General features: G+C 40.7%; 1 protein-coding gene and 1 long non-coding RNA gene across 2 annotated transcripts; one reads left to right on the top strand and one right to left on the bottom strand.

The window, feature by feature from the left end:
- The first annotated feature begins 33,567 nt into the window (after positions 1–33,567).
- On the top strand, positions 33,568–62,014 carry LOC117594690 (GTPase IMAP family member 4-like). The gene is made up of 3 exons (XM_034293011.1): positions 33,568–33,759; positions 54,282–55,055; positions 61,775–62,014. Exons 1-3 carry the CDS (start codon positions 33,568–33,570, stop codon positions 62,012–62,014), a joined length of 1,206 nt encoding a protein of 401 aa, XP_034148902.1.
- LOC114840336 lies at positions 48,515–49,807 on the bottom strand. The gene is made up of 3 exons (XR_004575997.1): positions 49,728–49,807; positions 48,863–48,943; positions 48,515–48,566 (listed from the first exon to the last, which is right to left on the bottom strand). It is a non-coding gene; the product is annotated as an uncharacterized LOC114840336 (long non-coding RNA).
- Positions 62,015–72,089: the final 10,075 nt, after the last annotated feature.

Genomic DNA, 72,089 nt, shown 5'->3' with positions numbered 1-72,089 from the left:
CTCAAGTTCATTACAATTAATTTTGTATTCAAGTTATAGACTAGTGTCAAAAATATAAATATTTCAATATCTATCGATGTTAACATTTGAAATAATTTCACTAAGTTTAGAAATGTAGTCTTTGAATCATACAAAAAGGAGGAGACTCTCAACTGAGGAGGAAAGGGGTAGCAGGGAACTAGAGTGCATCCTATATGATGATGATGTTGTTGTTATTTGTATCTTTTGTGTTTGCATTTGTGTTGTTAGGGTCTGGAAACATAAGCTGCAGTTACCAGAATGCACTTACAATAAAGACAATTTATTGAAAGGATGCATTTTGTTTCTTTCATTGAGTTGTTTTAAAGGCAATGATCAGCCTAAGGTATCCAATACTTCACTTAATGCAGTCAATTTTAATGCATTATACAAAATTTCATCAAGAAATATTCAATAAACTTGAGAATTTGGTAAATTTAGATTAAAATTTGTTCAAAGGGACCAATATAGGCTCAATTTTAAATGATTTGATAGTTCAAGCAAATTTTATTTAAAGGGGAAGTGAGTAAGCATTCAATAAAATGTACTCAATTGAACTTTGTGATCGGAAAATGTTTGAATTTACCTTGTAGTCCTTGATGAGGGAATTCCATCAGGGCGCGAATAATGGCCTCCCGTCTCGCTTCAACATGTCGCTGTTTTAACAGACAGAAGATACTTGTGTAGGAAGTACTATATGAATTTACTAATCTAAACAGTTTGTCAATAGAAGCAACATCAAAATTCATACAAAACGTATGTCTGATATCCTGGATCTGCATTGGTTGGTCCTCTGAGTGCATTACTCTGAACTGCTGTAGGTTAATCCACTTCAAAAGTAACTGTATGCATTTGAAACTTTAATTCAGCCTTTCCCAAACTATGGGTTTCCAAGACAATTTTTTATCACACACACACACACACACGACAAACAAAGATCAGGTTTGGGTTCCAGCAACACATCGACTATCTGTAATCGGTCTTGAGCCAAAAAAGTTTGGGAACCCTTGCTTTACCTGGCAGAGTGAACCCAGAAGTTCAAAAAAAATGGGGACACTTGAGTTTTTTGATACCGTATCGCTTGACACATTTACAAAATTTGTAATGAGTTCTAAACCCACAAACTCTCAGCTAGACCCGATTCCTACAAAATTACTTAAGGAGTTATTTCCTGTGCTAGGTCAGCCAATGCTGAACATAATAAATTGCTCCCTTTCCTCCGGATGCATACCAAATTCACTAAAAATTGCGGAAATTAAGCCTCTTCTAAAAAAATCAAATCTAGATCCCGACATATTAAACAATTATAGGCCAATATCGAACCTCCCGTTCCTCTCAAAAATCTTAGAAAAATGTGTTTCCCAACAACTGAATGCCTTCCTAAAGACAAAAAACATTTATGAAATATTCCAGTCTGGTTTTAGATCTCATCATAGTACTGAGACTGCACTCGTGAAGGTAACAAATGACCTTCTAATGGCCTCAGACAAAGGTTCCGCATCCGTCCTGTTGCTTCTTGATCTTAGTGCTGCTTTTGACACTATTGATCACTCCCTTCTCTTAGAGAGACTGGAAACCAATATTGGGCTACGTGGACATGTTCTAGCCTGGTTTAAATCTTATTTATCTGAAAGATATCAGTTCGTTAGTGTGGATGGCATATCCTCTGACAAGTCAAAGGTATGCTTTGGAGTTCCTCAAGGCTCGGTTCTGGGCCCATTACTTTTCTCACTATACATGCTCCCTCTGGGCGATGTAATCCGAAATCACAATATTAACTTTCACTGTTATGCTGATAACACACAGTTATATATTTCAATGAAGCATGGAGAAGCCCCTAAATTAGCTATTTTGGAAGCATGCGTTTCAGATATTAGGAAGTGGATGACAGAGAATTTCTTGCTCTTAAACTCAAATAAAACAGAAATGCTCCTTTTAGGACCCAAAAAACAAATAGCGTTGTTAGCAGATCTCACTGTGAACCTCGACGGCTGCATGGTCGTATCCCAAAAAACTGTAAAAAACCTTGGCGTTACCCTTGACCCTGACCTCTCCTTTGAAGAACATATAAAATATGTCTCAAGAGTTGCTTATTTTCATCTTCGAAACATCGCAAAAATTAGAAACTTCCTATCAAAAACTGATGCAGAAAAATTACTCCATGCTTTCGTTACTTCTAGATTAGATTACTGCAATGCTCTTCTCTGGTTATCCAGACAAATTAATAAATAAACTTCAATTAGTGCTGCACACAGCTGCTAGAATCCTAACTAGAACAAAAAAATTTGAACACATTACTCCTGTCCTGGCATCCTTACATTGGCTGCCTGTTAGGGTTAGGGCTGATTTTAAGGTTTTACTCTTAACCTATAAATCAATACATGGACTTGCTCCTACTTACCTTGCTGAAATGATCCAGCCATATATACCTACACGTAACCTTAGATCGCAAGACGCAGGCCTTTTAATTGTACCTAGAATTTCTAAACAAACAATTGGCGGCAGGGCCTTTTCTCATAGAGCTCCACTCCTGTGGAATGATCTGCCAATTAAGGTTAGAAATGCAAACTCAGTGCAAACTTTCAAGTGTCTACTAAAAACTCATCTCTACAGCACGGTTTATAATTAGGTGTAGCCTGGCCCGGGGGCGTGAAGGTGACCAGTAGGCTTGATACTGTCCACCCTTGCTGTCTTGCCAGGTGGGCTCTCGTCGCCACTGGGATGCCCTCCCTCCAATGCCCTTCGGGGGAAGAGTCACTGGCTTGTTGTTGACTCTCTATTGCGCACTTGTGCAGTTGGGCTGTACGCTGCTCGCAATACTCGGCCCTCATTCAGGGGGGTTGCGGTTGGTGGGTGTCCCTTTGGTTGATGCCTGGCAATGTGGTTGGATTGATTTCCTGCCTGTTGGGCCCTGTCCGGGGCCTCCCCCGGGTAGGGCCACAGTGTCACCGGACCCCCCCGTCTCAGTTTCCAAGGTGTTACGCTGCTATATTATTGTGCTGGGGGACATGAGGGATGTACTACTAACTTTTCTCAGTTTCCTCCAATTTTAAATTTTAGAAGGAGATGAGGTCCTGGTCCACACCTGCGGATTACCTGGTTTGGGGGGACCGTTGCTGTTCCTGTCCTTGTCCACTTGGTCATACTTCTGACCTAGTCTAAAATCAAATATACTCTGGATTTAGCCAAGAGAAATTTATTTATTATTCCAATTGGACTCTTAATATCTCACCCGGCACAGCCAGAAGAGGACTGGTCACCCCTCTGAGCCTGGGTCCTCTCTAGGTTTCTTCCTAAAATTCGACCTTCTTAGGGAGTTTTTCCTAGCCACTGAAATTCAACACTACTGTTGTTTGCTCCTTGGGGTTTAAGGCCGGGTGTCTCTGTAAAGCACTTTGTGACAACTGCTGTTGTAAAAAGCGCTTTATAAATAAATTTTGATTGATTGATTGATTGAGAAGTGGTCGTATTTTGGTCCCAGCGCCTTTTATGCTGAATATCTCCTGCATTTTTGGAGAGTAAGTCCAGATTAGTGAGAAAAGTTATTTCCAAGGGAACTGTTGTGATTCTTTTGAATTCCTCCTTGATCTGAAAAAAGGAGGTACGATTATGCTATTTACTTTTTAACAAACATCTTAATGGATTTATAAATGTAACAGACACTTGTTTTACCTGAGCTTCAGAGAAAAGAGCAGGCCATCTCTCCCGGAAATCTTGGATTACAGTCACACATACTTCTCACTGCAAGTGCAAAATAAAAAGAGGTTAGCTGGTTGGCTAGCAACACGTGTTGCACTGGCTACATAATATAAATGAATAAAGAAAACCACCAACTTTACATTAAAAGAATGTGCTCGACCGTTCGGGCGCTATACGTTTCATAAACAAAATAAACCACTCGTTTTGTATACAATTAAGATAATTTACAAAAACGACTTTGGAGCTCATACCTTGTGCACTTACCAAGGGGAAAGCAAGGTCTGACTGCTGTACCCCGGGGTGCACGACCCAAGTCCACAAGTAAGTTGCGTTTAGTGACCATGGTAAAATTAAGCTACAGTGATACGTGATGTGTGATAATGGCAAGTGGGATCATATTATATTTTAACTCCGTTACATATGCAGGAAAAACCCTGAATGACTTACCTTTAAGACGATTTAGCTGCTCCTGCCTCCATTAAACATGACCGTCTTGATCATAGACATAATAAAGAATAGACGCTACATCGACCGCTACTGCCTACTGGCGCTGACGAGCCGTGGGACCGCCATCTTGGACCGGTCAGCTGCTCCACTCAATGTAATCTGTTTTGGCAGGTGAAACGACCTGTCAGCGCATTTAATTAATAATACCTCAGTGAATACCTTACTGATTTTCACGCGGGTTTTTTTGCTGCAAAGGTCATACATGTAGCTATGATACAGGACACATGGTTCGGCGTATTTTAATATTCATAGTTTTATATTCATCAAAACTGTGAACATAATCCCCAAAAAGGGAGAAAAACAGGAACATTTCCAGTTTAATCATTCTGATTGAAACACCTAATGTGTAAATAGTGGCAGTAAAGTCAGAAATATATATTTCTCTCTCTCTCATTTCACAGCCCCCATACCAACATACTCACATGGGTCCCAGTCTAAAATAGCAGGATGAAATGAAAAGTGACTGTTTTTATTTAAACTACACATTTACTTTGTTGAAACTCCCTTGAAAAGTCTGCAAACTTAATTAATGTAGCAATTTTCAAAACACAGTTACAAGTGCTTTTCAGAACCCAGAGGGAAAGGGATCAGGGCTAAGACAATAACAAGGACATAATGTAAAGATAAACTTCATTATACACAAGCTCACAAACTTAGTGTAAGGCAAAGGAGACCAACATTTGGATTCCTGGAGACACACACCATGAGGCTAGAGTTCATGAAACACAAACAAACAGAGGTATTTACAGACCCAACAACACTTACAGCAGTATTCACATAAAATGTGACAGACCACTGTTTTCAGGCAGTTTTAAGCCATTGCTTTCAGATTCAGTGTTAATCTTGTCAGAATGATGACAGATATGACATAAAGATACTATGTGTGATGAGTAAGGTTAAAGTACAGATATAAAGCTTAGAATTAGTTTTGGGATGCTGGAATTTAGGATTAAAGTCTTGAATTGTCGTGGAACCACACACATGCACACGCTCTAAAACCCCTGAAAGAGGACAGTTCTTCCTCGTGCTCCCTTTCTGCAGTTCAAGAGAGGTGAGTTTGGTAATGTGGTGCAGCCTTATTTTGAGAAACACAGACACAACCAATGACAACAAGTCAGAATGATGGTTGTCGATGCCAAACTGAGTCTCCTCAATGTGCTCCCCAAGCAGAAAAACATCCTCCGTTCCAATCTCCTCCCAGACGATGTCTGTGACTGTCGACACCTTAGGAGCTGGCATTGGTGAAGCTTGGCGGATCACCCTCTCTGCAGCACTCAGCACCTTATTAAAATAATAATTTAAAAAAATACATTATAATTTATATAGTGCTTTACACAGGTGAGACACCACACCGAACCATCAGGCGGCGGAAGATGGCCTGGAAGTGCCGATGGATTGTTATTCCAGCCTCCTTATATGGAAAACAGGCACACAATACATACATTACTCACAAGACATAAAGATATTCATTAGGTATATTTTCAAAATTGTAATTAAAAGAACACCAACCCTACCTGACGCTCTGATTGAATTAAATAGGAGCTCCAAGTGATCTTGGCTGAACCTGTAGGTGAGCACATACAGCTGAACTAAATAATAAGCTTGTTTGAAAACCATTCTACTATCAGATGTTCTGTTGCCTTTATTTTAAGTGTGGTGGGTATGAGACATGAGAGGTAACTTACTTTTGTTAGGGTGAATTACACGTGAATAATACACAGTGTTGGGCAAGTTACTTGGAAATTGCAGTGAGCTAAGCTATTAGTTACTCTGTCATGAATAAAGCTTCACTACACAAAAGCTACCACCCAGTCAAATGTAGCAAGCTAAGTAACACAAAACACAAAAAATATATATGTATAAAAAAAAAAAGTTACACAAACACAGCAGTAGGCTAGTTCATTACATAGGAAGCTACTTTAAGTTGTGATAATTTCACATGACAAGAAAAGTAGCTTGTGTGGCCAAGCTACTTGGTAAATAAAGGAGTTACTACTACTGAAAAAAGTTACTTGATTCTGAAAATAGTGAAGCTACCACCAAAATACTAAGTTACTAGCTAAGCTAGTACTGCACAACAATGATAATACCGTCTTTTATTTATATAAATATATAATTAGCTGGCCAATGTTATACCAGTAATATTTGCTTTATTTCTACAATAGCATTCTTGAGTCAGTGTTATAGAATATGACTTATCAAGTCTCAGTTCGCTGGGTGAACACCGGCTGGTGCAGTAAACATAGCCTAGCTAGCTGGATACGATTTCAGTACAGTAATATCAAAGATCCTTGCTCCTTCTCAACTCTCTGGTAATATTCTAGTCACAAAATACAACCAATAATACGGTAATGTTAAATCTTACTTGTGAAAAGTAATCCCCCGAGCCCTGCTTTCGATGGTCCGCCGATATGAGCAGGAGTATGCTCCATAGTGCTCTGGCATCGTTGCTTCTGCTGCTACGCAAATAGGAGTATGACCGGTCAAACATGGCGGCCGTATTTCTCGCGCCCCAGCAGCCAATGCGGCGTCTACTCTTTATTATGTCTATGGTCTTGATCGTCTTCTTGTGTTTTGGCGCTCAATGAAGCGCATGCGTCCTGTATGCGCGTCAAAAGGCGCATGCGCGGATTCAAAACCCCCAACACTATTTAAACTTACTTGGTATTTCTAAGTTCATAATATGATACCTGTGATTATTATGTGAAAATACATAATAAAACTTACTCTTCCCACACACTTTATTTATTACATGAATTACATATATAGTTTTACTTGAATAATCCCAGTTCTCACTGATACTTACAATTAGAAAATAAAAATTGTGACAGTTAACCTAATAAATATTACTACACCACAAAATCATTTTTTTCAGTGCACAAGAAAGGATCTTTAGGCTGTTTCTGTGAATTAATGTAGAAATAGATATCATTTTCAGAGTAAGTTGGTGTTTATTCACAAATATTGGTACCTCTGATTATAGCAAAATATTGTTTAGAATATATTTTCTTTTATATATATTATTTTATATGTTTCAAAGAAATTCCTTCTAAAATCAAATATATTCCTATCACATTACTTGACTCTTGTCATCCTTCCTTCTGTTTAAACCCTTTTGGACCTGAATAGTTATGCTGAATAGTTATTTTTTTAATTCAAAATACCCTATAGGTACTACTTGCAACGTTTTTGCCATAGATCTGGTCCTATTGAAAGAGGATAGTGATGACAACAGCAGTGGTTTTTATACTTTCCCTCGTTAAATTAGATTTGGTTCAGGTAATTACCTAATCAGTACCTCATTAAGAAAAAAAAGGTGTGCCTGTGTCAGAATTTAACAGACACTGGCATGGAATGGCTGCCATACATACATGTAGAGATGCTGATTTAAGAAAGATTAGTAGTGATCTCTTAATTTTTTCCAGAGCTGTATGTACTATGTAATGTTGTAGTTAGTGAATTATCAGAAACGTGTAAAAAAAAATTATAAGAAAAGGTTTGCTGTAAGTGCAAAATAATTTTGCCATTTACCGTAGCTACTACTTCCACCCTGCTTCCACACATACAAGTTGAGGCATACATTGGATAAATCCAACACTTTCACAAGACCAAACATTCAGCAACTGCTTCTGCACTGCAATGCTGCAAGCCAATCGCAGCATTCCATTTGAAATTAAAGTAGCATCCGGTGTATCACAGTGCATTGACGCTGCAGTTCTGATGGAGATATGCTACCATATTTGGGCCCTGCTCTATAATGCACAATGAACTATGATTGGTCAAAACAGACGAGACATCGAATATTATTGGTCAAAAAGACGACACCGGTACTGTACCACAAAGAGGAGGAAGAATATGCGCCATAGATGCATTTTAATGTGAGAACAAGCAAAAATTGAAGTGGGAAGCGTGACAAGGTTGACAAGCAAACGTTTTAGTACGATACTATGAATTTAAATGGGGAAACTGCGCTGTGACTGTCTTTGTCTACTGGCCCAAAGTTAGGACTTAGTGGCCCCAAGCCAGCAGGCATTAATGTTAAACCCTGCCATCACTATTAATCCATAGAGTATTGAATCCTTTCAGTGAAATTGTAAAAGTGATGAGCAAAGCACTTTCTCAGCTGAAGCTGAGTAAATAATCAGTGATTATAAAGGGAAGTGCAGTGATGACTCAAACACTTCTGGACCGCCACATGACCCTCTACTGCAAGTTCTTCACTGTTAGGTTCTGTAAAAAACATTTCCATTAACAAAATTAATGCAACTGGAAGTCAGGGGAAAATTCAGCATGAGGCTATGATGTTAACCTTGCTATATTATTCCTTAAATGAAATGAAAATAAGATGCAATGGACACACTTTGCTCTGACACATAACGCTGTATGACACTGCAGTCATAGTGACCATGGTGATTGATCTTTACCATACACATCAAGTCCCATGCTACTATCAGTCTAACCTGTGTCCAACAGAAACAGACCTAACATGACATATTAATGAAATGCATAATTTATTCCAAATAAACCCTTTCAATAATCAAAGTCCCCCCTTGTCCATATCGTGAGTCATGCATCAACATCATACTAACGACTCAACATATTCTGAACGTAACACAACACTCAACTCCAATGAATGTACTAGTGACAGTTTCTACCTTTGGAAAGGAATATGGCACTATTAAACATATCAGGATAGTTGTTGTAATTATGACAATTAAGCAACTTCACAAAAAGACAAGTATTAATGACCAATGTTTGGGTATTGATCATATGCAATCCTCTACCTGTTTTGTGAGGAATGAACATACATACATAAGAGATCACAATGACAGTCAATTTAGGAAAACTATTGATTGTTAGGAATTAAGCTAGATTCCCTTCAAATGTCCTGTAGTTATTGTCTTCAGTCTTCTCTGTCTTGTATCAGTGATGTAAAGTTCCAATATCAGTTATTGCAGTCAGTGTGATGTGGACCCAGCAAATTGCCTAGTTGTCCTAACAAGTCAGTGTTGGTGTATAATGGAACAGTGAATATCCATAACTTTACTAATTCAAGATTAACACCACAACAGTGTCTTTCACTGTGTTGGGACCATGTGACCTTTCCAGTCAACAGGTCCATGGTACTCTGACCTGTAGTATGTGGAGTCCTTCAGGTGGATTCTCCTCTCATCTTGCTGTCGATGGTTCATCTAGAAATAGAGTGAGAAGCCTAGTGATCTGACCCTGGCTTATTTCTGCCATGTGAGTGGTCAGTAATATTTGTAACAGATTTGACCAGTGTGACATTTTTCTTGAACATGTTGCTGGTACTCACACACTCAGTTGTCTGTGTCCAGTCAGTAACGTGATGCATCATCAGAAAAGGGGTTGTGATGTCCCAATCTGTTGAAAGTATAACTGCAAAACAACAATTAGTGTGGCTCAACAGTCCATCAGACTTTCATCCACTGGGTATTGTTCCGTCAACTCCCAACAACGAAGACAATAGATCAGTCCTGAAACTCTCAGAAGTTCCATCATGAGAGTGAAGCGTTCACCCTTATAAGGCAAGTTTCCATAATAGTCTATGTCAAATTTCCTTTTCCATCCAGAACTGGCTTGGTTGATGTTTCATTCAATGTGCTATATTTATGCCCGATAGCACCTGGCAGTGGAATAAGATTGTCAGGCTTGACATTGCTTAGCCAAATCAGAAATGGTTTTCTGTTTGCATTGTTTTTTTCATGTAACTCTTTATAAGTACCAATTTCGATTTGCTTTGAGCCCTGAGCTCCTCTTTCCAATCATAATCAATTATCATATCATACATCCCCCCTGCCTTCACTTTATTAGATCAATGGAAAATGACACCATGAGTGAATGGAGAACAAATGACAAATACGGTCACAGGAGGCACCATCCTGAACCCGCACAGGCCATTGTTACAGGACGGACATGAAAAATAGAGAATTGGTGGTAGGGATGGATCTATAATCCATACGATAAGGAGTTGCATATTACATTTTTCATGGAAAACTAAAAACTAAAACTATCAAAATGAACATGTTGAAAACAAACACAACCAAATACATCAAATGTGTAACATGGTCACTTGTGTGAAGGATTTATAAACCATATAACCCATTGACAAATTTATTTTAAAGCTAAACAGCTCTCAATTTTGAACACACTTGGGAATTAGGTCAATTAAATTTGCTATCATGTATTTATAAATTCCTGTAGTTTGGTGGCACATACCCAACTAAATAAATGAATTGCCCTCAAGGGGAAAGTCTGTTAAACTATTATTGGGGGGGAAAAAAGCTCAAGTTGCAATGTGTAACCTACTGCAACCACCAGGGCAATTGTATTAGCATATCTACCTCATCCAAATTGTGCATTTTTTTAAAGGTTATGGCCCAACTACCTCATGAGAAACACAAACACTCAAACCCGGGTCACCCCCGTGAAAGGCTGTGTCATTAACAACTACACCACTGAGTTGTACATTTGCTAGGTGTCAGTATAGCCCCTTGTCTCTATCCTGAACAAATCCTCTTTTGCCACTGGCTGTTTTTATAGTTAACTGGCCATTTGTGAATGACATTAATACAGTTAATCTGACTAATGTTTCTTACTAAGTTTACCTCCACCACAAATAGCGGCTATAAATTGCGTTTGCCACTGGCCGTTTTAACAGCGTATTAGCCAGTAATAAGTTTTACCAGTATCTACTAACTTACTGGAATAGTCATAAGAGTTGAGCAATTGCTTGCAAGTCTGCCAAAGCTATTTCATTTCATGGCTTAAGAACATATTTTCTTTCATGGCAAAACAACATACTTTTTTCTTTCATTTGTGAATGACATTTATATAATAACTATCAATAAAGGTGACCATAACTAACTTTTTAAGTGAAAAGACGAGAGAATCGTGGAATCTACCAGAAATAATTAATAAATGTTGTTGCTCTAAATAGATTCGATCTTAGGTCTTCCACATGAGGCACTGTCTTTAACCACTACGCCATGGCATTACACGTTCCAGCAGTCGCTAGACTCCATTGAGGATTATGTTAAACTGACCAAAGTTTCTTATTAAGTTTACCTCCACCATAGGGTCTATGAACTGTATTGCTTTTTCGTTTTACAGCTTATTAGCCAGTAATAGGCTTACTAGTTTCGACTAACTTCCTAGGAATAATCATAAGAATTGAGCAATTGCTAGCGAGACTGAAGATGAACTATTCCTTTACAGAAACAGTCGCAATATAACCGTATACAGTTTCAGTTAAGGCTTACTATAACGTAGCTACGTTGTTAAGCCAGCAAATGTGTTAGTCTATCCTGACCCAAAATGCATGCACAGATGCGTACTTTGAAAATCCACCAGAAACAGTTACAATATAACAGTAAACTGTTTTATTTCAGGCTTACTATAATGTAGATTCGAATGGTTTTAGCCAGCCAAGTTTTCGTCTATAGGGAGTAATTCATAATGCGTACTTTGCTTCGCCTGCGAAGAGATACGAACTTGGGACTTATAGTGCACAAGTCCGCTCCTCTAACCAGTACGCTATTTTACAAGGGTCAGTCAGTCACTCGCTTACTCACTCAGTAAGAGACATTCGCTCTTCGTAGCCGGCTCCGCTTATGCGGTCCAGCAAAAATTGTAGACCTCCAAAAGTCTGGTTCATCTTTGAAAGCAATTTCCTAACAACTGAAGGTATCACGTTCACCTGTACAAACACTAGTATACAAGTATAAACACCATCATACCGCTCAGGAAGAAGACACTTCTGTCTCCTAGAGATGAATGTACTTTGGTGCAAGAAGTGCAAATCAATCCCAGAAAAACAGCAAATGACCTTGTGAAGATGCTGGAGGAAACCGGTACAAAAGTATCTAGATCCACAGTCAAATTTGTCCTATATCGACATAACCTGAAAGGCCGCTCAGCAAGGAAGAAGCCACTGCTCCAAAACCGCCATAAAAAAGCCAGAAAATGGTTTGCAACTGCACATGGAAATCATACTTTTGGGAGAAATGTCCTTTGATTTGATAAACTTTTTTTTTTTAACTGTTTGGCCATAATGACTATTGTAATGTTTGGAGGAAAAAAGGGGAGGCTTGCAAGCCAAATAACATCATCCCAAACGTGAAGCATGTGAAATGTACATACATTACTAATTGAGGGTATGTAAATGTCTGTCCCACTGGGAATGTGATGAAAGAAATAAAATCTGAAAGAAATAATTCTCTCTACTATTATTCTGATGTTTTACATTCTTAAAATAAAGAGGTGATCCTAGCAGACCTAAGACAGAGATTACATGTCAGGAATTGTGAAAAACTGAGTTTAAATATATTTGGCTAAGGTGTTTGTAAACTTCCTATTTCAACTGTATCTACAGTCATAGCCAATCGTTTTGAGAATGACACAAATATTAATTTCCACAAAGGCTGCTGCTTCAGATATTTTTTGTCAGATGTTACTATGGTATACTGAACTATAATTACAAGCATAAGTGTATTGATCATATGTAAGCATACGTGTCAAAGGCTTTTATTGACAATTACATTAAGTTTATGCAAAGAGTCAATATTTGTAGTGTTCACTCTTCTTTTTCAAGACTTCTGCAACCCCCACTGACATGTTGTCAATTAACTTCTGGCCCACATCTTGACTGATGGCAGCCCATTCTTGAATAATCAATGCTTGGAGTTTGTCAGTATTTGTGGGTTTTTGTTTGTCCAACCGCCTCTGGAGGATTGACCACAATTTCTCAATGGGATTAAGTTGTGAGGAGTTTCCTGGCCATGGACCAAAAATGTTGATGTTTTGTTCCCCGAGCCACTTACTTAGCACTTTTGCCATATGGCAAGGTGCTCCATCATGCTGGAAAAGGCATTGTTCGTCACCAAACTGTTCTTGGATGGTTGGGAGAAGTTGCTTTCTGAGGATGTTTTGGTACCATTCTTTATTCATGGCTGTGTTCTTAGGCAAAATTGGGAGTGAGCCCACTCCCTTGGCTGAGAAGCAACCCCACACATGAAAGGTCTCAGGATGTTGGCATGACACATGACTGATGGTACCGCTCACCTTGTCTTCTCCGGACAAGCTTTTTTCCGGATGCCCCAAACAATCGGAAAGGGATTCATCAGAGAAAATGACTTTACCCCAGTCCTCAGCAGTCCAATCCCTGTACCGTTTGCAAAATATCAGTCTGTCCCTGATATTTTTCCTGGAGAGAAGTGGCTTCTTTGCTGCCCTTCTTGACACCAGGCTGTGTGTGCAGATGCACTCATACCTGCTTGCTGCCATTCCTGAGAAAGCTCTGCACTGGTGGTGCCCCGATCCCGCAGCTGAATCAATTTTAGGTGTCGGTCCTGGGGCTTGCTAGACTTTCTTGGGCACCCTGAAGCCTTCTTCTTGGGCGTCCTGAAGCCTTCTTTTTTTGGGATTAAGTTCATTTTCATGGCAGAGAGGGCCTTTGCAATTAATTGGAATTCATCTGATCACTCTTCATAACATTCTGGAGTATATGCAAATTGTCATCATAAAAACTGACTCAGCAGACTTGGTGAAAATGTATATTTGTGTAATTCTCAAAACATTTAACCACGACTGTACACCAAAAAACAATTATCATTTAGTCTTGTATATAATAAAATCTAAGGAAAGATGTAAACTAGTTATAATACTAATAAAACAACTTATTTACACCTGCAAAGAGTAATTGCAATTACAGCCATACTACATTTCTAATACATTCATCTAAAGAATATTGTTATAAAAATGTTCATTGTTTAAACAAAAGGCATAGAAAAACAGGAATTGTATTTTCCATCTTCAAATTCTTGTGTACATTATTTCCACTAGGCCTTTAAACCTATTATGTAGGAACAATTTAAAAGGCCACTCTTTCTTTAACAGACTTCAAGTACGCTTCATCTCCAAGGTCTTCAGAATCAGAAATCAAAAATACAAAGGCATGAAAGATGTATGTGATAAGGAAATTGAAACATACAAGGGTGAGGAACAATTACACATTTTACAATTACACAGAAAGGATTCAATACTCTATGGATTAATAGTGATGGCAGGGTTTAACATTAACACCTGCTGGCTTGGGGCCAGTAAGACCTAACTTTGGGCCAGTAGACAAAGACAGTCACAGCTCAGTTTCCCCATTTAAATTCATAGTATCGTACTAAAACCTTTGCTTGTCAACTTTGTCACTCTACCAGCTTAAATGTTTGCTTGTTCTCACATTAAAATGCATCTATGGCGCATATTCTTCCTCCTCTTTGTGGTACATTACCGGTGTCGTCTTTTTGACCAATAATATTCGATGTCTCGTCTGTTTTGACCAATCATAGTTCATTGTGCATTATAGAGCAGGGCCCAAATATGGAATCATATCTCGATCAGACCTGCAGCGTCAATGCACTGTGATACACCGGATGTTACTTAATTTCAGATGGAACACTGTGATTGGCTTGCAGCATTGCAGTGTGGAAGCAGTTGCAGAACGTTTGGTCTTGTGAAAGTGTTGGATTTATCCAATGTATGCCTCAACTTGTATGTGTGGAAGCAGGGTGGGAGTAGTAGCGAACGGTAAATGGCAAAGTTATTTTTGCACTTATAGCAAACCTTTTCTTATAAAAATTTTAACACATATGTTTTTGATAATTCACTAACTACAACATTAAATAGTACATACAGCTCTGGAAAAAATTAAGGGATCACTACTAATCTTTCTTAAATCAGCATCTCTACATGTATGTACAGCAGCCATTCCATTCCAGTGTCTGTTAAATTCCAACACAGGCACACCTCATTTTACTTAATGAGGTACTGATTAGGTGATTACCTGAACCAAATCTAATTTAACAAGGAAAAGTATAAAAAACACTGCTATAGTCATCACTATCCTCTTTCAATAGGACCAGCTGTATAGCAAAAACAGTGCAAGTAGTACCTATAGGGTATTTTGAATAAAAAAATAACAATTCAGCATGTCAAAAGAGTTGAAACCGAAAGCTTTGAGTGAGGAAAAGAAGTGTTCAATTCTAGCTTTACTGGCAGAGGGATACAGTGAGCATTAGGCTGCTTCTATACTGAAAATTTCAAAGACGGCGGTTCATAAGAACAATGTCAACCAACAGACATTGGGGACAACAAAGCTACAGACTGTCAGAGGGTGAAAACGACTGTCCACTGACCAAGATGACCGTCAACTCATTCAAATATCATTCAACAACCATAGGATGACATCAAGTGACCTAAAAAAAGAATGACAAACAGCAGCCGGGGTAGAGTGCATGGCGAGGACTGTTCGAAACAGGCTCCTAGGGGCAGGGCTGAAGTCGTCCAAAGCTAGATAAAAGCCCTTCATCAATGAGAAGCAAAGAAGAGCCAGGCTGAAGTTTGCAAAAGACCATAAGGATTGGACCATAGAGAAATGGAGTAAGATCAACTCTGACAAGTCGAATTTTTTGCTTTGCCCAACACCTGGTCGTCTAATGGTTAGACGGGGCCTGGAGAGGCCTACAAGCCACAATGTCTCGCACCCACTGTGAAATCTGGTAATTTTGCAGTGGTCTCTTAATTTTTTCCAAAGCTGTATTTCAGAAAATGTATTGTGCAAGTATATCACATTTGACTGCCTATAATATAATCTCCCACTAAAATTAAAAGCTTGGAGGTTATTACAATAATAAACTGTCAAGATAGTATTGATATGCTCATTCAACAATGAGACCAACGGCTGAGATCGCGAAAAACAGGTTGGGGACTTCCACCGAGTGATTGAATTGCTTCGGCAATTTAGGAGAGGAATTTATTAGCTACTTTCGCCTGGACCAAGGCAAATACATTAACTGTTCCAGACTGTAGGACCATGAACCAAAATGGACACCAAGTAGCGCGATTTCATTTGTCAAATTGACCTGCTGGTAATTTGTCTCCGGTAAGAAAAATTTAATTGATTTGTAGTGTTTATTACGTAACTGGAATTATAGGATCTAAACTAAAGGGGATCCGTGTACGATTCGTTCATTGGTTATCCCACAGTAAACATGGTGATGGAGAATCAATACAGCGCTCGTTTACCTTTTTCTGTTATTTCAAGCTGGGAGAAATATACAGAAATCACACTATTCGCTCTCAGTTTCTCACTTAGGATATTGAAAATCAGCACTTGTCAAGATAGGCGGGGAAAGAGGAGGTGCTGCGGAACAGGGTCAGCTTATTTTGGTTTAATCAAGTGCATCAAGCTCGCTAGCTGACATGGAGGTTAATTACCTATACCTGACTAACTTCCTGTATCTCCTAATTGCTCTCGACTTGTGGACCAGAATTAGCTGGCTAGCTAGTTAGATGAGTTTCCCTTAAATTGTGCTTGTGGCAAAATAATTACTTATATTTATGGCTGAAAAAACTAGTTAGGTGAGTGTAAATGGCCATTAAACTGAATTTGAACCAAATAACCTTGTTTTTGTTTATTTTTTGGTTGACTAATCATTTTCACTGAATAATTAGTGTTTAGATTTCCTACTTCTCACATCTTTATTTTGAAATCTGTTAAAGTGCAGCGGCGTAGTGTGTACGCTGGCGCCTTTACGTGAAGTTTCCTGATTAACGTTACCTGAGAGGAGAAATTTACATGTGGTGCAAACGTAGAAAAGGTTTATTTCTAACTCTTAGCTCCTGGCTGATGAAGGGCACAAGGTACAGTTTTTAACTTTATTCGGTGTGATAAACTTTGAGAAACTTGTAAGTGTTTGTTTATCAGTTTACTCAAAAGCTGTTAGCTAAAGTTTTCTGTGTCGTTTGCTTAGGTTTTGAATATCAGCGATGACAATTGTTGTTATGCATAGTGTGTTTAATTAATTTAGTTCACATTGCACTCAAGGGAGATTGTTGTAATTAAAAACAATTAATATTATTCAGGCTTGCTACAATACTGTGAGAAAGCATGTCTTTTTCCTGATATACTTTTGTTAGAGGACACAACACAGAGTACTGCTTTGCAAATATGTGCCATTTTCTTTCCTTGCTTGGAAACTGCACAAAGGTCAATGGTTGGACATTTGGTGTTCATTACCCCACACGTCCCCCAATGGTTTGTCCATACATTCCTGTATGGGTCCAAGGAACATAGGGAGGGTGGAACATACATTGCACTTATATGATTGGAAGACAGCCAGTGTGCTATAGGTTTGTCTAGTATATATATGCTGTTAAAGACAAAGACATTTGGAGAAGCACAGAGACATCTGGAAAGACCACGAAGAGAGAGATCGGAAAAAGGCAGAACATCTAAGACAGACATGTACTATATTTTGTGAATAAACAACAAGGAACGCTTCTCCCCCTGACTTGGGTCCTTTATTGTTCTACAAAAGAGCCATAAGCCAACAGTTGGTGCCGTGACCCGGATAGTAGGGGTGTGCAAAAAAATCGATTCACATTCGAATCGCGATTCAAGCTTTGCCGATTCTAAATCGATTCATAGAAGTCCAAAAATCGATTCATAAATATATATATATATATATATTTTTTTTTTCGTGTTACTATTGTCCTGAAATGAGTTTAGCTCAGCATTCCCATAGATGGCGCTGCGACGAATTTATACTGACGCCTGCACACACTCATAACCAAAAGAAGAATTGCAGCAAAAGTCAGTCGGCGCAAACAATGGCAAACCTCACAGAAAGAGTTATTCAATCTGCTCCATCCTCACTGAAGGCGATAGTTTGGGCACATTTCGGCTTTTATAACCTCGAGGGAAAGACGGAACTTGATAAGACTCATGCTATATGCAGGCTTTGCAAAGCAAAAGTTAAGTATTTTGGAAACACCACAAATGTGAGAAATCACATGATACGCCATCACCCAGAGATTAACATTAAAGACGCGGACGAACAACAACCTAAAATAACTAATTTGCCCGTCAACCAACGCACTCTTTTTCAATGCTCTAAACTTCCACCGAACTCTGAGCGGGCAAAGAAAATAACGCAATCCATAGCCTATTGCATTGCAAAAGACTTGCGCCCCTACAGCATGGTAGACAATGATGGCTTTCGATATATGATGCACATAATTGAGCCTAGGTATACTATACCATCCCGCCGCCTTTTTACCGAAAAAACGATACCTCAACTATATTCAGAGACAAAGGAACAAATCGCGGGCAGCTTGCAGAAAGCAATACGAGTTGCAATAACCTGCGATGCCTGGACATCAAGAGCAGTTCAATCTTATGTCACATTTACCGCTCACTTTATCACCGATTGTTGGCAACTTGAGACTCGTGTTTTGCAAACTCGTGCAATGAAAGAGAGCCACACAGGAGCACATATGAATGAGCTGTTTCAGACTGTGGCTCAGGAATGGCATCTCACAACCTCCGACCTAGTCATTGTCACAGATAATGCTGCCAACATGCTAGCTGCTGCGCAGATGGGCAACTTCGAGCACGTTAAGTGTTTCGCACACACCATAAACCTCGCCGCTCAGAGAGCTTTGAAACTGCCGACTGTGTCACGTTTGCTGGGGAGGATTAGGAGAATCACCGGATTTTTTCACCGCAGCACCAGCGCGAGTCATATCCTTGAGCAGAAGCAGAAGCTACTCAAACTGCCACCTCACAAGTTAAAGACGGACGTGGTTACTAGATGGAATAGTGCCTTCGATATGATTGAAAGATTCCTCGAGCAACAAGCAGCCATTTGCGCTGCGCTTCTCTCTCCCGAGGTGAGAAAAAGTGGAACAGATATCTGTACCCTGAGCAAAACGGATGTCACCAATGCTGAAGAAATCGCTGTGACCCTGAAACCAATAAAGGATGCAACCAACATCATGTGTGAGGATAGCACACCGACTTTGTCCATGATTGCTCCAATGCATGCACAGTTACTCCACGACACAGAAACAGGCTTCAGCGGTGACACTCAAATGGTCAGAGAAATCAAGCAGGCCATTCACGAAGATCTGTTGAAGAGATACTCGACTGTGGCTGATAAAAATATGCTCTACACAGCTTCAATTTTGGACCCAAGATTTAAAGCCCTTCCATTTCTCTCCCAAGATGAGCAGTATGACGTACAATCCAAAGTTATAGCTGAAGCTGTAGCACTTGAGGTAGGCTAACTATTTCTATCTTTAACAATAAAATATGTAAAACAATGTTGTAAAACTGTATTATATCACAATTATGTGTTTAACATAATTAGCTAAGCTTATAATACAGATTTTATTAGCACAACCATACACATTGTGTGTGTGTGTGTGTGTGTGTGTGTGTGTGATGAATGTTACTTTAAAAATCTGGAATCTGAGGGTGCAAAAAAAAAAATAGAAATATTAAGAATATTTCCTTTTAAGTTTTCCATTTTTGTTGGGAATTGTGCTGCATTCACTCGCAAAAATATTTTTTTGGAATATTTAAGTTAGGAAATTTACTAAATATCTTAATGGATCATTATCTTTACTTTATATCCAAATGATTTTAATTTCACTTATACCGATAATTTTGACCCATACAATGTTTTGTTGGCTATTGCCACAAAAATACCCATGTGACTTGTTTTGTGGTCCAGGGTCACATATTTCAGATGTATTCCATTTTATCTTGTAGTGGGACCTTGTTGTTATTATATACAAGGGATAATATTAACACTGAACTTGGAATTTAAATATGAGACTTATTTATTGATTGTGATTTATTTTATTATCTTTGGCCTAAGGATTATGCTGAGGTGCCCAGTGGCCCAGATGAAGGCTCTCCTGGACCCAAAAGAAGATGTACTCCAACTCCACTAGAGAGCTTGTTAGGCAAGACATTCAGTGATGCCGGGGTGGTTCCTAAATCTTCCAACACCAGAGCTGAGGAGGAGATGAAAAAGTATCTGGAAACAACCTCCCCACTATCACTCTCAGAAGACCCCCTCATCTGGTGGAGGTGCCATGAGACTGTCTTTCCCCTCCTGGCTAAGTTAGCTAAGCGCTATTTATGCATCCCTGGTACTAGCGTTGCGTCAGAGAGAGTGTTCTCAACTGCCGGGGACATAATAACTGCACAGCGGAGCATGCTCACTCCAGAACATGTAGACCAGCTTCTGTTTCTGCAAAAGAATTTACATATTCCAGCAAGCGGTGGACTATGATTTGGTTACACACACATACACCTAAATGTTGATCCATTATGTGATTCTGATACATCACAAAAGTTCTGTTGAATAGACTGTATTGCCAGAGTTCTAAAAAGAAAGGGCCTAGTTTTATGAAGTTCAATGTGCCCGGTCAAGTTCACATTTCAACAGTTAACCTGGTAGCCTACAGCACTTTAAAACTAAATGTATTTCACCTCACCGACTGATGGCTTTAAACTTGAAATGTATTTTGAAAGCTGGCCAAAGCTTGGCACTTTGCACTTTTTAGTTGCAAAAGTTTTTATTTTTGCATGAAGACATAAAGTAATATCAAACTACATTTAATTTGTTGTTTCTTTTCTTTAAAATGTTATGTCTACTACAATCAATCGCTTAGGAAAAAGTAAACTGCATTTACATACTGTGAATTGTTTTTTTGAATCGAGAATCGTTTTTGAATCGAAAATCGATTTTGAATCGAATCGTGAGCCTAAAAATCGATATCGAATCGAATCGTGAAATTTTCTGAATCGTGCACCCCTACCGGATAGGTTGGGTTCTGAGATCAAATTCATCAAACATCCATCGTTGATCAAGAGGAGAAGATTGCTGACAGTGCACACCCATTTGGGAGTTGGTTTCCTCATCTTCTGACAGTGGTTGGTGAGTCAGAATCTACACCTTTTAAAGAACCAATGGTCAGGTTATATGTTGTGATAGTACATGCAATTGAGTGATATGTATCCAAGTACACTATCTGTAGTGTGAAATCTTCCCTGTTGTGATGGGAAGTGCTTACTAGACTGAGTAGTAAGTGACACATGTATAAAGTCCTAATATAGGCCACTGTTTAGTGCAAAGCTTCGTTATTCATCTAGGAGTCCTTGTTATTTGGATAGCAGGTTGACACGTGTGTAGTAATTGCAATAATAATCTTGTACAAGTAAGGTGAAGAAAAGAAATGACGTCTTTAATTGAAAAAACTACATTAGAAAAAAAGGGGACTGCAGCCCCGACTAATATTACAATTGAGGAAATCACTAAATCATTAGCTGATGATATAAAAAAAAGCCTGAAATTAGATGAGTGTCTCCAAGAGATATTGAAAAAATATGCCATTGTTCCAGGAAAAGATAATTTATGGAATCTTTCTGATATACAGAAAACATGGGAAAAAATTCAGAGAATGTCTGATGGATTACAAAAAACACGCTGGTCGTTGATTGTATTATCAGAGATTAGGAAAAGGAATGATACATTTCTTAAAGATAACCATGAAAAAGTTGTGAGAAAGGAGTAAGAAAATGTTAGGGCATTGGCTGAGCAGAAGCAGAAAAAGGAGGAGGAACTGAACAAGCTGAAGGGAGAGAGAGTGGACAAAGTGGCTCCTCCCTCAGTTAAAATAACCCCCTCCTAATTGTACCCACAAGCTGAAATGAAGAATACAACCAAGGCATCAGGTATCTGGGATCCGACATGGAGTGACCTCCCTGGCTGGGACTCTTTAGACTCAGATGACGATTCATATGATGACGAAATAAATGTCAGACCCCTGAAGTCCAAGGTAGTGAGACCAGACAAAGGGGGAAAGAAAGTTTTAATGACCTATCATAACCCTGCTGAACCAAAACAACTTGATGAATGGTCTAAACATTTAAAACATCCCCGTGAGGTGGGAATGAAGACATGGGATGCTATTAAACGCTACAAGACAATCTACAATTTGCATCCCATGGATGGAGTGCAACTCCTTGGGTTTGTTTTGACAAACCGTGAATCCATTCTGTTACAAGACAAGGTTGTTACTGCATTAGGTGAGGACGGCCAAGATAACAGAAGTGGATGGAAGGCAGTACAGGCATATGTCAAAGACTTGACCAATGTCACCACAAATTGGGGAGAGATAACCAGATGTGTTCAAAAGCCAAAGGAATCAATCTTAGATTTTGAAGAACGATTTAGGGCTGTTGTGATCAGACACAGTGGTTTACCTGGAGTGGAGGATGATGATGCGCTCACTGACATAAAAAATGGCGCTATTCTTCATCAATTGATGCAATCCATACATGAAGATCTGAGAAAAACACATGTTGCTACTACTAAAAACTGGGATAAAGCTACATATGGAGAAACAGCTGACGCTTTAGCAAGACTGGATAGAGACATGAATCAACACAATGTCACTAAGACACCTGTCATCAGATTGATGCAGGTAGAAAACGCATCTAAAGCAATTCAAAATCGACCAAGTAAGATACAAGGAGCGTGTTACTACTGTGGAATCCCTGGCCACAGGGAACAGGATTGTTATAAGAAGAACAAAAGGGCCAAGACCGGGTCAAACAGAAACCAAGGTACTTGGAAAAAGGACAACAATCCTAATGACACAAAGTTAATGCAAAAATGTAAAGAACTCTCTCATGAGCAACAGCAAAGGTTGGTGGAAGCGGTGGAGGGAAACTAACAGACCCCATCTTACGGCCCATCTCTGCTGAGGTACACATGAAGTCTGATGGGATATATGTGAATATGCTGGTTAACAACTACCCGATAGATTTTTTAGTGGACACAGGAGCTGAAGTTACTGTGATGCCCACATCCTATGTAAAACACATACATCCTGTGTACAACGGCAAGAAGATGAGAGCTACGGGTGTGGGAGGGGGGAAAACAGACATGCAACAAACAGAACCATTATCATTTTCTATTGGTCCAATGACGATTGATGCTGAGATATGGGTTGGTCCGTTTGATCAGCCTATCTTGGGCCTTGATGTTATCATGAAACTGGACTCCACATTGGACATCGATGAAGGAAAGGTGACATGGCGAATCAGAAAGGTTGAAACAACAAATTTGAAAGACCACCCTATATGGACCACCAAAAAGAATGAGTGTGGTAAATTGGATATGGACCCTCTACGCCTTATAGGTGAAGCACCGCCTTGCACAAAACAATATCCTATCAGTAAAGAAGCCATGGCTGCATCTAAGGTAGTTATTGGAGATTTACATAACATGGGTGTTGTGGAAAAGACACATTCTGCATCGAATAGCCCGGTCTGGCCGGTGAAAAAACCAACAGGTGCATGGCGTGTGACTGTAGACTACAGGAATGCAAATGAAACCATTTCCAAACTCACCCCACTGGTGGCAGACCTCACTGTCACCTGAACACTCTGTTTTTCCTGTGATTGACATGGCTAATGGCTTTTGGTCAGTACCATTACATCCTGATGTCAGACCGTGGCTTGCCTTTACTGTAGACGGTCAGCAGTATCAATGGACACGCCTACCGCAGGGTGTAAACAATAGCCCCTCCATATACCATCAGGCGTTGCGGAAGCATCTACAAGACTTGCCTCCAATGTCCTCAGTTGTCATACAATATGTGGACGACATCCTATTGGCATCTGAAGATGAAATGACACATGCACGGGACCTCCGAACACTGCTGGACCATCTACATGCAAAAGGTCACAAGGCCAGCCCTGACAAAGCACAAATCATACAGCCACAGGTCACCTATCTAGGGCAGCTAGTCTCACAGAGGAAGCGGGAAATGACTCAAAGTCGCACTGCGGACATCAAAGCTGCAAAGGAACCCACTACCATTAAAGATGTATGTTCTTTCATGGGCCTGTGTAACTACAACAGATGTTGGGGGGATTCGTTTGCTGAAATAGCACAACCCTTCAATGATCTCCTGAAGGGTGACCCTGACTCAAAGGATCCAGTTCAGTTCACAGAACATCAGAAAGATGCCTTTGTCAAACTCAAGATGGCACTGTCGTCAGTACCTGCTCTGGACATTCCTGACTCAGGACAGCCATTCACCCTTTTTGTGGCTGAAAAAGATGGCTACATGACATCAGTTCTGACACAAGACCATGGAGATCGCCAAAAGCCTGTGGGTTACTACTCTAAGAAATTGGATGATGTAGCCTTAGGCTGGGGTCCTTGTCTGAGAGCTATGCAGGCCACCTACATTGCTGTATCCCTGGTGTCACCTCTTGTTCTTGACCAACAGCTTATCATCAAATGCCCACATGCTGTGCACACTCTCTTGACTATGAACCGAGCTGCACAAGTTACAGCTGCACGCTGGAACAAATGGTCCACAGTCTTAGAGGCGCCTAATATCAGTATAAAGCGTGGTACACCTTCTAATCCTGCCACCTTGATGCTCCCGCCTGATTCCACATTGCTTGAACACGACTGTTGTGAGTTGGTTTTGGACCAGCTCTGTGATGAATTCACGAAAGTCCATCCTCTTGTGAATCCTGAACTTGTTTTCTATACTGACGGTTCCAGCATTGTGGAGGGGGGAGAGAGGAAGGCGGGTGTTTTACCAGTAGGAACATCAGCACAAGTTGCAGAGCTAGTGGCTCTGACAGAAGCGTGTAAACAGGCTGAAGGGAAAACAGCAAACATCTACACTGATTCAAGGTATGCATTTGGCGTCACACATGATTTTGGAAAAATCTGGAAGAATAGAGGATTCATGACATCACTGGGGGCTCCCGTGAAGAATGGACCAGAAGTAATGGCACTACTGGAAGCTCTCCAGTTACCAGTTCAAGTTGCAATCATGAAAACAAAAGCACATGGCAAGATTCTCACAGAAGACAACAAAGGCAATGATCTGGCGGATAGGGCTGCGAAGACAGCTGCCAAGCGGACACCACTATCACCCAGACTCATGAGAAGATATACATTGGACACTCTCCAACACATCAAAGAAATGCAGAACAATGCACCAAAAGATGAAGTATGGGAATGGATGTCTGCAGGATGCAAACTCAACAAAGAAGGTGTGTGGAAATACAACCTTAGGTGGGTACAGTGGCGGAGCCAGGAATTCTTCATAGGGGTGGCCAGGCAGGGGCCAGTAGTTACTTTGGGGGTGGCACAAAAATTTTTTTGCAAACAAACACAGCACTTATCCAACCTTAAAATACTTTTTAAAGTATTGTATGTGCCCAAATCACAATGATGTATAATGTACAATAGCTTGCCTACAATGGCATTTTTTCATTAAAGTTTACCAAAATCCTGACAACATAATCTTACTCACCCTCAAGTTATTTAATAAAATAAAACTTAGGAAATTCACTTTGAAAACAGAATACATGACTCCCAATGATAATGAAAAGTTTAAAAAGGACAAGAAATTATTTACTGAAGTGAATTTTATTTCAAGTGCAAACTATGAAAATTCAGCAAACTTACAAGCTGTTTCCAAATTACATATCACTAGTTAAACTAGTACAAACAACCTACATTAGTTGGATTCTACGGTTATTGTGCTTTAAAGCAAAGTTGTTTACAAATTCATCAAAGTTCAGAGACTTGGCTCTCCTGGACTCCACACTCAAGACACCTAGATTGCTCAGTCTCTCATCATTCATGGTTGAGCGCAGGTAACTCTTCACTAGTTTGAGAGTAGAGAAGCTGCGTTCACATGCAGCTGTACTCACAGGAATGGCAACAGCAATTTTGCACAATTTAAAGAGCTCGTGAAATACCTCTTTAAATGGCTCAATAAGTACAGTCAAATCTACAACACTAGTGGGCTTCTGTATGCCAGCTTGCACTTTTCTCTCCAGAATTCTTTTCATTTGGTGAAGTTCATGTCTTAGGTCATCTGTGTTGCTTGAATAGATGGGAGGCAAATGGAAAAAGTTCTTCCTCATGACAAAATGTTGCACTATTGGGGTTCAGAGCTTGGATTCCCATCATAATTTCACAGTTTGGTTTTGAGAATCGTCTGTTTAACTCACTGAGCATATTGTCAAGCACGGGGTAGAATATATTGGTCTGAAAAGTGTCTTTAGTACTTTCAGAACGGCCAGCTAATTGGGACATTGTGACATACCCATGGAGCTTTGAGCTCAGTTTAGTCTTTCTTTTTGGAGCTGGCTCGGTTTCAATGTTGCATTGTTCAGCAGTGTTTAAGACATCTTTCCAGAGTCCTTCAAAGTAGGATTCATCTCTGTAACACTGAAAACGATGCATAAGAGCTTCAATTAGGTCCAGGGCTGAACCCAAATCAAGAGAAGGTGATTGAAGAATATCAGAGAGACATCTTGTGTCACCAAATAGCTCAGTGAAGGTCACTAAAAGACCAATGAATTCCAGGTCCATTTGAGCAAGAAGTCCACGTGCATCAACGGTTCTATCTCCACTCTTTTCTTCAGATATTTCCTCTAGCAAACGAATTACAGCAGGTAATCGTTTAAGTACAGTATTGCAAGCCATATGTTGACAAGCCCACCTTGTGTCACTTAATTTTTGCAGCTCTCTGGGTGGACCATCATACATTTCTTTTTGTATGTCAAGCCATTTGATATGAACATAGGAGCCTGACATGAATGAATACAGTCTCTGCAAAATTGTAAAAAAAACATTCAGCTTGGGGGACTGCTTTCACAGTGTCAACTAACACTAAATTAAGGCAATGGGCATTGCAATGTACATAAAATGCCTGCTTTGCCACCTCCTTAATACGAGACTGAACGCCAGAGTGCTTACCGCTCATTACGGAGGCACCATCATAGGCTTGCCCAACCAGGTTACTCCTGTAATCCAAGCCATATTTCTCAAGGATATGGATTATTTTTTCTGTCAGTCCTGCAGCATCAAGGTGCTCAGCAGCTTCAAAATGTAAGAAGCTTTCCTTTACTGCTCCTTGGTAGTAATACCTTAACACCAAAGAGATCTTTTTTTTGGTATCTTTAGTTTCATCAGCCATAATGGTAAACACCTCACTTTCCTTGACTTCATTAATGATGGAGACACGAACCATTTCTGCCAATGTGTCCAAAATTTCATTCTGAATATGATGACTTGTGTATTTTGCGTTTTGAGGCCCAGCCAATTTCTTCTTAACAGTTGGGTCATGGTCACCGATGACATTTAAAATTTCTAAAAAGTTTCCCTTGTTGTCAGCATCAGCTGTCTCCCTGTGACCCCTCTGGGATATATTCTGGGTTGCAGTCAACATCAAGACTTCTGCTACAGTTTTTATGTATGTTCGATTTGCTTTTTGTGCTCTTTATTTAATATAGACATTAAAGATTAATCCGTCTTTTTTCTTCTTTCAAATTCCTTCCAAGCCATCATTGCATTTATGTGTGCCTCAGACTTTGCATGTCCAGCAAATCCACCATCTCAGGCCAAAGTTTCTACAAGCGAAACAGTACACTGAGTCCTGGCACTGGGAGTATTCTATCCATGGGTGTAAATTGTACCATGAGGCTTGAAAGTGTCTTCGTCTGTCACCCTGGAGAGTCCTGGGAAAGACTTTAAGGTGTGACTGGACTGGACCATCAGCTCTTGATGTGGAAATTTCTAGAACAAGAAATAAATGGTGACAGAACAATAATTAGCTATATATGAATTATTTTACACATTAGAGAAAAAAAATGACTATTTTTACTGTTTTCCCCATCATTTACACCTAACATTTGACTGAGGTTCTTTAATAAACCTGAAAATAAGACTAATTTCATTTCAAACACTTTATCCCCAAGGGGCAATTAACAAAGCCACGTAGAGTCACACAAACAATATAAGCTACTTAAAGACATCATACATTAATAAATAACACAATGTGCTCGGAATACATATTAATTATAATCCACTACAAGTGGATACCTGAAAAACAACTAGTCCATACCATATATAAGAATACGTTATTTATTCTTATATATGGTATGGACTAGTTGTTTTTCACTTCTCTTCATTCTCATACCTGGAGGTCCTATTGGGTCAGTGTGGTTAGTTGGCTCCTCTTCATTCTCAAAGTCTGTCTCCTGAACTGTCTGAGAAAGTGCTAGAAAACAAAAATCAGTCTCAGTTTATTTTCAGACGCTTTAAACAGTTTAATATTATAGATTTCTATATAATTTGTATTTAAACAGTAAAGTAGTCAAGTGTGTGAGTGGAGGTATACCTAACATTTCTCTTGGGCTTGTGCTCTCTGGAAATTCTTCTCCCTCACTCTCTGGGTCAGTCTGTTCTTTCTCTCTTTCATCCTGCCTATTTTTCTCCTGTGTCTTAGAGTCATTTGCCTGCTTCTTGCTACTCTTCCTGAAGAAGGATGCTATATCTGCTGCCTTTCTCTTCATTTTCCACACATTTCACTGACTGACTGACATAAATACAAATCAAAACATATCAACATTAACATGTTTGAAAAACAGCAAAAGAAAGTTGGGATTATTATTGAGCAAAGATTAGAGTTTTTGTTGTAGGTACCTAATTTTACCTTGACTTTATATCTAAAACTGCTTCATGCGCGTGACGACGCAAATATGATGCGAGTTATTCACATCCATCTAACGCTAGCGTGTTTACATAGAAAAGTAACGTTACTGTATATAAAATCGATTTAGAAGCTAGTAATTATATTGGTATGTTGAATCACATTAAATGTTTCATGATTAAAACATACATTTATATATTCAGAGATAAAATAAACATAGTTGAGCATCCGAGTCAGCTAATATTAACTGCTCCCTACGTTACCTGTTTGTTACACAGGACAATGATAAAACTTGAGACACAAATAGTTGAACGGAACTAAAAGAATAATTTTTCTGACTTTAATAACTCACCTGAAAAGATGTGTTTGTGTGCTCAAACACGAGTTGAACCAGGCACAAAAGCGAAGCTTCACTCCTCGTCTCTCTGAGTCCTCGACTTTTTACAAATGCTGGAAAGAAACGCGCGCTACGGAAACTCTCGCGATAGTGCATTTACCTGTTAGTGACAAGTGATTCAACTGTCGCGATAGTTTCGCAGTCCGAACGTAATCGTTTTGCCATGATCGATCGAGGTCATTTTTATCAAAATCTAAGAAATTATTATTATTATTATTTATAATAAATCGTAATTACGATTGGGGTCCGCCCCTGGGTGGGTAGCACCAAACGCACTCCTCCCATAATAACTCAGATTCACTCTTTGGGACATGTTGGCGTTGACAAAATAGTCTGCCGTTTCGTTGGAAAATGGTGGAACCCTGGTGTGCGGAAGGAAGCTGAAACTATCGTAGCAAACTGCAACATCTGTATGGGAAACAATACAAAGGGAAAAGTGAAAGCTCAGACACGTCGGGCACCTGCCCCGCCAGGACCCTTCAGACACTTACAGCTTGACTACATTACTCTGCCTAAGAGTAAAGGATTTGAAGACGTGTTGGTAATTGTTGACCGTTTCTCACGATGGGTGGAGGCTTATCCTACCAAGAAAGGGACAGCACAGCACACAGCAAAAGTTCAGATTCGTGACATAATTCCCAGATGGGGATTACCGGAACAATTGGACTCTGATCAAGGAACTCACTTTACTGGGAAAGTGTGTCAGGAGGTAGCCCGCCTCCTGGGCATAGACTGGCGACTACATTGCCCTTACCATCCGCAATCAAGTGGTCATGTGGAACGCCAAAACCAGGTTGTGAAGAGCAGATTAGCAAAAATGCATCAAGAAGGAATAGCGTGGCCTGATGCGCTGCCTACCGTCTTGTGCAGTATAAGAGCTACACACAACAAGACTACAGGGTTAAGTCCGTTTGAGGTTGTCACAGGCAGGCCTATGTCACTACCAGGCACTCTAGACCTGAGAAAAGCAGATATACACATCATGAGTGATAATATACTTAATTACTGTATGCAACTGTCAGAATCAGTAGCAGAGGCAGACAAACAGGTCAAGGAAGCGTGGGGAACAATCCCCGAGGGGGGACATGATGCAGTGCCTGGACAATGGGTAATGATAAAGAAACACCTTACAGAGACATTAGGAGCAAAGTGGGAAGGCCCTTACCAAGTTTTACTTGTCACTAGATCAGCAGTGAAGGTACAGGGTAAACCAAGGTGGATACATGTTACTCATTGCAAAGTGGTACAACATGACGAAGAGCAGAGCCTTGAGACTACAGAGTCTCCCTTTAAAACACGACATATACAATCCATCACAGAAACTGAAAGGTTTTTTGCTATTGCATTCCCTTCCTATGGCACCGCCATGTTGGCAAAAGAAGTTATTAGTATGGCTAGCTCTTTGGAGGCTTTAGCTAACATGACCTCTGAAAGTCTGAAATTGCAGTCAGCTGAAATGGTTGCCCTTCGTACTGTTGCAATGCAAAATAGACTTGCTCTTGATTCCATATTGTCAGCTCAGGGGGGAACCTGTGCAATTATCGGGACTGAGTGTTGTACCTACATACCTGATAACTCTGAAGAACTGACTGATTTGGCTGGTAAGATCCGTGAGGAAGGTGCTAAATACAATAATTACGATCCTGATGATTTAGGTTTTTCTACATGGTTGTCATCTATTTTTGGTAAATTGGGAGGTTCTCTGCTGACCATGATTATGCCAGTGGTGGTTGTAGTGTTGGTCTTTTTTATCTTAATAACACTTGCCAAGTGTGCTGTCGACAGGTGTCTGTCACTCAAAGTAAGGCGCATGCTCCCACGGGACCTACACGAGTACAGGCCGTGCCCGTATCAGCTTCAGTGTGCCCAAGGTGACTGTGATACCTGTGCTGACCACCGACGTTCTCCCTCACAGGATTGTGTTGTAAAGGAAAAGAGTACCATCACTCCCACCGTCTATCTCTGATTTCAATATGCATATAGAGGTAACCACAAGTGTACCTCTTACGTCATTAGGATGTGAGATGAATTAGCTCGCTTTATTATTTGTATTATTAGTAACTGTTTTTCTTCTCTTATTTTTACATGGGTAGTGTTATTATTCATTACAGACTTGTTGTTATGACATGTAAATGTAGTGTTTTAATGTCATAGGGGGGAATTGTGAGAAAGCATGTCTTTTTCCTTATATACTTTTGTTAGAGGACACAACACTGAGTACTGCTTTGCAAATATGTGCCATTTTCTTTCTTTGCTTGGAAACTGCACAAAGGTCAATGGTTGGACATGTGGTGTTCATTACCCCACACATCCCCCAATGGTTTGTCCATACATTCCTGTATGGGTCCAAGGAACAGAGGGAGGGTGGAACATACATTGCACTTATATGATTGGAAAACAGCCAGTGTGCTATAGGTTTGTCTAGTATATATATGCTGTTAAAGACAAAGACATTTGGAGAAGCACAGAGTATGTGTGAAGTGATAACACTGAAGGGATGTGTGTGTGTGTGTGTGTGTGTGTGTGTGTGGTGTGTGTCTGCAAAGCTAGAACCCACCATAAACACGTCCCTGCCATCAGAACCAACCATAAACATCAGTACAATATTTTTAAAAGAGGACCTCAGCATAGTTATTTTGTATTTTTGAGTGATCTTTTCTGATGGAGGAGCTAAGACAGCTGTTGGAGAAACGGATCAACCGCTTGGAAGATTTAGTCAACTGAGCGGTCCTCCGGTCGGACTGTGGGTCTTGCCCCATAGGTGAATCAACAAATGCTAACATAGCAAAACAGGCTAACCTAAGGCTAGAGAGCTATAAAGAATTCCCTATACTTGACAGAATGCAGTCAGAATTGGTGAATAGATCAGAGCAATTTCAGAGTGAGCGACTGAATGAGACGATAACACAGCTTGAAATACGTGAGTGAACAATTCATTGACTCTGTAGCAGCTACTCTAGGAGTTGAGCTAACGAACGCTAATGGGCAGACACAGATTGGTATAAAAGGGATTACTTCAAATCTAGACCACTCTGTCACGGACCTGGCTGACACTCTCCCCTGAACATGTGCTAATGCCACTGGATTAACTGCAGAGGCTTTCAAACCAGCCTTCCCAATGACACATCTTACTGACACAGCACCAGGGCTAGACCGAAGGCATCAACTCCAGTGGGGACCTGGTCTGACGTCGTACGCCGCAGAGGCAAATCCAGCAAGAAATCAAATAAGAGAGCACCAACCCTCAATCCACCACCTGAACTCACACTGCAAAACAAGTACGATCCACTGACTCAGAACGAAATGTGTGTAAATGAACCGATGGAAGCTAACCACAACACTAGCATTAGGGCTAACCGAATCCAATAAATATCCCTAAAACCACTGATAGGACTTTCAACATGTTTTCATCTCAGGACCCATTCCAACCTTGGGGAAAGGAATTTAATCTTTAAGCAGACTCGTTGGGCTGAATATGTGGCTGACATCGGCATTCCTCAACCACGGGACTAGGTTTATTGACAATTTCAATATTTTTTGGAACTGTAAAGATTGCTTTAGACCTGATGGGACTCATCCAAACATCATGGGATGCCGGCTGCTTGGTGCCAACATACGTCACGCTCTTGGAATGCCATTTCCAAACAAGATAAGCATGAAGGACAGTACTCATAGGCAGAGTATCCACCCCCCCCCCCCCTCTCCTGACCCTCTAACTACAATCACCCAATGCTTCGAGAAGTTTTCCTTGTCCCAAATGGGGGCACAACAACCCCCCCCCCAAGTAGTGCAAAAATAACAGTGGGGCTCATTGGGCCCCTGTGCTGACAGCATAATATCCTGCTGCTATCAAAACGGTAATCCCTAAACCATAACAGGTGCTTTGATCTGTAGATTAAAAAAAATCTCTGTTGGCGAAAATAAATGAAATACTGCCACTTGCTGGAAGAAAAGTAATATTTTTCAAATTCTCTTGTCTGAAAAGGTCAATAAGTGAAAGTGAAACCAAACAGTACGTTACTACATTTTGTTCATAGCAGAAATATATTTTACTTCCAACGATATCTGCATTCTAAAGTGGACGGCGAACGTTGTTATTTCCGTTTTATATTTGGTTATTACTTGGTATAGGACAACTGCGTCTGTACTGGGCACTCCACCAAGAACAATAACAGGACCTGGTCAAACAAGAGAAAAACGAAGGAAATGGAGGTTTGATGAAACACGAGACCGATTCGTGTTGAGGACAACTTTCGAAATTACAGTTTGACTTCAAGTTGACTTTCTGTCGCGTAAGTAGGTCTCAATGTTCAACGCACACATTCAGCTAAATATGCGTTAATAATAAAACGATATGAATTAATAAATCGAACTAATAAAATAATTAATATATAGCTTTATAATACAGAAAATTATAATGTTCATTTCATGGATGATCAGTCCTTGTGTCTATGAGTGGTAGCTTTTACAGTCAAATCGGTCATATAGACTCTGTATTTCATTAACAGGGCTTGTTGGAGGTTAATAAGACAATGGACAGACATGGATTCAACAAGGCAGCTCGTCCTTCTGAAGTCAGGATTGTGCTTCTTGGTAAAACTGGAGTGGGGAAGAGTGCAACAGGAAACACCATTCTGGGTCAAGATGTTTTTCGTTCAGGTCTTGGCTTTTCCTCAATCACCATGAAATGTCAGGAGAGAACTGCTCATATTGGACAGAATAGAGTCAGAGTGGTTGACACTCCAGACTTCTTCTATGCAACACACACACAGGAGGGTTTGACTTCAGAGATAGAAAGGTGTATTGGTCTGTCTGAGCCTGGACCTCATGCATTTCTCTATATTCTAACTCCTCATACATTCACAGAGCAGGAGAGAGATGTGGTCACTGTATTTGACAAATGTTTTGGTAAAACAGCCAGAAAATACACAATGATTGTTTTTACTCATGGAGATGAGGTGAACAATACAACTATAGAGGAATTATTAGAGAGAAATGCTAAGTTGTCAGAGCTGATCCAGAAGTGTGGTTGGAGATTTCATGTTCTCAACAACAAAGACAGAGCCAACAGAAAACAGGTGACTGATCTGCTGGAAAAGATTATCATCTTGATGAATGTGAATAACGATGGCTTCTACACTATTAACATGTTGCATGAGGCTCAACGAAAGGCTGATATTATAAAAGAGAAACGACTCAGAGAGGAAGAGAGAAAAAGAGAGGAGGAAAGAGAAGCTTACCAGAGACTGTTAGAGGAAGAGAGAAAAGAGATAGAAGAAAGGGTGAGGAGAGAGGAGGAGGAAGCTAGAGGAGAGAAAGAAGAAATGGTGAGGAGAGAGGAGGAGGAGGTTAGAAGAAAAGAGAAACAATTGATGGTAAGAGAAGAAAGGAGTGCTGCTGAAATGGAAAAAGAGAGAGGAAAACAAAGGATGAAGAAAATTTATGTCTTTCTGCTCAATACATTTGTTGCAGTGGCCATGGGAGGTATTTATGCATTGAGTGAACCCTCTGTTACATTCAAGGGTTTCATGAGAGGTTCTTTGGTGGGGGTTTCAGCTGAACTAATGGGAGCTGCATTCTACACACTCCTAGACAAAGCCTGGGTTTTCACACAGGTTTGTACTATATTCTCTCAGGTCAACCCCAGCACTGGGGAATCAGTTAGAAAAGCATTAGGATTTATTGGAGCGGTATCATGTGGTGGAGTGACAGGAGTGTTAGCTGGCCCAGGAGGAGTGGTGCTTGGAGGAGCAGCTGGGTGGTTAGGAGCATTTCATGTGATGGAATTAAGAAAAGGAAAGACTGGAAAAAAGATCAAGACTCCGGATTCACAATAGGCCTATAAATTACCTTGCAGATTTAATGATTGCAATAACCTGTCCTCAAATAATCTCAGAATTAACCCAGAATTAACGTATTACATAATTGGTCACAAGGTCGTTTATGTTCTGATTCCATTTGTGTTAAGTGATGAGATTGAAACCATAAAAAATGTATTCACTGTCTTCTAAAATTGCCAGCAGGCAAATGGGTCAAATCTCCTTTTGCCTATTTTTCAATTAAAGTCCTGTCGAATATAAAAAAACATAAATCTTATACATTTTTACCAAAAGCTTTTATGTGCGACAGGGGTGGATTTTCCATATGTTGACATGTCGGTTATGCAAAAAATGCCAATGGAAATGGGATTCACCTATTACTAATGGCATGTCAAATAACTTTTCAGTCATGTGATATGATTTAGTCAGGTGTCTGGGAAGGAAGGAAAATAGAAGTGGCCAGCAATAGGAAAGGTGAGGAGGTTAGGGTGTTCCATGATTTACTTCACCAACAAGATTCAACAACAATATTTTATGGCAAGCAAAGAAGGATCTACATTTTATGAAGCCCCAGTGCATGAGTTTCTTAGGCTCACATTCATGGAAATACCGTATCAAATTTAAATATACTGTATATAATATATATTTTAAATACATGAAATATCTGACACACGCTGGTAGTAAGTGGCGCTGGTATTGGTTGTGGTGGGACCGAGGTGCCCCTGGTATGGTTTGTGGAGGAGGGGCCTTGGTTTGGGTTGTGGAAGAGCCCTAGTATGGGTTGATGTGTCTGGTAACAGTTGAGGAATTATCTACATTTTGTCTTTGGCTATGTGGCCAGGCATCAGGAGTAGGCTATTTCTAATAGCTACTCCTATTAGAAAATAGCTACTCCTGATTTGCAACTAAAAGTTGCAAATCAACTTTTAGTTGAAATCAACGATGGAAACACTCAATTTTATTAAACAATATAGAATGAATGTGACAAATTGCTTTATTAGGAAATTATGTCAACATTTTCACATTTTTACATATTTAGTTTGCTACAAGTTTGGATTGAAACAGACATTGGCTTGGGTAATGTGCATAAACTTTTTATGCGAACTTGAGAGTTGCACATAAAACATGTTCGATAAGTGGATGGAAAACTAGCTACTGTAACTATTTCTGCATATTATCTCAGGCAAACCATGACATTCTGTGATTTGTAATGGGCTGGATTTGTCTGTGTAATATTTTCCGGTGTTAACCTTTCGTTTATATAATTATATTCATTTTGTGTGCAAGTTTTTTTCATCCATATATTTTCTTTAATCATGAGTGGCTGGTTATAACAATATCACAATGTTACAATAATGGTATTGATATTAACTATTTAGGCCAATACCAATATAATAACAATACTTTTTAAGGATGTGTTCTGTTGTAGGTAATGTAATTTTTTTTATCTACGTATTTTGTTTATTAGATGACTTAATGTTTTTTTATGTGTCTGGTATTATATTTCATTTTGTTTAAACTGAATTTTAAAACTATTAAAAGTTCCTTTGAACCCTTCACTTTGCAGTTAAAGACTATGTAAAACTCTTGGTGTGTATAAACATACTTATCGAATAGGCAATTCTAGTTGTGAATGACTGCCTGTTATATTTACTGTTCATTATCTGAATTACATTATGTTGTACAAACTGGTGCCAAATTCAAGGTGGACTCAAGAGATGTGCTGGGCTTATGTCTGGTGGTGCCTAGCACCTGTGTCGCCCCATCCTGGCACTGTCCATGCATGGCAGGTCTTGATCAGCAACCCTGTTCCTGAAGAGCCACTGGGTATCCAGGCTTTATGTAGTAGGAAGGCCTGTGCACAAGTTGGGCTCAAAATGTTTGGAGTACATGCCCCTTTTGCTCCATACTGCCCTTTTTTCTGTCTACATTCAGAAAATAGGACGTGTTTAAATGTTTCTGCTTCAAAATAAGATTTTCAGTTACCAACTACCAGCTCCTCTATGGATAGGAACAGTACAGGTGCTGGTCATAAAATTAGAATATCATCAAAAAGTTGATTTATTTCAGTAATTCCATTCAAAAAGTGAAACTTGTATATTATATTCATTCATTACACACAGACTGATATATTTCAAATGTTTATTTCTTCTAATTGTGATGATTATAACTGACAACTAATGAAAATCCCAAAAATTTGAATATTACTTAAGACCAATACAAAAAAATGATTTTTAGAAATCTTGGCCAACTGAAAAGTATGAACATGAAAAGTATGAGCATGTACAGCACTCAATACCTTTTGCCTGAATTACTGCAGCAATGCGGCGTGGCATGGAGTTGATCAGTCTGTGGCACTGCTCAGGTGTTATGAGAGACCAGGTTGCTCTGATAGTGGCCTTCAGCATTGTTGGGTCTGGCGTATCGCATCTTCCTCTTCACAATACCCCATAGATTTTATATAGAGTTAAGGTCAGGCAAGTTTGCTGGCCAATTAAGAACAGGGTACCATGGTCCTTAAACCAGGTACTGGTAGCTTTGGCACTGTGTACAGGTGCCAAGTCCTGTTGGAAAATGAAATCTGCATCTCCATAAAGTTGGTCAGCAGCAGGAAGCATGAAGTGCTCTAAAACTTCCTGGTAGATGGCTGCGTTGACCTTGGACCTCAGAAAACACAGTGGACCAACACCAGCAGATGACACGGCACCCCAAACTATCACTGACTGTGGAAACCTTACACTGGACTTCAAGCAATGTGGATTCTGTGCCTCTCCTCTCTTCCTCCAGACTCTGGGACCTTGATTTCCAAAGGAAATGCAAAATTGACTTTCATCAGAGAACATAACTTTGGACCACTCAGCAGCAGTCCAGTCCTTTTAGTGTTTAGCCCAGGCGAGACGCTTCTGACGCTGTGTCTTGTTCAAGAGTGGCTTGACACAAGGAATGCGACAGCTGAAACCCATGTCTTGCATACGTCTATGCGTGGTGGTTCTTGAAGCACTGACTCCAGCTGCAGTCCACTCTTGGTGAATCTCCCCCACATTTTTGAATGGGTTTTGTTTCACAACCAGGGTGTGGTTATCCCTATTGGTTGTACACTTTTTTCCTTCCCTTTTTCCTTCCCTTCGCAGAGCTCTGTGAACAGTCAGCCTCTTTAGCAATGACCTTTTGTGTCTTGCCCTCCTTGTGCAAGGTGTCAATGGTCGTCTTTTGGACACTGTCAAGTCAGCAGTCTTCCCCATGATTGTGTTGCCTACAGAACTAGACTGAGAGACCATTTAAAGGCCTTTGCATGTGTTTTGGGTTAATTAGCTGATTAGAGTGTGGCACCAGGTGTCTTTAATATTGAACCTTTTCACAATATTCTAATTTTCTGAGATACTGAATTTGGGGTTTTCATTAGTTGTCAGTTATAATCATCAAAATTAAAAGAAATGTCAGTCTGTGTGGAATGAATGTGTACATTATACAAGTTTAACTTTTTGAATGGAATTACTGAAATAAATCAACTTTTTGATGATATTCTAATTTTATGACCAGCACCTGTATATTCAATTTCATGCCCCTCGATAGGTCTGTGCACAGCCCTGGTAGTCAGTAACTGAAAATATTTTTTGAACCAGTAACATTTCAAAACATTTACCACATTTCTATCAGAATTTCAGAACTGAACAAAAGAAAATCATATTTAAAAAAAATAAATTATAATGACAAACGACTTATGGGTTGTTGCCACTGTTGGATCATGATATAAAGTGTTAAATATTATCCACTATGGTTTTTGAACAAAATCATTACCTGAAAATCAGGGGTGAACATCGTTATTAGCCTGAGTATTCAAGATATTACTTTCTGGGGATGTTACAGCGTTCTCAATGAGAATAGAAAACCGAGGAGGTGGCTAAGACAATCGTCATTAGCCAACCAGATGCCCACAGACCCCATCAACAGGGCATGTGTGTGGGTATGTTTGGGTCGCCAACTCCTCACAGCCCTGAGGTGCCCTCTGTGTAACTGCCCAAACTTAATATAAGTTTAGCGGAACGCGCACAAACTCAAGTTACAGTTAACTAACAAACATCTTAATCAGTAGTACCGTTTAACAACACTTTAAGCAATCAGAGTTTGTCAACCCTGACTTTCCTTGAAAACCCAGAGTTAAATCTGAGTAGGTTGAACACCCTTCATAGTATACCTCTCAAGTCTGGTTTCACTGTTTACAATTAGAAGTGTGTAGTCACGGGATAAATACTGTACACTCCCATAAACATTGTTACAATTTGTATTTGTGTTGGGGTAGAAAAAATGTGTTTGTCACAGGCAAATTCTGAAATTTTAAGGTTGAAATGAAATGTGGGTCTCTCGGATCATTTGTAGAGATTGGAAGGGGGGAAGAGCGGAAGGAAGGGTGAGATGTTTCTTCTTTTTTATTTATTATTCAGATGTATTCCCTATCATACACATATACATGTCATTTCAGAGATGCTCTGACCCAGTAGTCTGGCCATAACAATGGCCCTTGTCAAAGTCGCTCAGGTCTTTACTCCTGCCCATTTCTCCTGCATCCAACATGTTGACTACAAAAACTGATGGTTCACTTACCATCTAATCTGCTTTGATACTGACTGGGTGTTAAATGACACAAAAATGTATATGAATATTTTTTTCTAACTAATAGAAAAATGGCTGAAATACAAATGATATGTATTTATATTCTCATTATGAACAAAACATTACAAAAGTGAAAGTAGAATGACATGGGGCACAAGTTGTTACAAAACTAAACTAAGGTGCTCAAAAACAAAAATACTCCACCACATAGATGCGCAACAGATATAGCCCCTAAGCCATCAGTGCCCTTCCTACGTGGTTGGAAATCAAACTGAGATCTGCTCACCGCTAGCTCACAGGACCGAATCTCCCCCACCCACAATACAGGTCTCACATGGAGACATAGGGGCTCAAGTCCTCTACTCTTGAAAAACAAATGAGTCACCTTCCTCGCATTTCGCACAGAAACCATTTCCACCAATTGAGAGCGGTTAAAAATCCTGCACGAATCGCCCCGCAATAGGTTGACTGCATGGGAGTGTTACTAGAGCTACCAGGACACGGAACAATGGCAGTTTCTCAACTACAGTAGCTATAACTTGTAATGAATGGGGAAAGGGAGAGGCTGGTTCCAATTGCGGAGCAGGAGGTTATCCTGGGAGACGAACTCCCGGTAAGGCAAGGCGAAGAATAGTCGTACAGGCTATGGTCAGAATCCCGAGATACAAATCAATACCAAAATCACTGGGCTAGAGACGGAGTCAAGGAGCAGAGCAGGCAATGGTCAAAGCATGGGAAATCAATACAAACTTTGCTCTAGGCGATAGCAAAAAGAGAAGGCTCAGTAATGAATAGCGGAGTGACAAACAATTCCTCACAAGGTTAGGGAGGACTGAACCGAACTAAATAGGGGCATAAACCAGACACAGGTGGGGACACAGGTGCTCAGAATGAGGGTGATTGGGATTTGATGACTGGGGTGTGTTCATGAGCCGTGGAGCGAGGGGTGCGTTCAGGAGCGGTGGAGTGTGGAGGCGAGTGACGTCACATAACTGAAATACCCTAAAAATAACTTCTATTTACCATACTTTCTCAAATCCATCAATCCTGACATACCAACCAACCACCAAGTTTATTAAATCCTGAAAAGGTATAAATCCTGTATACTCTAAATATGTCCGAGAAAAAACAAGGTTGTGTTAGGAATGATCTCACCGGTTGATGCTCTCTGGTACGTCTCCTCTGACCGTCACCACCCCTCCTTCAGGCGGTTCAGCGTTCCTGCGTGCTCCCATTGGGTCGCCCACTGCAAGGCCACAGAGGTAGCCGGAACTGTCTATTCTTGCGGGAACACCACATCTAAAACAACCGTCGTCTTGATTCCCACGGGTATCTTCCCAAACCCAATGTCCTGTATACATTTAAACGTAGCATAGGCTCTTCCTCAACCCCGGATCTGTAGTCTTCTTTGGTCTTAGCCGCTGTAAACACCGGCTGGGCCAACAGAGGTTACGTATCTGGTGTGTTCTTCTCCTCCCTTTCAAATCTTTTCTTGACCCGCGTAGACTCTCTCAACACGCCTAAAGTGGAGCAAACCGGGGGCTATCTCGGTCACCAGCGGGGTTGGCTACGTCCATTGTAGGGAAATGTTCTCCACCGATGCAGTGTCGTCAGCCGGGGTGGGACGATGCAAAAGTCTCAGGCCTCCCAGCGATCGGCCTGGCGGAACACCATGGGAGGGTGGGGGCGGTCAGAGGGACGATCCATCCAACCTGAGCAAAAACAGCTACAACACAGATCAATAAACCCCACACAAACATTCCTAAAGCTTGCATCAGTCATCACTTTCTACATACGTAGCCTACGCCTTCCAAACAATTTTATATTATTCTTTCTACAACTTCTGTAAGTTACCTCGTCCATATTCCACCAATCTACCCGGTAGGCCATGCATCCACCACCGAATGAAAACGCCATTCACCGGAAAACCTAATAATTCCCAAAGACACATTTGTCCACATGTCCAAACACCACAGTAACATTATTTTTGCCAGTCCATAGCAAGTATGTACCACCGCACTAACCCATCATTAAACGCCGGATCCAGAGCGAACAATGGTGGGGCCCAACCGCCGTCTGTCACCCTGGTACCTCGATTAACATGCCCACCATTCGTTAATACGTTTGTCAGCCCTTTCGCAAGATATTCCTTACACCGGTGTTTTATACAGTGGTCCAACCACCGTACTGTTAACAGTTTTACTAAAAGGTCCAACTTTAACTGCAGTTTTTAACAATAAGGTCCAACCTTCACTGCAGATTTTTACCCAACGATCTAAACGCAACTGTATTGTGCTCTTAACTCCTGAGTTCAAAATTTCCTGTACTGATAAATCCCAAATATTATTTCAGCCGGGCACCCTGACCCTCACCCCTTTGGTAGCCAGCCCACGATCGGTGGAGGATTCGGTCTCCAGAGACCCAGTCTCCGGCAGTGCATGGTTGACTCGCTAGGATATGATTTTGAGATACCAGGTTAAGTAACCAAAGGACGAACCCCCAAAATGTGATTGTAATTCCATCCATAGACCCACTTAAAGGAGTAAGTGCAGAGACAAAATTCTCTTGGCACAATTAACAGCTTATTTGCAAATAGAGAGATGCGTCAAAAGCTTACAGAATGATCCTCTGAGGAATACACATGAACAGTCCATATTAATAACAGTTAAAATGGGTGTGGTAAGTTACTGCCCTGCTGTCTTATGTCACATAGGTTTTACCCAAAGGTGGGGCTGTCCCCCCACCTTATCCTTCCTGCCATAATGTTTACCCAAATGAGCCAATTGCCCCTACTTCCCCCAAGGACCACATTCCTAAGGAACAAAGGACAGATACCCTTATTGGTTTTGGCAGATAAGCAGATGGTCAGAGTACCTAATAATCCTCTGATAATATACAGACATGTGTCACAAACAAAGACCAGAGTTTCATACCAGGTAATAGAAAAGCAGACATTTTCAATGACCCTGTCTTCCCTGTGACCCTCCCAGCTCTGCGCTTTATAGTTTCAGAGTCCTGTCAGAGCTCCCCCTAATAAGTCACAGGTGCATTCATTTAAAATGTCATAAGTCTTTCACAGTCAAAAAGATGAGTAGAGTACTCCAGCCGAACAGGAAGCATTTGCACTACAATACTCTAGTCTTTTACTAAAGTACGTTGCAGATCATGGTGATCAATGCAGGTGGAGCAGTTGTTCTTTTTATCTCAGGAAACATTAACATCTGAATTGGATAAAAGTGTTAAATTTAAGTTGAATAGAGGTAGAAGTGTACTTCTGGGAAGCTTTTATCTTTATAGGGGTTATTCCCCTACCTCGTACCAGGATGAATCATCCGTTTAGGATGGCCTTTGGTTCCTGTGTCCACACCTTTTGGAATGGGCATCTCCTGGGAAGTCCAACTCTAAAGTAGTTAGGGAAAAATGCCTTGCCTTTTTGAAACTCAACAAATTCCTCTAAGTAAAACTGTTTTAAATCAGAAGTCTTCAAACGTAAATAGCAGTTGGTTATGTTGATTTATTCAGTTGCATGGGAGCAAGTCAACTGCACATCAGACTCAGAAGATACACTAACTGCAGGATGGGTTGCTCTAAGTATTACGGCTACAGGGGCTTTATAAACTCTTGACCAAAAGGTTTAATATTTATTACAAAAGGTGTGAAAACAGAGGAGGACTGGTGCCAAATGCTATGGCCATCTTTTTTTTCTCCAACAATGAAACAAAGAAACAAGCATTCTCTCATTTACATGATTCAGTTAGCCTCACTCAAAGCTTGATTCTCAAGTACGTCTTGACATCCAGCAAACATTTACTGGTAACAAAATATAAAAAGAGTATACTCAGACTACACCTTTGATAATTTCATCTGTCCGGGTGGCTGGTCTCAGAAGATCTTGGAGGTGAAGTGCTGGATGTCCTGGGCTGGTGTAATTACACGTGGTCTGCAGTAGTTTGGCCGGTTGGATGTACTGCCAAATTCTCTGAAACGCCTTTGGAGGCGGCTTATGGTAGAGAAATGAACATTCAATTCACAGGCAACAGCTCTGGTGGACATTCCTGCAGTCAGCATGCCAATTGCATGCTACCTCAAAACCTGCCACATCTGTGTGATGGAACTGCACATTTTAGAGTGGCCTTTTATTTTGGCCAGCCTAAGGCACACCTGTGCAATTATTTGCTGTCTAATCAGCATCTTGATATGCCACACCTGTGAGGTGGATGGATTATCTCGGCAAAGGTGAAGTGCTCACTAACACAGATTTAGACAGATTTGTGAATAATATTTGAGAGAAATAGCCCTTTTGTCTACATAGAGAAAGTCTTAGATCTTTGAGTTCAGCTAATGATAAATTGGGGCAAAAACAAAAGTGTTGCGTTTATAATTTTGTTCAGTGTATGTACGTACTGAGGTACATACGCACACATACTGTGTGATTAATGAAGAGTATAATGAACAAAAAGACAAGAATGTCTCTGCAGGCCCGTGATAGCCGATGGAATTGAGGTGCAGGATTATTTAGGCGGACTCTGTTCCCTGTTGAGAAAGACAGTAACAAAGCTTACTGGGGAAGTGGAACTGATCTGTTCCAGATGCCCTCACTTTGCACGCTGTTTAAAAGGATGGTATGTTATGGACCCTATTGAGGTCAGTAGTAAATGTATGACCTTGGTGGGCGGTGCTTCCAGATTGATTTGACAGGTGGGCGGAACATCCGGTTTGCAGGGTGGGGTTTCTGGTGTGACGTATGGACTTCATGTATGACGTGTGTTAGGGCAGGACTTCTGGAATGACTTATGCATGTCCGGTGACTTCATGATTACATTGATGTGTCCATGTTTGATGTTTTACAATGACTGATAAGCATCCCGAACGAGTGTTATAACAGGTGCACTATGTTTGATGTTTAACGATGGGGTCTTAGGGTTCCGGAATGTTACATTTCCAGCCAATAAATTAGTGTTATATCAGCGGCAAGATGTTTGGTGTTTAACAAAAAGGCGCCATGGTTCAGCAATGCTATAACCCCCGCCACATTTTATGTTCCAATAAGTGGTACAACAGATATCCTATAATCATTGTTAACCTTCCTTGTTTTACAATGTGCGTGTAGCATGGTGTTTTTACACAAGCACAGAATTACGTGGGGGAAACATTCTTTTTTGTGTAAGATATAAAGACTTAACATTTTTGAGCGTTTCAGACCCTTTTGAATTTTAATAAGAGATGGGCCTTAAGACCAGATCTGCATGTGGTAATGGTCCCTAAATAACCACTGATACAAACTGTAGTATATACAGGTTGAAAAACAACCTGTGTTTCACACAAGGTTTGTAGTCCAACAAAACACTACAGTATACAAATATCGCATGAGCAATGCTATTATTTTGGAGAAACAATCAAGCCCTGGGCCGACCACACATTATGACTAGGTTGATTGTATCGTGGTTGGGTTTAAAATATTGTTAAAAATAAAAACAATTATTTAGGACATGTGTATGTATGAACAATGGAGATTTTTGTAATAAAGGTTTTTGTTTTAAGTCAACATTAACCTCTAAGTTGCATTATATGGCAAAACTTTACAAAGTTACCCGGAAGGTAGCATATAAATTTACATGAACAACGGTGAATCGTTGACAGGTCAAGATATGTTATTTCAGGTAAATAAAACTTTTGTAAATGCGTCTTATGAAATTGTACAAGAGGGATCAACACGAGATTTTTTCTTCACATTGGTAGAAATGTTTAACAGGCAATGATGGTTACACCCCAGATAGCAAAAAATATCCGCACAGCTTCTTTTTGCCGCCGGCCCTAAGCTGTCGGCTATAGGTGCGTCCTACTGGCAGGGATGAAACGTTTGCCGCCGAATACTTCACTCCCATTTCTTGCGACATGCCGCCCGCGAACAGCCGGCGGTCCGACTGCTTCATTTTCTCTGGTGGTTGCCTTGGTCTAATGGATCGCCTCCGTCTGGGCGGCAAGCCGCTTTTAAATACAAGGCTACTCTCAAAATCGACCAGCCATGTTGGTTTGGACACACATTCACATCAGTTCGCTGCTCAATCGCGAGTTACTATTGAGGGAATGCAATACTATGCAATTGAGGGAATCTTTGAATGTGTAGCTGTTGAAATCGATATGGGGAAAAACAGGAATGTGATTGCTGCTTGCATTTAAAGAGCTCAAGGATCTAAAATAGATGTTTTTCAGGACAAATTTGAACAATTACTTGACACACAGAATAACCACAAAACATTTTTAATAAGTGGTGATTTCAATATTGATTTTCTCAATCGATCTAAATGTAAGTTTACTTCAGATTTCTTAGATACATTGCAAACTAGATCTCTTTTTTCTCTAATTACACAGCCTAGCAGAATCACTAGCTTGTGTGCCACATTAATTGATAATATTGTCACAAACGATGTTCAAATGATTGTTCTAAGTGGATTATTGATAAATGACTTAAGCGATCACTTGCCTGTTTTTACCTTATATGGCATGCAACCTGAGATTTGCCAGAGTTCACATCAGCCTTCAAATTTTAGAGTGACAAAACAATAAATGACTTTAGGAGTGAGCTTTCTCAACAGGACTGGTCAGGTGTCTATGTGACTGATGTGAATACAGCATATGAAACCTTTTTAAACATCTATATAACAAGCCACAATAAATGCTGCCCATTAAAGCTGTCAAAGAAACTCTCTAAAAGTGATAAACCTTGGATGACATTAGGATTAATTAAAGCATGTAAAAAGAAAAATCGTTTGTTTAAAGACTTTGTAAAAAATAGGACATCTAATTGTGAGGCAAAATACAAAGCATACAAAAACAAATTGAAGACAATTTTAAGAGAAACTAAAAAGGATTATTACAATAAACAATTGAAAGATAATAAAGAAAATATGAAAACAACATGGAAAATATTAAATAACATAATAAAACCAAATTCACAACATATTAAGTTACCTGAATATTTTGTGGACAATGAAATTGTTATTAAAAATAGTATAGATGTGGCCAATGAATTTAATTAATTTTTCATTAATATTGGGGAGAATATTGCCAAATCAATTGATACATCTAACCAGAATCAAAATGATACCTGTAGAATGGAAAGTAGAATAATGCAGTCCATGTTCCTGGATCAGGTTAAGGAGAATGAAATAGCGATTATTGTAAGCAAATGTGAAAATAAAACATCTACTGATAGTGACGGACTGGACATGACCATTGTAAAAAGGACCATGGACTGTACCATTAATCCTCTGACTTTTATTTTTAATTTATCTATACATTCGGGTGTCTTTCCTGAGAAGATGAAGATCGCTAAAGTTGTGCCACTTTTCAAAAATTGAGATGTGCATCATTTCAATAACTATAGACCAGTGTCGTTGCTCTCTCAGTTTTCTAAAATTCTTGAAAAGTGGTTTGCTCAAAAACTAAATATTTTTTTAGATAAACATAAATTAATTAATGAAAAGCAATATGGCTTCAGAGCAAAAAGATTGAACTCATAGAAAAAATTACATCTGCAACTGAGAACAAGCAACATACAATGGGGGTCTTCATCGACTTAAGTAAAGCATTCAACACCATAAATCACAGTCTGCTATTGTCAAAATCATACAACAATGGCATTAGGGGTCTAGCTTATCAATGGCTCAAAAGTTATCTTAATAATCGAAAGCAGTTTGTTCTAATTAATGATCAAAGATCTGAGTTAAAAGATATAATATGTGGAGTTCCACAAGGGTCTGTATTAGGCCCATTACTTTTTATTTTGTTTATTAATGACCTTTGTGAAGTGTCTAAAGAAGTACAGTTTTTGATGTTTGCCGATGATACTAAAAAAATGTATTCTGGAAATAATCTTTCAGAAATGGCAGAAAATATAAGTTCAGAAATGGGAAAAATTAAGAAATGGTTTGACCAAAATAAATTGTTTAAATTGGGAAAAAACAAAATACATGATTTTTGGTAATTTAAATAATAACAAAGAAAATATAAATATAGCAATTGAAGGAACTGATATTGAAAGAGTTAATGAGATCAAATTTGTAGGTGTTATTTTGGATAATAAATTGAATTGGAAAGATCATATAGCTTATATTAAAAGTAAAGTTTGTAAAAGTATTGGGGTCTTATATAAAGTTAAAGATGTTTTAGATTATTCAACGTTGCATATGTTGTACAATTCCTTAATACTCCCATATTTTGGTTACTGCACAGAAGTATGGGGTAATACATACCCTACTAACACAAAACCTCTGTTTTTGTTACAGAAAAAAGCATTAAGGTTAATCAACAAGACAGGCTATAGAGAACACACTAATAGCTTATTTGTAAATTCTGGAAGATTTGGTTGATTTGAAGATTTTGATTATTATGTGGAAAGTTAAGCAGAGAGTTTTGCCTATGGTTTTACAAAAATTATTTATTTTGTATCTGAGGAAGATGGCCATAGAAGGCAATATCATTTTAACAAACCTTGCACCTGAGGATTATTGTGTACATCGCTGTGTAACAAAGTAATGGCCGGTTCATTTGTATTTTGGGGTGTGGTCGGTTGATTATGTGTAGAGGTTGTTGGTTGTTCCGTGACTGGTCTGATGCTGTGCAGCCACAAGGTGGGGTGTCCGTAACTGAAGCCATTATGGTGATGTACTCTGTATTATCACCGAGGGGTCCTCAATCTGTTGGTTGGTAAGTAGAGTACAAAGGTTCAGCTGTATGCATATTGTCTTAATTGTTAATAACATTTTAGTACAAGACTAAAAATGTCTGTAAATAATTAGACTTACACAAAAAGTATCTTTTCAGGTTGTGTAAGATCATAACCGCACAGTCCAACTGACACTGATGCTGGTCACTTGGCCTGAAATAAATACAAAGAGGGTTAACAAGCGCATACAGGTATTTAAAGCTGATTAACAATAATGTTAAAATATACTTTCCAAAAATGTGTTTACCAAACACGGCTGGGTTTAATTACGAATGCAACATAAATCAAATCAATTATTTCAAATGAAATAACTTGTACTTACAATATAAACAGCATACTCCACGCTGGAAACAACAGCGGTCTTCTGTGGAAGCTGCGGATTTCATATTGTCTTTACATCGCAGGACACGCCTCTTAACATCGTCATTGGTTACACGTCATTGTTTTTCACGTTAGAACTATACCTGTTACAATGATTAACATTTTGGATAAAGCTTAAAGACATCATACATTAATAAATAACACAATGTGCTCGGAATACATATTAATTATAATCCACTACAAGTGGATACCTGAAAAACAACTAGTCCATACCATATATAAGAATACGTTATTTATTCTTATATATGGTATGGACTAGTTGTTTTTCACTTCTCTTCATTCTCATACCTGGAGGTCCTATTGGGTCAGTGTGGTTAGTTGGCTCCTCTTCATTCTCAAAGTCTGTCTCCTGAACTGTCTGAGAAAGTGCTAGAAAACAAAAATCAGTCTCAGTTTATTTTCAGACGCTTTAAACAGTTTAATATTATAGATTTCTATATAATTTGTATTTAAACAGTAAAGTAGTCAAGTGTGTGAGTGGAGGTATACCTAACATTTCTCTTGGGCTTGTGCTCTCTGGAAATTCTTCTCCCTCACTCTCTGGGTCAGTCTGTTCTTTCTCTCTTTCATCCTGCCTATTTTTCTCCTGTGTCTTAGAGTCATTTGCCTGCTTCTTGCTACTCTTCCTGAAGAAGGATGCTATATCTGCTGCCTTTCTCTTCATTTTCCACACATTTCACTGACTGACTGACATAAATACAAATCAAAACATATCAACATTAACATGTTTGAAAAACAGCAAAAGAAAGTTGGGATTATTATTGAGCAAAGATTAGAGTTTTTGTTGTAGGTACCTAATTTTACCTTGACTTTATATCTAAAACTGCTTCATGCGCGTGACGACGCAAATATGATGCGAGTTATTCACATCCATCTAACGCTAGCGTGTTTACATAGAAAAGTAACGTTACTGTATATAAAATCGATTTAGAAGCTAGTAATTATATTGGTATGTTGAATCACATTAAATGTTTCATGATTAAAACATACATTTATATATTCAGAGATAAAATAAACATAGTTGAGCATCCGAGTCAGCTAATATTAACTGCTCCCTACGTTACCTGTTTGTTACACAGGACAATGATAAAACTTGAGACACAAATAGTTGAACGGAACTAAAAGAATAATTTTTCTGACTTTAATAACTCACCTGAAAAGATGTGTTTGTGTGCTCAAACACGAGTTGAACCAGGCACAAAAGCGAAGCTTCACTCCTCGTCTCTCTGAGTCCTCGACTTTTTACAAATGCTGGAAAGAAACGCGCGCTACGGAAACTCTCGCGATAGTGCATTTACCTGTTAGTGACAAGTGATTCAACTGTCGCGATAGTTTCGCAGTCCGAACGTAATCGTTTTGCCATGATCGATCGAGGTCATTTTTATCAAAATCTAAGAAATTATTATTATTATTATTTATAATAAATCGTAATTACGATTGGGGTCCGCCCCTGGGTGGGTAGCACCAAACGCACTCCTCCCATAATAACTCAGATTCACTCTTTGGGACATGTTGGCGTTGACAAAATAGTCTGCCGTTTCGTTGGAAAATGGTGGAACCCTGGTGTGCGGAAGGAAGCTGAAACTATCGTAGCAAACTGCAACATCTGTATGGGAAACAATACAAAGGGAAAAGTGAAAGCTCAGACACGTCGGGCACCTGCCCCGCCAGGACCCTTCAGACACTTACAGCTTGACTACATTACTCTGCCTAAGAGTAAAGGATTTGAAGACGTGTTGGTAATTGTTGACCGTTTCTCACGATGGGTGGAGGCTTATCCTACCAAGAAAGGGACAGCACAGCACACAGCAAAAGTTCAGATTCGTGACATAATTCCCAGATGGGGATTACCGGAACAATTGGACTCTGATCAAGGAACTCACTTTACTGGGAAAGTGTGTCAGGAGGTAGCCCGCCTCCTGGGCATAGACTGGCGACTACATTGCCCTTACCATCCGCAATCAAGTGGTCATGTGGAACGCCAAAACCAGGTTGTGAAGAGCAGATTAGCAAAAATGCATCAAGAAGGAATAGCGTGGCCTGATGCGCTGCCTACCGTCTTGTGCAGTATAAGAGCTACACACAACAAGACTACAGGGTTAAGTCCGTTTGAGGTTGTCACAGGCAGGCCTATGTCACTACCAGGCACTCTAGACCTGAGAAAAGCAGATATACACATCATGAGTGATAATATACTTAATTACTGTATGCAACTGTCAGAATCAGTAGCAGAGGCAGACAAACAGGTCAAGGAAGCGTGGGGAACAATCCCCGAGGGGGGACATGATGCAGTGCCTGGACAATGGGTAATGATAAAGAAACACCTTACAGAGACATTAGGAGCAAAGTGGGAAGGCCCTTACCAAGTTTTACTTGTCACTAGATCAGCAGTGAAGGTACAGGGTAAACCAAGGTGGATACATGTTACTCATTGCAAAGTGGTACAACATGACGAAGAGCAGAGCCTTGAGACTACAGAGTCTCCCTTTAAAACACGACATATACAATCCATCACAGAAACTGAAAGGTTTTTTGCTATTGCATTCCCTTCCTATGGCACCGCCATGTTGGCAAAAGAAGTTATTAGTATGGCTAGCTCTTTGGAGGCTTTAGCTAACATGACCTCTGAAAGTCTGAAATTGCAGTCAGCTGAAATGGTTGCCCTTCGTACTGTTGCAATGCAAAATAGACTTGCTCTTGATTCCATATTGTCAGCTCAGGGGGGAACCTGTGCAATTATCGGGACTGAGTGTTGTACCTACATACCTGATAACTCTGAAGAACTGACTGATTTGGCTGGTAAGATCCGTGAGGAAGGTGCTAAATACAATAATTACGATCCTGATGATTTAGGTTTTTCTACATGGTTGTCATCTATTTTTGGTAAATTGGGAGGTTCTCTGCTGACCATGATTATGCCAGTGGTGGTTGTAGTGTTGGTCTTTTTTATCTTAATAACACTTGCCAAGTGTGCTGTCGACAGGTGTCTGTCACTCAAAGTAAGGCGCATGCTCCCACGGGACCTACACGAGTACAGGCCGTGCCCGTATCAGCTTCAGTGTGCCCAAGGTGACTGTGATACCTGTGCTGACCACCGACGTTCTCCCTCACAGGATTGTGTTGTAAAGGAAAAGAGTACCATCACTCCCACCGTCTATCTCTGATTTCAATATGCATATAGAGGTAACCACAAGTGTACCTCTTACGTCATTAGGATGTGAGATGAATTAGCTCGCTTTATTATTTGTATTATTAGTAACTGTTTTTCTTCTCTTATTTTTACATGGGTAGTGTTATTATTCATTACAGACTTGTTGTTATGACATGTAAATGTAGTGTTTTAATGTCATAGGGGGGAATTGTGAGAAAGCATGTCTTTTTCCTTATATACTTTTGTTAGAGGACACAACACTGAGTACTGCTTTGCAAATATGTGCCATTTTCTTTCTTTGCTTGGAAACTGCACAAAGGTCAATGGTTGGACATGTGGTGTTCATTACCCCACACATCCCCCAATGGTTTGTCCATACATTCCTGTATGGGTCCAAGGAACAGAGGGAGGGTGGAACATACATTGCACTTATATGATTGGAAAACAGCCAGTGTGCTATAGGTTTGTCTAGTATATATATGCTGTTAAAGACAAAGACATTTGGAGAAGCACAGAGTATGTGTGAAGTGATAACACTGAAGGGATGTGTGTGTGTGTGTGTGTGTGTGTGTGTGTGGTGTGTGTCTGCAAAGCTAGAACCCACCATAAACACGTCCCTGCCATCAGAACCAACCATAAACATCAGTACAATATTTTTAAAAGAGGACCTCAGCATAGTTATTTTGTATTTTTGAGTGATCTTTTCTGATGGAGGAGCTAAGACAGCTGTTGGAGAAACGGATCAACCGCTTGGAAGATTTAGTCAACTGAGCGGTCCTCCGGTCGGACTGTGGGTCTTGCCCCATAGGTGAATCAACAAATGCTAACATAGCAAAACAGGCTAACCTAAGGCTAGAGAGCTATAAAGAATTCCCTATACTTGACAGAATGCAGTCAGAATTGGTGAATAGATCAGAGCAATTTCAGAGTGAGCGACTGAATGAGACGATAACACAGCTTGAAATACGTGAGTGAACAATTCATTGACTCTGTAGCAGCTACTCTAGGAGTTGAGCTAACGAACGCTAATGGGCAGACACAGATTGGTATAAAAGGGATTACTTCAAATCTAGACCACTCTGTCACGGACCTGGCTGACACTCTCCCCTGAACATGTGCTAATGCCACTGGATTAACTGCAGAGGCTTTCAAACCAGCCTTCCCAATGACACATCTTACTGACACAGCACCAGGGCTAGACCGAAGGCATCAACTCCAGTGGGGACCTGGTCTGACGTCGTACGCCGCAGAGGCAAATCCAGCAAGAAATCAAATAAGAGAGCACCAACCCTCAATCCACCACCTGAACTCACACTGCAAAACAAGTACGATCCACTGACTCAGAACGAAATGTGTGTAAATGAACCGATGGAAGCTAACCACAACACTAGCATTAGGGCTAACCGAATCCAATAAATATCCCTAAAACCACTGATAGGACTTTCAACATGTTTTCATCTCAGGACCCATTCCAACCTTGGGGAAAGGAATTTAATCTTTAAGCAGACTCGTTGGGCTGAATATGTGGCTGACATCGGCATTCCTCAACCACGGGACTAGGTTTATTGACAATTTCAATATTTTTTGGAACTGTAAAGATTGCTTTAGACCTGATGGGACTCATCCAAACATCATGGGATGCCGGCTGCTTGGTGCCAACATACGTCACGCTCTTGGAATGCCATTTCCAAACAAGATAAGCATGAAGGACAGTACTCATAGGCAGAGTATCCACCCCCCCCCCCTCTCCTGACCCTCTAACTACAATCACCCAATGCTTCGAGAAGTTTTCCTTGTCCCAAATGGGGGCACAACAACCCCCCCCCCAAGTAGTGCAAAAATAACAGTGGGGCTCATTGGGCCCCTGTGCTGACAGCATAATATCCTGCTGCTATCAAAACGGTAATCCCTAAACCATAACAGGTGCTTTGATCTGTAGATTAAAAAAAATCTCTGTTGGCGAAAATAAATGAAATACTGCCACTTGCTGGAAGAAAAGTAATATTTTTCAAATTCTCTTGTCTGAAAAGGTCAATAAGTGAAAGTGAAACCAAACAGTACGTTACTACATTTTGTTCATAGCAGAAATATATTTTACTTCCAACGATATCTGCATTCTAAAGTGGACAGCGAACGTTGTTATTTCCGTTTTATATTTGGTTATTACTTGGTATAGGACAACTGCGTCTGTACTGGGCACTCCACCAAGAACAATAACAGGACCTGGTCAAACAAGAGAAAAACGAAGAAGGAAATGGAGGTTTGATGAAACACGAGACCGATTCGTGTTGAGGACAACTTTCGAAATTACAGTTTGACTTCAAGTTGACTTTCTGTCGCGTAAGTAGGTCTCAATGTTCAACGCATACATTCAGCTAAATATGCGTTAATAATAAAACAATATGAATTAATAAATCGAACTAATAAAATAATCAATATATAGCTTTATAATACAGAAAATAATAATGTTCATTTCATGGATGATCAGTCCTTGTGTCTATGAGTGGTAGCTTTTACAGTCAAATCGGTCATATAGACTCTGTATTTCATTAACAGGGCTTGTTGGAGGTTAATAAGACAATGGACAGACATGGATTCAACAAGGCAGCTCGTCCTTCTGAAGTCAGGATTGTGCTTCTTGGTAAAACTGGAGTGGGGAAGAGTGCAACAGGAAACACCATTCTGGGTCAAGATGTTTTTCGTTCAGGTCTTGGCTTTTCCTCAATCACCATGAAATGTCAGGAGAGAACTGCTCATATTGGACAGAATAGAGTCAGAGTGGTTGACACTCCAGACTTCTTCTATGCAACACACACACAGGAGGGTTTGACTTCAGAGATAGAAAGGTGTATTGGTCTGTCTGAGCCTGGACCTCATGCATTTCTCTATATTCTAACTCCTCATACATTCACAGAGCAGGAGAGAGATGTGGTCACTGTATTTGACAAATGTTTTGGTAAAACAGCCAGAAAATACACAATGATTGTTTTTACTCATGGAGATGAGGTGAACAATACAACTATAGAGGAATTATTAGAGAGAAATGCTAAGTTGTCAGAGCTGATCCAGAAGTGTGATTGGAGATTTCATGTACTCAACAACAAAGACAGAGCCAACAGAAAACAGGTGACTGATCTGCTGGAAAAGATTATCATCTTGATGAATGTGAATAACGATGGCTTCTACACTATTAACATGTTGCATGAGGCTCAACGAGAGGCTGATATTATAAAAGAGAAACGACTCAGAGAGGAAGAGAGAAAAAGAGAGGAGGAAAGAGAAGCTTACCAGAGACTGTTAGAGGAAGAGAGAAAAGAGATAGAAGAAAGGGTGAGGAGAGAGGAGGAGGAAGCTAGAGGAGAGAAAGAAGAAAGGGTGAGGAGAGAGGAGGAGGAAGCTAGAGGAGAGAAAGAAGAAATGGTGAGGAGAGAGGAGGAGGAGGTTAGAAGAGAAGAGAAACAATTGATGGTAAGAGAAGAAAGGAGTGCTGCTGAAATGGAAAAAGAGAGAGGAAAACAAAGGATGAAGAAAATTAATGTCTCTCTGCTTTGTGTATTTGCTATGGCCATGGGAGGTATTTATGCATTGAGTGAACCCTCTGTTACATTCAAAGGTTTCATGAGAGGTTCTTTGGTGGGGGTTTCAGCTGAACTAATGGGAGCTGCATCCTACACACTCCTAGACAAAGCCTGGGTTTTCACACAGGTTTTTACTATATTCTCTCAGGTCAACCCCAGCACTGGGGAATCAGTTAGAAAAGCATTAGGATTTATTGGAGCGGTATCATGTGGTGGAGTGACCGGAGTGTTAGCTGGCCCAGGAGGAGTGTTAGCTGGCCCAGGAGGAGTGGTGCTTGGAGGAGCAGCTGGGGGGTTAGGAGCATTTCATGTGATGGAATTAAGAAAAGGAAAGACTGGAAAAAAGATCAAGACTCCGGGTTCACAATAGGCCTATAAATTACCTTGCAGATTTAATGATTACAATAACCTGTCCTCAATAATCTCTATTAACCCAGAATTAACGTATTACATAATTGGTCACAAGGTCGTTTATGTTCTGGATCCATTTGTGTTAAGTGATGAGATTGAAACCATAAAAAATGTATTCACTGTCTTCTAAAATTGCCAGCAGGCAAATGGGTCAAATCTCCTTTTGCCTATTTTTCAATTAAAGTCCTGTCGAATATAAAAAAACATAAATCTTATACATTTTTACCAAAAGCTTTTATGTGCGACAGGGGTGGATTTTCCATATGTTGACATGTCGGTTATGCAAAAAATGCCAATGGAAATGGGATTCACCTATTACTAATGGCATGTCAAATTACTTTGCAATCATGTGATATGATTTAGTCAGGTGTCTGGGAAGGAAGGAAAATAGAAGTGGCAAGCAATAGGAAAGGTGAGGAGGTTAGGGTGTTCCATGATTTACTTCACCAACAAGATTCAAGAACAATATTTTATGGCAAGCAAAGAAGGATCTACATTTTATGAAGCCCCAGTGCATGAGTTTCTTAGGCTCACATTCATGGAAATACCGTATCAAATTTAAATATACTGTATATAATATATATTTTAAATACATGAAATATCTGACACACGCTGGTAGTAAGTGGCGCTGGTATTGGTTGTGGTGGGACCGAGGTGCCCCTGGTATGGTTTGTGGAGGAGGGGACTTAGTATGGTTTGTGGAGGAGTTCTGGTAAGAATTTAAGAGGAGCCGGGGGGCCTTGGTTTGGGTTGTGGAAGAGCCCTAGTATGGGTTGATGTGTCTGGTAACAGTTGAGGAATTATCTAAATTTAGTCTTTGGCTATGTGGCCAGGCATCAGGAGTAGGCTATTTCTAAGTGCAAATCAACTTTTAGTTGAAATCAACGATGGAAACACTCAATTTTATTAAACAATATAGAATGAATGTGACAAATTGCTTTATTAGGAAATTATGTCAACATTTTCACATTTTTACATATTTAGTTTGCTACAAGTTTGGATTGAAACAGACATTGGCTTGGGTAATGTGCATAAACTTTTTATGCGAACTTGAGAGTTGCACATAAAACATGTTCGATAAGTGGATGGAAAACTAGCTACTGTAACTATTTCTGCATATTATCTCAGGCAAACCATGACATTCTGTGATTTGTAATGGGCTGGATTTGTCGGCTGGATGGATTTCCGGTGTTAACCTTTCGTTTATATAATTATATTCATTTTGTGTGCAAGTTTTTTTCATCCATATATTTTCTTTAATCATGAGTGGCTGGTTATAACAATATCACAATGTTACAATAATGGTATTGATATTAACTATTTAGGCCAATACCAATATAATAACAATCCTTTTTAAGGATGTGTTCTGTTGTAGGTAATGTAATTTTTTTTATCTACGTATTTTGTTTATTAGATGACTTAATGTTTTTTTATGTGTCTGGTATTATATTTCATTTTTTTTAAACTGAATTTTAAGACTATTAAAAGTTCCTTTGAACCCTTCACTTTGCAGTTAATGACTATGTAAAACTCTTGGTGTGTATAAACATACTTATCGAATAGGCAATTCTAGTTGTGAATGACTGCCTGTTATATTTACTGTTCATTATCTGAATTACATTATGTTGTACAAACTGGTGCCAAATTCAAGGTGGACTCAAGAGATGTGCTGGGCTTATGTCTGGTGGTGCCTAGCACCTGTGTCGCCCCATCCTGGCACTGTCCATGCATGGCAGGTCTTGATCAGCAACCCTGTTCCTGAAGAGCCACTGGGTATCCAGGCTTTATGTAGTAGGAAGGCCTATGCACAAGTTGGGCTCAAAATGTTTGGAGTACATGCCCCTTTTGCTCCATACTGCCCTTTTTTCTGTCTACATTCAGAAAATAGGACGTGTTTAAATGTTTCTGCTTCAAAATAAGATTTTCAGTTACCAACTACCAGCTCCTCTATGGATAGGAACAGTACAGGTGCTGGTCATAAAATAAGAATATCATCAAAAAGTTGATTTATTTCAGTAATTCTATTCAAAAAGTGAAACTTGTATATTATATTCATTCATTACACACAGACTGATATATTTCAAATGTTTATTTCTTCTAATTGTGATGATTATAACTGACAACTAATGAAAATCCCAAAAATTTGAATATTACTTAAGACCAATACAAAAAAATGATTTTTAGAAATCTTGGCCAACTGAAAAGTATGAACATGAAAAGTATGAGCATGTACAGCACTCAATACCTTTTGCCTGAATTACTGCAGCAATGCGGCGTGGCATGGAGACGATCAGTTTGTGGCACTGCTCAGGTGTTATGAGAGCCCAGGTTGCTTTGATAGTGGCCTTCAGCATTGTTGGGTCTGGCGTATCGCATCTTCCTCTTCACAATACCCCATAGATTTTATATAGAGTTAAGGTCAGGCAAGTTTGCTGGCCAATTAAGAACAGGGTACCATGGTCCTTAAACCAGGTACTGGTAGCTTTGGCACTGTGTACAGGTGCCAAGTCCTGTTGGAAAATGAAATCTGCATCTCCATAAAGTTGGTCAGCAGCAGGAAGCATGAAGTGCTCTAAAACTTCCTGGTAGACGGCTGCGTTGACCTTGGACCTCAGAAAACACAGTGGACCAACACCAGCAGATGACACGGCACCCCAAACTATCACTGACTGTGGAAACCTTACACTGGACTTCAAGCAATGTGGATTCTGTGCCTCTCCACTCTTCCTCCAGACTCTGGGACCTTGATTTCCAAAGGAAATGCAAAATTGACTTTCATCAGAGAACATAACTTTGGACCACTCAGCAGCAGTCCAGTCCTTTTAGTGTTTAGCCCAGGCGAGACGCTTCTGACGCTGTGTCTTGTTCAAGAGTGGCTTGACACAAGGAATGCGACAGCTGAAACCCATGTCTTGCATACGTCTATGCGTGGTGGTTCTTGAAGCACTGACTCCAGCTGCAGTCCACTCTTTGTGAATCTCCCCCACATTTTTGAATGGGTTTTGTTTCACAACCAGGGTGTGGTTATCCCTATTGGTTGTACACTTTTTTCCTTCCCTTTTTCCTTCCCTTCGCAGAGCTCTGTGAACAGTCAGCCTCTTTAGCAATGACCTTTTGTGTCTTGCCCTCCTTGTGCAAGGTGTCAATGGTCGTCTTTTGGACACTGTCAAGTCAGCAGTCTTCCCCATGATTGTGTTGCCTACAGAACTAGACTGAGAGACCATTTAAAGGCCTTTGCATGTGTTTTGGGTTAATTAGCTGATTAGAGTGTGGCACCAGGTGTCTTTAATATTGAACCTTTTCACAATATTCTAATTTTCTGAGATACTGAATTTGGGGTTTTCATTAGTTGTCAGTTATAATCATCAAAATTAAAAGAAATGTCAGTCTGTGTGGAATGAATGTGTACATTATACAAGTTTAACTTTTTGAATGGAATTACTGAAATAAATCAACTTTTTGATGATATTCTAATTTTATGACCAGCACCTGTATATTCAATTTCATGCCCCTCGATAGGTCTGTGCACAGCCCTGGTAGTCAGTAACTGAAAATATTTTTTGAAGCAGTAACATTTCAAAACATTTACCACATTTCTATCAGAATTTCAGAACTGAACAAAAGAAAATCATATTTAAAAAAAAAAAATTATAATGACAAACGACTTATGGGTTGTTGCCACTGTTGGATAATGATATAAAGTGTTAAATATTATCCACTATGATTTTTGAACAAAATCATTACCTGAAAATCAGGGGTGAACATCGTTATTAGCCTGAGTATTCAAGATATTACTTTCTGGGGATGTTACAGCGTTCTCAATGAGAATAGAAAACCGAGGAGGTGGCTAAGACAATCGTCATTAGCCAACCAGATGCCCACAGACCCCATCAACAGGGCATGTGTGTGGGTATGTTTGGGTCGCCAACTCCTCACACCCCTGAGGTGCCCTCTGTGTAACTGCCCAAACTTAATATAAGTTTAGCGGAACGTGCACAAACTCAAGTTACAGTTAACTAACAAACATCTTAATCAGTAGTACCGTTTAACACCACTTTAGGCAATCAGAGTTTGTCAACCCTGACTTTCCTTGAAAACCCAGAGTTAATCTGAGTAGGTTGAACACCCTTCATAGTATACCTCAAGTCTGGTTTCACTGTTTACAATTAGAAGTGTGTAGTCACGGGATAAATACTGTACACTCCCATAAACATTGTCACAATTTGTATTTGTGTTGGGGTAGAAAAAATGTGTTTGTCACAGGCAAATAAATTCTGAAATTTTAAGGTTGAAATGAAATGTGGGTCTCTCGGATCATTTGTAGAGATTGGAAGGGGGGAAGAGCGGAAGGAAGGGTGAGATGTTTCTTCTTTTTTATTTATTATTCAGATGTATTCCCTATCATACACATATACATGTCATTTCAGAGATGCTCTGATCCAGTAGTCTGGCCATAACAATGGCCCTTGTCAAAGTCGCTCAGGTCTTTACTCCTGCCCATTTCTCCTGCATCCAACATGTTGACTACAAAAACTGATGGTTCACTTACCATCTAATCTGCTTTGATACTGACTGGGTGTTAAATGACACAAAAATGTATATGAATATATTTTTCTAACTAATAGAAAAATGGCTGAAATATAAATGATATGTATTTATATTCTCATTATGAACAAAACATTACAAAAGTGAAAGTAGAATGACATGGGGGCACAAGTTGTTACAAAACTAAACTAAGGTGCTCAAAAACAAAAATACTCCACCACATAGATGCGCAACAGATATAGCCCCTAAGCCATCAGTGCCCTTCCTACGTGGTTGGAAATCAAACTGAGATCTGCTCACCGCTAACTCACAGGACCGAATCTCACCCACCCACAATACAGGTCTCACATGGAGACATAGGGGCTCAAGTCCTCTACTCTTGAAAAACAAATGAGTCACCTTCCTCGCATTTCGCACAGAAACCATTTCCACCAATTGAGAGCGGTTAAAAATCCTGCACGAATCGCCCCGCAATAGGTTGACTGCATGGGAGTGTTACTAGAACTACCAGGACACGGAACAATGGCAGTTTCTCAACTACAGTAGCTATAACTTGTAATGAATGGGGAAAGGGAGAGGCTGGTTCCAATTGCGGAGCAGGAGGTTATCCTGGGAGACGAACACCCGGTAGGGCAAGGCGAAGAACAGTCAGGCTATGGTCAGAATCACGAGATACAAATCAATACCAAAATCACTGGGCTAGAGACGGAGTCAAGGAGCAGAGCAGGCAATGGTCAAAGCACGGGAAATCAATACAAACTTTGTTCTAGGCGATAGCAAAAAGAGAAGGCTCAGTAATGAATAGCGGAGTGACAAACAATTCCTCACAAGGTTAGGGAGGACTGAACCGAACTAAATAGGGGCATAAACCAGACACAGGTGGGGACACAGGTGCTCAGAATGAGGGTGATTGGGATTTGATGACTGGGGTGTGTTCATGAGCCGTGGAGCGAGGGGTGCGTTCAGGAGCGGTGGAGTGTGGAGGCGAGTGACGTCACATAACTGAAATACCCTAAAAATAACTTCTATTTACCATACTTTCTCAAATCCATCAATCCTGACATACCAACCAACCACCAAGTTTATTAAATCCTGAAAAGGTATAAATCCTGTATACTCTAAATATGTCCGAGAAAAAACAAGGTTGTGTTAGGAATGATCTCACCGGTTGATGCTCTCTGGTACGTCTCCTCTGACCGTCACCACCCCTCCTTCAGGCGGTTCAGCGTTCCTGCGTGCTCCCATTGGGTCGCCCACTGCAAGGCCACAGAGGTAGCCGGAACTGTCTATTCTTGCGGGAACACCACATCTAAAACAACCGTCGTCTTGATTCCCACGGGTATCTTCCCAAACCCAATGTCCTGTATACATTTAAACGTAGCATAGGCTCTTCCTCAACCCCGGATCTGTAGTCTTCTTTGGTCTTAGCCGCTGTAAACACCGGCTGGGCCAACAGAGCTTACGTATCTGGTGTGTTCTTCTCCTCCCTTTCAAATCTTTTCTTGACCCGCGTAGACTCTCTCAACACGCCTAAAGTGGAGCAAACCGGGGGCTATCTCGGTCACCAGCGGGGTTGGCTACGTCCATTGTAGGGAAATGTTCTCCACCGATGCAGTGTCGTCAGCCGGGGTGGGACGATGCAAAAGTCTCAGGCCTCCCAGCGATCGGCCTGGCGGAACACCATGGGAGGGTGGGGGCGGTCAGAGGGACGATCCATTCAACCTGAGCAAAAACAGCTACAACACAGATCAATAAACCCCACACAAACATTCCTAAAGCTTGCATCAGTCATCACTTTCTACATACGTAGCCTACGCCTTCCAAACAATTTTATATTATTCTTTCTACAACTTCTGTAAGTTACCTCGTCCATATTCCACCAATCTACCCGGTAGGCCATGCATCCACCACCGAATGAAAACGCCATTCACCGGAAAACCTAATAATTCCCAAAGACACATATGTCCAAACACCACATTAACATTATTTTTGCCAGTCCATAGCAAGTATGTACCACCGCACTAACCCATCATTAAACGCCGGACCAGAGCGAACAATGGTGGGGTCCAACCGCCGCCTGTCACCCTGGTACCTCGATTAACATGCCCACCATTCGTTAATACGTTTGTCAGCCCTTTCGCAAGATATTCCTTACACCGGTGTTTTATACAGTGGTCCAACCACCGTACTGTTAACAGTTTTACTAAAAGGTCCAACTTTAACTGCAGTTTTTAACAATAAGGTCCAACCTGAGTTTCATACCAGGTAATACAAAAGCAGACATTTTCAAATGTATCTTAGTTCAAGAATTTCCATAACACCAGCAGCGAATGGCGTCCTTCCCCCGTTGAGATGAGTACTAGCGTGGCCCGTAGTATCATCTGACAGCAGAACTGAATCCAATACACAATCCAGTCCTATTACAATGACCCTGTCTTCCCTGTGACCCTCCCAGCTCTGCGCTTTATAGTTTCAGAGTCCTGTCAGAGCTCCCCCTAATAAGTCACAGGTGCATTCATTTAAAATGTCATAAGTCTTCCACAGTCAAAAAGATGAGTAGAGTACTCCAGCCGACAGGAAGCATTTGCACTACAATACTCTAGTCTTTTACTAAAGTATGTTGCAGATCATGGTGATCAATGCAGGTGGAGCAGTTGTTCTTTTTATCTCTGGAAACATTAACATCTGAATTGGATAAAAGTCATCATCTTCTTCCGCTTATCCGGGGCCGGGTCGCGGGGGCAGCAGTCTAAGCAGGGATGCCCAGACTTCCCTCTCCCCAGACACTTCCTCCAGCTCTTCCGGGGGGACACCGAGGCGTTCCCAGGCCAGCCGGGAGACATAGTCCCTCCAGCATGTCCTAGGTCTTCCCCGGGGTCTCTTCCCGGTGGGACGGGACCGGAACACCTTCCCAGGAAGGCGTTCCGGAGGCATCCGAAAAAGATGCCCAAGCCACCTCAGCTGACCCCTCTCGATGTGGAGGAGCAGCGGCTCTACTCTGAGCTCCTCCCGGGTGACCGAGCTTCTCACCCTATCTCTAAGGGATCGCCCGGCCACCCTGCGGAGAAAGCTCATTTCGGCCGCCTGTATCCGGGATCTTGTCCTTTCGGTCATGACCCAAAGCGCATGACCATAGGTGAGAGTAGGAACGTAGATTGACTGGTAAATCGAGAGCTTCGCCTTGCGGCTCAGCTCTTTCTTCACCACGACAGACCGATACATCGACTGCATTACTGCAGAAGCTGCACCGATCAGTCTGTCAATCTCCCGTTCCATCCTTCCCTCACTCGTGAACAAGACCCCTAGATACTTAAACTCCTCCACTTGAGGCAGGCACTCTCCACCAACCTGAAGTGGGCAAGCCACCCTTTTCCGACTGAGGACCATGGCCTCGGATTTGGAGGTGCTGATTCTCATCCCCACCGCTTCACATTCGGCTGCAAACCGTCCCAGCGCATGCTGAAGGTCCTGGTTAGAAGGGGCCAACACGACAACATCATCTGCAAAAAGCAGAGACGAAATTGTGTGGTCCCCAAACCTGACACCCTCCGGCCCCTGGCTGCGCCTAGAAATTCTGTCCATAAAAATTACGAACAGAACCGGTGACAAAGGGCAGCCCTGCCGGAGTCCAACATGCACAGGGAACAAGTCTGACTTACTGCCGGCAATGCGGACCAAGCTCCTGCTTCGTTTGTACAGGGACCTGACAGCCCTTAGCAAAGGACCCAGGACCCCATATTCCCCAAGCACCCTCCACAAGATGCCGCGAGGGACACAGTCGAATGCCTTCTCCAAATCCACAAAACACATGTGGATTGGTTGGGCAAACTCCCATGAACCCTCCAACACCCCGTAGAGGGTATAGAGCTGGTCCAGTGTTCCACGGCCCGGACGAAAACCACACTGTTCCTCCTGAATCCGAGGTTCTACTATCGGCCGTATTCTCCTCTCCAGAACCCTGGCATAGACTTTCCCGGGGAGGCTGAGAAGTGTGATCCCCCTATAGTTGGAACACACCCTCCGGTCCCCCTTCTTAAAAAGAGGGACCACCACCCCGGTCTGCCATCCCAGAGGCACTGTCCCCGACCGCCACGCGATGTTGCACAGGCGTGTCAACCAAGACAGCCCCACAACATCCAGAGACTTGAGGTACTCAGGGCGGATCTCATCCACCCCCGGTGCCTTGCCACCGAGGAGTTTCTTGACCACCTCAGTGACTTCAGCCCGGGTGATGGACGAGTCCACCTCTGAGCCCTCATCCTCTGCTTCCTCAATGGAAGAAGTGACAGCGGGATTGAGGAGATCCTCGAAGTATTCCTTCCACCGCCCGACGACATCCTCAGTTGAGGTCAACAGCCACTCACCTCTACTGTAAACAGCGTTGGTAGGGCACTGTTTCCCTCTCCTGAGGCGCCGGATGGTTTGCCAGAATCTCTTCGAGGCCAGCCGATAGTCCTTCTCCATGGCCTCACCGAACTCCTCCCAGGCCCGAGTTTTTGCCTCCACAACCACCCGGGCTGCAGCCCGCTTGGCCTGTCGGTACCCGTCAGCTGCGTCAGGAGTCCCATAAGCCAACCAGGCCTGATAGGACTCCTTCTTCAGCTTGACGGCATCCCTTACTTCCGGTGTCCACCACCGGGTTCGGGGATTGCCGCCTCGACAGGCACCGGAGACCTTACGGCCACAGCTCCGAGCGGCCGCTTCGACAATGGCGGTGGAGAACATGGTCCACTCGGACTCAATATCTCCAGCCTCCCTCGGGATCCAGTCGAAGCTCTGCCGGAGGTGGGAGTTAAAGATCTCTCTGACAGGAGACTCGGCCAGACGTTCCCAGCAGACCCTTACAGTACGCTTGGGCCTGCCGAGTCTGTCCAGCTTTCTCCCCCGCCATCGGATCCAACTCACCACCAGGTGGTGATCAGTTGACAGCTCCGCCCCTCTCTTCACCCGAGTGTCCAAGACATACGACCGCAGGTCAGATGAGACGACAACAAAGTCGATCATCGACCTGCGGCCTAGGGTGTCCTGGTGCCATGTGCACAGACTGTGACTAGCACAGAAGTCCAATAACTGAACACCACTCGGGTTCAGATCAGGGGGGCCGTTCCTCCCAATCACGCCCCTCCAGGTGTCACTGTCGTTGCCCACGTGGGCGTTGAAGTCCCCCAGTAGAACAATAGAGTCCCCAGTCGGAGCACTTTCCAGCACCCCTCCCAGAGACTCCAAGAAGGTCGGGTACTCTACACTGCCGTTCGGCCCGTAGGCACAAACAACAGTGCACAAACAACTATCCCCGACCCGTAGGCGCAGGGAAACGACCCTCTCGTTCACCGGGGTAAACTCCAACACATGGCGGAAGAGCTGGGGAGCTATAAGCAAACCCACACCAGCCCGCCGCCTCTCACCATGGGCAACTCCAGAGTGGTGAAGAGTCCATCCTCACTCAAGGAGTGTGGTTCCAGAGCCCAAGCTGTGCGTAGAGGTGATTCCGACTACCTCTAATCGGAACCTCTCAACCTCACGCACTAACTCAGGCTCCTTCCCTGCCAGCGAGGTGACATTCCACGTCCCTAGAGCTAGTTTCCGTGTCCAGAGATCGGGTTGTCTAGGCCCCTGCCTTCGACTGCCGCCCGATCCTCTTCGCACCGGCCCCTTATGGTCCCTCCTGTGGGTGGTGAGCCCACGGGAGGGCGGCCCCACGTCGCCCGTTCGGGCTGAGCCCGGCCGGGCCCCATGGGGGAAGGCCCGGCCACCAGGCGCTCGCATACGAGCCCCAACCCCGGGCCTGGCTCCAGGGTGGGGCCCCGGCTGCGCCATACCGGGCGACGTCACGGTACTCATAATTTTTTTCATCATTAAGGGGGGTTTGAACCGCTCTTAGTCTGACCCGTCGCCTAAGACCTGTTTGCCTTGGGAGACCCTACCAGGGGCATATAGCCCCAGACAACATAGCTCCTAGGGTCACTCGGGTACTCAAACCCCTCCACCACGTTAAGGTGGCAGTTCTTGGAGGGGTGGATAAAAGTGTTAAATTTAAGTTGAATAGAGGTAGAAGTGTACTTCTGGGAAGCTTTTATCTTTATAGGGGTTATTCCCCTACCTCGTACCAGGATGAATCATCCGTTTAGGATGGCCTTTGGTTCCTGTGTCCACACCTTTTGGAATGGGCATCTCCTGGGAAGTCCAACTCTAAAGTAGTTAGGGAAAAATGCCTTGCCTTTTTGAAACTCAACAAATTCCTCTAAGTAAAACTGTTTTAAATCAGAAGTCTTCAAACGTAAATAGCAGTTGGTTATGTTGATTTATTCAGTTGCATGGGAGCAAGTCAACTGCACATCAGACTCAGAAGATACACTAACTGCAGGATGGGTTGCTCTAAGTATTACGGCTACAGGGGCTTTATAAACTCTTGACCAAAAGGTTTAATATTTATTACAAAAGGTGTGAAAACAGAGGAGGACTGGTGCCAAATGCTATGGCCATCTTTTTTTTCTCCAACAATGAAACAAAGAAACAAGCATTCTCTCATTTACATGATTCAGTTAGCCTCACTCAAAGCTTGATTCTCAAGTACGTCTTGACATCCAGCAAACATTTACTGGTAACAAAATATAAAAAGAGTATACTCAGACTACACCTTTGATAATTTCATCTGTCCGGGTGGCTGGTCTCAGAAGATCTTGGAGGTGAAGTGCTGGATGTCCTGGGCTGGTGTAATTACACGTGGTCTGCAGTTGTTTGGCCGGTTGGATGTACTGCCAAATTCTCTGAAACGCCTTTGGAGGCGGCTTATGGTAGAGAAATGAACATTCAATTCACAGGCAACAGCTCTAGTGAATCGTTTATGCTGTACGTCGCCGTGAGTGAATTTCTTTGGCTTAACGTCGCCGTGAGTGAATTTCTTTGGCTTTAGCACATTACAACTTTTGGTTGTTCATTGCATACTGCACTTGTTACCTAATTCCTCTAAGAATTACATACCCTTTTCTAGTGCTCCTATATAGAGAACTGTAAATTCGAACTTTTGAACGTTCAATATATATTGGAAGAATATCAAGACAGTAAATCCAGGTATTGAAACACCAATTTATGGCCCATCCACCACTGCCCAGACATCCCTGTGGACCATGATCAGCCATTATTGTGCAGGATTAATTTACATGTCCTTTTTATGCATTGTATACAGATGTATTTAATAAAAAATAGAATATTGGTTCTTCCTACCACCATTCTACTAGAATAACTACCAGTTGGAGGAATGTGTTCCTGAGATAACACTTTATGTCCCAAATATCTCTTGGAGCCTAGGCACTTTTCATTGTAAGGGGAGAGTTTGTATGGCCATGAAGGCCTGGGGTCATCAGTCAAACCATGTTTGACAGTATATCACTGGATAATCCCCCCCTCCCCATATGTGGAAACAACCTCTACAGTTCCTGCTTGTTTTTTGTGCCTTTTGCCCTCAGGTTTGTCTCCAGCAAAAACGTCCATGCAGGTCAGATGATTGACAGGTGCTTTTTTCTAGTCACATCATTGGCAGCCATACATGCACATGCCACAACACTTACTCCACCACACTTCACAGAACAGGTGCCATAACACTTCCTCCACCATGCTTCACAGAACAGGTGCCATAACACTTCCTCCACCATGCTTCACAGAATAGTTTATTTGTATTTTTTATGTAACCTTTATTTAACCAGGTAGGCCGATTGAGACAGATTCTCATTTGCAATGGTGACCTGGTGGTGACAAAGCGCAAACGTGCAGGACAACATACAGTTACCCACAGTACACAGAGTACAAAAATACAAAATGAAGTAGAGTCTGTAAGAGGTGCCATAACACTTCCTCCACCATGCTTCACAGAAGAGGTGGTTTGCTTGGGCCCATAAGCAGTTTCTCACCTTCTCATTACTCCTCCCTTCCCATCTTTCTTTTAAATCGCTGAGGGTTTACTGATCTGGCCAAGAAGGGTTTTTTATTGAACTGGGAAATAATTATTCTGTCATCCACCTCAGATATCTTTTGTAGTCTATAAGATTGTGCTCAACTTGAAAACCTGTTTAGGAGATTCAATTAATCCTTGTACATTTTCAATACGGCATTCCAAAATGCAACATTGCTTAAATATTAACAAAATGCGTTCTGAACCTTGCGCTCAAATTAGCTTGTAAATTATAATACATTCAAGGAATCATTGCACTCCAATCCAATTTTCAGATGAGAAATTACATTGAGAAACACAGAAATGCGTATACAAAACAGGTAATTTACAAACATGCAAAATGGTAAATATCACAATATCAACTCCCAAGGGCCAGAACAACTGTAGCAAAATCAGCCACACCTGAAGCAGGCATGATGCAGAGGTTTATTAAGCTGACCAGTTCTACAAACATATACTGCCAAGGTCAGCCAGACATGGACAGAGACATCCAGGTCTAACTAAATTGGTAATTGGTTTATAAGAGTGAAAAGAAACCTCTGGGGTTTGTGAGAATTGCTTATATCCACGGTCTATCCACTGTATATCCAAATCTTGTGTCAAAGCACTGCACGATGCTTCACACTTAAGTTCTTAGCTGTGGTACAATGAGCATGTAACAAACCCGCTTGTGCCTTATTCCTTACGTATACCGATTTACTGTGATGCCACTTAAAGAGAGAAAGAGCAAAGAGAAGTTGCGTTATGGTTTGGGGTGGCATTCATGCATCAGGGCCGGGCCAACCTGCCATCATGGAGTCAATCATGGATTTAACATTTGCAGCAGACCCTTTTATTACTGTAACGTTACTGAAGCTATTGGTGTACTTATTTTGTCCTGACTGAAATTGCATTTCTGTTTATTTTTGGAAAGTAAGTGATTGCAAAGTATTAATATCTCAGTGTCAGTTGTTGAATTAAGTTGCCTTTATCTGTTCAAGTTCTAAGTGTTTGTATGTCATGAAATGTTTAGTTTCCTTACTCCGCAACAGTGCAGATAAGAATAAAAACGGTATGATCTAAAGAAATTCAAGTTAATCTATGATCTGTTCATATCTGTACACATCTGAGCAAAAAACGAATTTTCTGGGTGTGTACATACCTATATAAAAATGCCCCTTTAGCAGGATATATTCTGATTAACCATGTATTTTGATCCATAGTAATACCACATCATTTGTAATGTATTCTTTTTTTCTTTTATATTTTACATTTCTATTTTATGTTATGTAGGACGTTTGCCTGATACACCATGTGGCTAAACAAGTGAACTACACACAGACTGATTACAGCTGTACATTTAGATTTTGGATTTAGCTGTAAATATGCGGTGATCACTGTACATTTCATTGTATTCTGTAACATTTACTCATTAGTATTTTCATGAATAGAGAGTGTATGTTTTGGCTCAGTGATATTTTGACCAAGGCATGTGTTATCATTTTATGTTACTAGCCATTCAGACAGTTAACCAAGCAAAAATATGAATACCTGTTAATATGAGTAGAATTCCTTATGTTGTAATATCATGTTGTTATAAACTATTTGTGTGACAATTATTTACACTGACTACACTAGCATTGTACAAATATGTTGAAATCTTTATTTTCCTACACTCACGGCGGCGACGTTCAGACGTTGCACATTGTTAATCACTCACGGCGACGTAGCACATTGTTGATCATTCACGGCGACGTTCAGACGTTGAACATTGGAATTCACTCACGGCGGCGGCGTAAGAAATTTTGACAACGTCTGTAACGCCGTCGCCGCCGTGAGTGATTTACATGTGCAACGTCTGAACGTCGCCGTGAGTGATTAACAATGTGCAACGTCTGAACGTCGCCGCCGTGAGTGTAAAATAAAGATTTTACATTTCAATCATGGGGGTTTAACAAAATATTTGTAAAATAATTACAAATAATAAAATAATTGTTTACTGACTTTCTAGCTATGTCACTATCAGTAAGAAAGCAGTGGTAAGAAAGCAGTTGTAATAACAAACCTTTATCGGCACAAAAGGAGCACAAATGGTTGAGCCTATTTTGAGTTAATTTTACCTATAAAATATCATTATATATCTGAGAAATTATAGCAGCACAAACAAAACATTTTACGGCACAAACCAGCACGAACGATTAAGCCTATTTCGCCATAGATTTGCGCTGGATGGGGGACCATCTTTACACAGATAAAAACCTTTAATCGCTTCTACTCCAGTTGTGCTGCTGTCATTTTAAGTATTAGTCCAAAAAAATATTTTATAGTTAATTCTAAAAATATTTTATAGTTAATTTATAGTATATGTCGAGCCGAGTCGAGCTAGGTACCATGTAGTGGAAAAGCTCCCGAAGCAGGTGGAGTCGAGGCGAGGCGAGGCGACCATGCAGTGAAAAAACGCCATTAGCTTTCGAGGGAACTTTCTAAACAGATTTCAGTTATTCCTGTCACATCCATAGGAATGCCATGAAAAAAGGTATATGTTACTTTCTCCTAAGTGGTATGGCGATTAAACGAATCACAGAATTGACACAAAACTGGAATGCCAAGAAATGCATTAAATTCCAATAACTAACGTAATGATTGAATATATTACATAATAGATGGTCAATACAAGATATTGGAGATTATCTTGATTTTTAAAGCACTTGTAGGCTTCCCCTTTTGGAGGATGCTCAATATCTCTGTCAGGGTCAGCTGTCAGATTTGATAGGGGTTTTATCCATAATATGGGGAAATCATAGATGTCTTTCAATATTATCAAATCAACAGACATTGCTGAGTTGGTGGAAAATCTGAAGATTAATATGGGTTTATTTTATGGAGAAAAACAAAATTCTGTCTTCCCAGCATAGATAGGAAATTGTGCAGGCAATTTTATTTTTATTTAATTTAATCTTCTGGATGCAGTCTATGATGCAGGTGTTTTATTACTGTGAACCTTTGCCTGTCATTGTCTTTTATATACTTCAGTTGTCTGGCACTCCCTGACATCTACAAAATGTTTGTTCATGTTTGTTCATAAGACTATACTGCAGAAACCTCCAAATAATTTTACCTTAAACATACATTTGATATCTGCAGGCTTATTCAGTTAGGTAATATTGCTTTTGTCAGCTACACACAATCCTCATGGAATTTCTTGACCTAATCTAAAAGTTTTTGTGCCCATAAGGCAATTCAGATGTTTAATAAATTACTTTTTATTTTCAATTGTGCTTGTTTTATTGTGTATTGTATTTCACATTTGCATATGTTATTATTGCTGTAATACAGGGATAAACTTTAAAAGAGAAATAGGTCTCAGCTTGATTTCTTAATATAATTATATATTTTGTAGTATCAAATTACAAGGTTACTGGAGAAACTCTGGAGAGGAGGCATAGCTTTGTAGGAGCATAGCTTTAAGACAGATACATTTTGACCACCAGTTAATAAATTAATTCTCAATTCTTTCAATCTGTTCAATATACAGTTATCTAATGATATTGTTTAAATCAATGGTTTTAGCAAAAATGCCCAATTCTGGCCCCAAAGACTCTTTTTTTTATTGTTATTGCAAACGTTGGCAAAAGAGGCAGACAGACTGGGCAACGTTAACTGAACAATCGATGATCCTCATATCAAACATGTCCCCGCTTATAAGTTCCTTGGCACATAGATAAATGAAGGTTTTTCCTTTACAAAACATGTAGATGAAGTTGTTAGAAAATTTCGGATGAACCTTCACTTTTATGTAGAAATAGGTCAAGCCTCACATTATCTAGCAGAAAACAAATGATTCAGTTGACTTTCATACCAGTTATTGATTATATTATTTATATGAATGCTTCTACCTCTGTT

This window comes from Esox lucius, chromosome 7, assembly GCF_011004845.1.
Source record: "Esox lucius isolate fEsoLuc1 chromosome 7, fEsoLuc1.pri, whole genome shotgun sequence".
Lineage (NCBI taxonomy): Eukaryota > Metazoa > Chordata > Actinopteri > Esociformes > Esocidae > Esox > Esox lucius.
The sequence above is the reverse complement of the archived record's forward strand: the minus strand, read 5'-3'. Positions and strand labels throughout refer to the sequence as shown.

Coding starts and splice junctions, on each gene's coding strand:
- LOC117594690 (XM_034293011.1), top strand. CDS start 33,568: ATGGACAGACATGGATTCAACAAGGCAGCTCGTCCTTCTGAAGTCAGG. Junction 33,760..54,281: donor CTCATATTGGACAGAATAGA/GTCAGAGTGGTT, acceptor TTTCATTAACAG/GGCTTGTTGGAGGTTAATAA. Junction 55,056..61,774: donor GAAAAGAGATAGAAGAAAGG/GTGAGGAGAGAG, acceptor TGACCCGCGTAG/ACTCTCTCAACACGCCTAAA.